This window comes from Sander vitreus, chromosome 13, assembly GCF_031162955.1.
Source record: "Sander vitreus isolate 19-12246 chromosome 13, sanVit1, whole genome shotgun sequence".
NCBI lineage: Eukaryota > Metazoa > Chordata > Actinopteri > Perciformes > Percidae > Sander > Sander vitreus.
Genome location: NC_135867.1, coordinates 15,285,085 through 15,355,280, shown reverse-complemented (window position 1 = coordinate 15,355,280; position 70,196 = coordinate 15,285,085). Strand labels below are relative to the sequence as shown.

The following is a 70,196-nucleotide window of genomic DNA, read 5'->3' as shown; positions in this document are numbered from 1 at the left end:
GCTAGATGCCACTTGAGGTATGTTAGAATATACTATTTTGGGTGTACCAACCCTTTAATATTGTTGGATTATTTTATTGTTAAGTAAAAACTATAACCTTCAAGATACACTATATATTATTTGTAGTGAAACAAATCAAAGGACATTAACATGGAAATTACTTATACACCCTCACATTCAGGTTACCAAGGTGGCATTGAGCTAGCTGGTATGGCCTCAATTGATTCGTATCGCCTGTTTGCATAATAGCATGCATGCAAAACGTGTTTGTCTAGCGGGGGGCTATAGGTTACTTTATATGACATTGATTAGCCATTAACCCAATCCTCCCTGCAGCCCAGTCGCTGACATCCCCTATGGTGTTTCAGGGATGTGTGTATGTGCATGTGCATTAGAAAGAGAGCATCCACGCTTGTAAGAAGCCTATGGGGATACGTTGTTAATTCCACTGTGATTGACAGACTCCATTACATAGCTGAGAGGAGAATCCAGCAGGAGGAAGCCTGTGCCTCTGAGCCACGCTGACTTCATGATGGAAACTCAATCGCCAAAACAAACTTTGTATTATTAGAGCATTATCACTTCTATCCGTCTTCTCTTTCGGTGAAAATCAAATGAACGGAAGGGAAAACTGAGCAGGCAGCTGAAGGAAGATTCAGTGATAAAAGCAAATTCAATGAGAGGAAGGGAGAATGTGGTATAAAAAAAAAGAGCGGAAAGAGGCATACATGGAGGGATTGGCACAGGGAGGAGAGTGGATGCCATACCCCAGATGCCATGGCTCAGATCTGGTCTGTGAATCATGCTAGCTCACTGTGAACAGATGGTTTCTATGGTGCATGCACGCACACAGATATGCACAAACGTGTATGTATATGCAGTGTGTACACACACACACACACACACACACACACACACACACACACACACACGTAGAGCAGCAAATTAGATGGGCCAATTAGATATGGCTGCCATTCTGCAACCGAGGAGAGGAAAACTAACATGGCAGAGGCTTATTGAAGAAGCAGAGCTGTGACAGTGAGAATGGACTCAATGGGGCTGTTCATTAACTGATAAACTCCCAGTATTTTATCCAGCTCCATGTTAATCACTGTTTATGAGTTTAACTGATGGTCCACACTGACAACAACATTGGGAATGTAAAAACCAGACCATCAAACTCAAATAACCATGTAAAAGATACTGATTCTGCACTGTGCTAAAAACAGAGCCTTGGTCTTCTCTTCATTTTTATCAAATATTTTTTATGACAGCATCCCCTGTTTCTCATCCTCTCTCCTACTGACAACCCTATTTTCTGTTTACATTGCCAATAAATTACTTTATGTTCCCTAGCATGTATAGGTTTTACACCCTGGCATCCTTGTTTTCCCTACCAACGTGCAAGTAAATGTTTTCATCCTGTGGTAACCCTGTCACCTAAAAATGTACGTTCTCATGCAACAAAACTGCATTCTCAATTACGTTTTGAGGAAAGACCTTTCATAACTTTTGTTCTTGTCCTAAACCTTTCCTTGTTAGGGATACTTTACGATTGTGCACAGCTCTAGACTGGATGGACAGAACCTTTAATCTCCTGACATCTGGGTCCTGGCAGAAGACAGGAGGCTCGTGGATGCTGCTGTCAGCTCCAGTGTTATCTAATATCGCAGTCTGCAGCCCAGGTCTCAGCATGGCCATTACTTTGTGCTTTATGTATGCAGCTTTAACCTTGACTTTCACACACATCGCTGCAGATGCACAGTTGTGTACTTTGCATTTGCAGACCTTATTGTTAACAGGGGGAGTTAATCAATCAAAGAACAAGTTGCACATTTTGACAGCTGTTATTAAGTTTTTTGAGTTAAAATATTGTTTCTTTTAAACGTGTTTTAAAACTTTTAGCTCCAAATCCATGAATCTAATAAACTAGACACATCTTGTTACCCTCAAACTGACACTAATTTGCATGTTATTAAAGCTTATTTCACAATCAAGTACAATATATATTATATTTATTTGCAAAACACGAGTGTATCATGCATTTTGGCACAAGTTCTGGCACAAAATAATTACACTGACTGACACTGATCTGCTTTGTGATACAGTTGTAGACATATTTCCATATTTCTGTTGTGACAGCATGAAGGTTTATGCAGATGTGTGCATATATTATGTTTGCATAGCAAAAACATAAAAGATCACAGGATTAATAGGTATTAAAGTGTCCCGTGCTTTATGATTGATGGATGAAGAGTAACAGCTAGACAGTTAAAATCAGCTTCAAACGAATGACAGGAAGCAATGATTATTAAGCAGGACAAATTGTAGGCTCTGATGAAGAAAATCTTCAAGCTTAATTACACACAATGTCTCCTGTATTGAGCAGCACTAAATCAAGCGGACATCTGTCTGTGAGAACACGTAGTCTTATTAAACAGGCACACTTAAAGTTAGAATTCAAATTAACTAATAAGATCAAATCATTGTGTGAGAATATATCTTTCTTTAAATAACTAAAGATTTCTCTGTGTGGGATTAGATTATTTCAGTTGTTTACCCATGATTTCCATTTCTAGTTGTCAAACCCTCGACCAGCTTATCAGCTATCCCCTAAATATGCCTATGAGTCCATTCATACCAGATGCTGCTGTTTTTTTAAGCATACAGTAATTTAAAATGTTCACATATTGCCCAGAGGCTATACGTTTTTGAAGAATAAGAGCTATTTCTTTGGCATGTCAGCACTGCGAGCTGTGCAGTGGCTGCAGCTGACAGTGGTTGTGTATGCGTGTGTTCACCTGGGTGTTTGCCATCTGTGTTGTAAGCAACCTGGACTGACTAGCTTCTTTTGCAAAATGTGATGCTGATTTAGCTGACAGGGCGGTTTATTTCACAGTACAGTGAAATGAAACATCTCTGAGGTCTTGGTCTTGGTTCATTTTCCATATACACCAAGGGTGTGTAACACCAAAACTCTGAGGATGCACATGGAAATCTCTGACCTATCTGTTTCCTCTTCAGTCGGTGTATAGGACTGAGGTATAGGAGTCAGCATTATTCTACTGACATTAGTTTTGCTGTGAGGTGCAAGCTGCTTTAATAAAATTGCCTCCCACTGAGCTGAACAAATCTGATGTCTTTGTCCTCAGCTGTATACTTGCTCATGGTCCCTTTTTAATATCTTTGGTATTTTTCATCCATCTTTATATTACACTAAGCTTGCCACTGGCTCCTCTTTGTTGCTCTTTTTTATATTCTTTTGTTTGCTTCATCCTGATCTCATGCAGTCAGCCTCTACCTACCAGTTTTTCTATTCCATTCTTGTCTGGCATTTTGCTAATCAGTGATGCATATCAGCTTGCTTTTACCGTTAATGAAATACATCCCTTTTCTCTCTTTCTCTAAGCCCCTGAATTGCACTCTCCTTTTTATCATTCACAGCATTCCTAAATTTTGTTACTCCGACTACCCAACTGCATCATTTACTCTTCCTCTCTCTGCTCTGTGCTCTGGGAATTTGTTTCGTACATACTTGACCTATGATTAATAAGCACATCTCAATTCATATCAACCAGCCAATTGATCGGTGTCAACTCAAAAAAGCACCACTGAAAGCATTTGAAGTCAATGCAGAAGATTTGTTGTTGTTATTTAGATTCTAACCAATGGAAGTCTTCACGTAGAGGATGTTGACAGCAGTAATTGCAGAGCTCAGTAACAGCAGTGCAGTGTTCTGTCCAAGATCTGGCTTGGACACACTGCCCATGCCCTTGACTGGTTCATGAGGCGGAAATACTGTAAACAGCCTCACTAATCAACTCCTGGAGGAGCTCTGGGTTGACTAATGAAGCTTTCGGGAATGTAACAGGCATCACTAGTATAGGGTGAGATAGCATGTAAACAGCACAGCAGTGATAAATCATAGATAAAGGCATTCTCATATGTACTATGTAAGCAATTTTATCTATAGTGTATTTTTCCATTTTTACCAGTCAATTTCTATTTATTTTTACATTGAGGAATATTTAAAGCAACCACTGCTTGTGTTTCATTTTAATCCATGGGAGACACGTCATTTAACTCAGTTTAAGTTACAGATTAAAATAACATTGCTTGTGCAACATAGTATTGACAATAACAACAATCTGTGGTAATGTTTTTTTTAGTTTTTGCTCTGTATTTATACTACCAGAAGATGTGTTTTTTATAAAATAGCTGTGTCTTGTAATCACATGCGGGATGGGCCAGATGTTTGGCATGACATCCATCCATCCATCCATCCATCATTGTCGGCTTATCCGAGGTCGGGTCACGGGGGCAGCAGCTCCAGCACGGGACCCCAAACTTCCTTTTACCGAGCCACATTAACCAGCTCTGACTGCACTGTTATCCTGAATAAGTTGACTTTACTAGAAATTTGCGTGGAAACCCATTGCCTTAAACCATCTAAGTTTTTACACAAGGTAAAAATTAACAGGTCAAGTTGTATTAACACTAGTCTCACATTGCCAGACCATCCTCCACAGCGCTGCGAAGGAAGGTCTGGCTAGTCCACACAGCATTCCGTGATGGGAGAAAAATGTGCTCTGGTTTATTGGCATTTCTTTAAACCAATCACAATCGTCATGGGCGGCGCGAAGTACCGGGAAAAGCCAGAGTGCCGCTGCAAAATAGCCTCGGTAAGGAACTTGTTTTGGTGGAACATGTACGTTCAAACGTTGTTTTAGACGTGCAACAGAAAACTCAGATTGGACAGATAGTCTAGCTAGCTGTCTCGATTTACCCTACAGAGATCTGTGGAGTTTAAAATTCCAACACAAACAAAATGGAAGATAACGGATATCTGGCTGAAAAGAGTGAAATCAGGCGGAATTTCCGAGGGCAATGGAGAAACCCGGAAGTGGAACGTCGTGGATATAGACTATATTAACACAGAGCGGGAAGTTGATGCAGTAGACAAATCAAGTTTACATTACAGTAGCAGTCATTTCTAAAAATCATTCGCAAACATAAATATTTCTTTTCTGGAGTCATGTTGTCTAAAATATGCATTAGCTTTAGTGCGTAACTTTTTTTATTATTGATCGTCCGTTACATTCAATCTATTGTCAAATGAGTTGATACAAAGCTAATTACTACCAGCTCCACAAAACTAGTCTCACTACTAAAGAAATAATGTGTTCATATTAATATTGTTTACTTTCCTTTACGACAGTATGATTTTAAGAACAATATATTTAATACATTCATTCCATTAAAACAGTATGGAATACCATTGACATCATACATTGTAATCTTCAAATATAATGTACTGTGTGTGTGGACAATTTGACTCAGGAGACAGAGTTACTGATTTTCAATTTGTATGCCTCCGAGCTATTTCTTACTGCCCAGAGGCCATCAGTCCCCACCCGATTCTCGGTCATTGTGCAACAATAAATGTAGATAAACATGAACACTAAATCAATCATATAAAACTAAAACCCAGATAACATAAATGCACACCCAAAACATTAACAGAACATTATTAAAACACACTTTAACTAGGACAGAAACTGTTCAGAACATATATTTTTTTACCATGAGCCAGGGACGTCACTAGGATTGAAGGACAGGGGGGAGTTAGCCCCCTGGGTATTTGTAACTTGCATTTGCAAAATCTTTGCACTCACATCTTTCATTACTGTATTAGAGCTACACTTATGTCAACAACCAGTCAAGAAACCAATATGTTAACAAGTAAACAGTGACAGACATATCCTCTTCTTCCATTTCTAATCTGTTCCTTCTGTCTTATCCTTTAAGATAAAACAAAACCCTGATGCTAATTTCATGACTTCGAAATGCAAATTGGTCACATTAAACAACATCCAAAATGTCCAAAAACAGACAAACAGAGGCCAGACAGCTAATACGTTGGTAAGTTAAACAAATAAGACAAATAGCAGTACAAGAAAAAGAAAAAAATAGGCATCACTGCATACTTTATCATGTAAGATATTAATAGGGATCCTATTAAAAGTGGCTACTGTCTAAATACAATAACCTGATGGCGGAAGGAATAAAAGATTTGGAGTAATGATTACTGTATATACTGTATGTACTGTATGTAGGATTTCTTTCATTTTATTTTCACATATCTGTGGCCATGTGCTCATCTTTAGCCTAGCCTACATGTAGGCAACATCTACATATTTATTTAATTTATCACAGCCAATGAATGCAGAAAGTTAAATTGGTTAGAATATAGCTAGCATATATAATAAATATAATGCAATAATTTAGTTTAGGCTATGCATAGTACCTAGACCTGCCAACAAATGCTTATTGTTAGAAGAAAACAAAACAATCCTTAGCCCTATAGACCATTACTGACCTCAATCACACCGGCTCCCTCAGAATCAACTGCTGCCAATCTCCTGTTTCTCTTTCTCTCTGCTGAAATATCTTCCAATATCCATCTGCTCAATGAATTGAAGGATACAACGGTAATAGCATTAACAGGGACCCTATGACATTTAGTTTTCAGTGACAACAACATTGTATGGGGATTGATATTGTTTTAGAATATGCCTACTATAGAGATAGGTTATATTATATTATTGGCAATGAATAAAAAGTTGCGATTAGCTTGCTAAGTTAACCATTTCTTGTATTTCGCTCGTTCACTCTAGCTAGACTATAGTTTTCCATAGCAAACCAAAATATCCCCATTCCTTTACCTCAAGAAAACGTAGCTAAAGGTAAACAGGTAATTAAAAACAACTTACAATTTCACTCTGTCTCACTAGGTGTAATCAATCTTCCTTTCGCCATTAACGTGTATCGGTGTGTGTATATGTGGGGGGGAGGGTGCATTGCGAGTTCAGACCAAAGAGTAGCGACGAGACGAGATGAATCCTCCAGTTACTCGCAACGCTCTGAAAGCTGCCAGTTCACACCAATGCAACGAGACGGTGCTGAGCATCATCTTGATAGCACAACGACTCTTTGTACTTCTGTCTAACTTCCAACTTTTCGGAATTTTTTTTTGTAGCTATATATATACATATCATTTGTTGCGTCTAAATATGAATGAGGATAAATCGAATTGTTATTGTTGTTCTTATTATTATTTAGGAGGGCTTAGGAACATTTTGGGGTAGCTTCAGCCCCCCTAAAATAGGCCTAACGACGTCCCTGCCATGAGCCTTTGCATCGCTTCAGCGCAGAACAGTTACAATGACCCATCGCCCCTCCCATACAGAACTTAACATCCTTAGTTATCTTTGCTTAATATGATCTGTGCACTACATGCTTAAGCTGATTATTACAAACAACTAATGTGATTTAGTAATGAATATGGCTTTTAACAAAACATGAAAGAGTAAGTAGTGACCACTAATAAGTTTAATTACAACTAAATCTGGGTTTACACTCTGTTGTACTAATATTTGTGGATGTGGAGAGATTGTGCTACATGGCTTATGTAATCACCAATCTCATGTCTTCTTACAAGCAGCTTTACATTAAACTGATCATCCCCACTTGTCACATGAACAAGGTGGAGAAGTGCAGGCAATCTGTTGTGTCATTATTGATCGGGGAGATGAGCAGGAGGCAGTGTGTGCTTGCAACTATCTGCTAGTCATTTAATGGATTATAGCTGCAATACAGGCCAGGATGAGCTATGAACAGTGCGCTTATGTGTGAGTGTGCATTGCATTTTTCTGTGTATGTATGTGCTCAGTGGGAAGCGTTAAAGTGTCCCTATGTAAACATGTGTGCCAAACTGTGTGTGTGTGTGTGTGTGTGTGTGTGTGTGTGTGTGTGTGTGTGTGTGTGTGTGTGTGTGTGTGTGTGTGTGTAGGATAAGTGCAGAGCTCCAGGTTAACCAAAAGGAAGATTGAGAGCAGCAGCGAGACCCAGAGGTTACAAACCATTTCTCAGTCCAGTGAACCTAAATTCAGACATAACACAGCCCCATCAGGCTATAGAAAAACCAATATGTGATTATAAAATGAAAGAAGAGACAGCAACTGAGATATAGCAAAAGAGGGAACTCTGAATATATATATATATATATATATATATATATATATATATATATATATATATATACTATAAATGAACATAAATACAATACATACAATACATCTTCATCCGCTTATCCGGGGTCGGGTCGCGGGGGTAGCAGCTCCAGCAGGGGACCCCAAACTTCCCTTTCCCGGGCCACATTAACCAGCTCCGACTGGGGGATCCCGAGGCGTTCCCAGGCCAGGTTAGAGATATAATCCCTCCACCTAGTCCTGGGTCTCCCCGAGGCCTCCTCCCAGCTGGACGTGCCTGGAACACCTCCCTAGGGAGGCGCCCAGGGGGCATCCTTACCAGATGCCCGAACCACCTCAACTGGCTCCTTTCGACGCAAAGGAGCAGCGGCTCTACTCCGAGCTCCTCACGGATAACTGAGCTTCTCACCCTATCTCTAAGGGAGAAGCCAGCTACCCTCCTGAGGAAACCCATTTTGGCCGCTTGTACCCTGGATCTTGTTCTTTCGGTCATGACCCAGCCTTCATGACCATAGGTGAGGGTAGGAACAAAAAACTGACCGGTAGATTGAGAGCTTTTGCCTTCTGGCTCAGCTCTCTTTTACGTCACAACGGTGCGATAAATTGAATGTAATACCGCACCTGCTGTGCCGATTCTCCGACCAATCTCCCGCTCCATTGTCCCCTCACTCGCGAACAAGACCCCAAGGTACTTGAACTCCTTCACTTGGGGTAAGGACTCATTCCCTACCTGGAGAAGGCACTCCATCGGTTTCCTGCTGAGAACCATGGCCTCCGATTTAGAGGTGCTGATCCTCATCCCAGTCGCTTCACACTCGGCTGCGAACCGATCCAGTGAGTGCTGAAGGTCACAGGCCGATGATGCCATCAGGACCACATCATCTGCAAAAAGCAGCGATGAGATCCCCAGCCCACCGAACTGCAACCCCTCTCCACCCCGACTACACCTCGATGTCCTGTCCATAAATACTACAAACAGGATTGGTGACAAAGCGCAGCCCTGGCGGAGGCCAACTCTCACCTGAAATGAGTCCGACTTACTGCCGAGAACCCGGACACAGCTCTCGCTTTGGTCGTACAGAGATTGGATGGCCCTGAGAAGGGACCCCCTCACCCCGTACTCCCGCAGCACCTCCCACAGTATCTCCCGGGGCACCCGGTCATACGCCTTCTCCAGATCCACAAAACACATGTAGCATGGTTGGGCATACTCCCAGGCTCCCTCCAGGATCCTTGCGAGAGTAAAGATCTGGTCCGTTGTTCCACGACCAGGACGGAATCCGCATTGTTCCTCTTCAACCTGAGATTCGACTATTGACCCAACCCTCCTTTCCAGCACCTTGGAGTAGACTTTACCGGGGAGGCTGAGAAGTGTGATACCCCTGTAGTGGCACACACCCTCTGGTCCCCCCTTTTTTAAAAAGGGGGAACCACCACCCCGGTCTGCCACTCCTTAGGCACCGTCCCCATACTTCCACGCAATGTTGAAGAGGCGTGTCAACCAAGACAACCCCTCCACACCCAGAGCTTTAAGCATTTCTGGGACGGATCTCATCAATTCCTGGGGCTTTGCCACTGTGGAGTTGTTTAACTACCTCAGCAACCTCCACCAGGAAATTGATGCCAATCCCCCCCCTCATCCTCCAGCTCTGCCTCTACCATAGAGGGCGTATTAGTCGGTTAGGAGTTCCTCAAAGTGCTCCTTCCACCGCCCCTATTACCTCCTCAGTTGAGGTCAACAGCGTCCCCATCGTTACTGTACACAGCTTGGATGGTTCCCCGCTTCCCCCTCCTGAGGTGGCGAACGGTTTTCCAGAAGTACCTTGGTGCCGACCGAAAGTCCTTCTCCATGTCTTCTCCGAACTTCTCCCACACACGCTGCTTTGCCTCTTTCACGGCAGAGGCTGCAGCCCTTCGGGCCCTTCGGTACCTTGCAGCTGCCTCCGGAGTCGTCTGGGATAACATATCCCGGAAAGACTCCTTCTTCAATCGGACGGCTTCCCTGACCACCGGTGTCCACCACGGTGTTCGTGGGTTACCGCCCCTTGAGGCACCTAAGACCCTAAGACCACAGCTCCTCACCGCAGCTTCAGCAATGGAAACTTTGAACATTGTCCACTCGGGTTCAATGCCCCCAGCCTCCACAGGGATGCACGAAAAGCTCCGCCGGAGGTGTGAGTTGAAAGTCTGTCGGACAGGGGCCTCCTCCAGACGTTCCCAATTTACCAGCACTACCCGTTTGGGCTTACCAGGTCTGTCCAGAGTCTTCCCCCACCCCTGACCCAACTCACCACCAGATGGTGATCGGTTGACAGCTCCGCCCCTCTCTTCACCCGAGTGTCCAAAACATATGGCCTCAGATCAGATGAAACGATTATAAAATCGATCATTGACCTTTGGCCTAGGGTGCTCTGGTACCAAGTACACTTATGAGCATCCCTATGTTCGAACATGGTGTTCGTTATAGACAATCCATGACTAGCACAGAAGTCCAACAACAAACAACCACTCTGGTTTAGATCAGGGAGGCCGTTCCTCCCAATCACGCCTCTCCATGTGTCTCCATCATTACCCACGTGCGCGTTGAAGTCCCCCAGCAGAACTATGGAGTCCCCGACTGGAGCCCCATGCAGGACTCCACTCAAGGTCTCCAAGAAGGCCGAATACTCTGAACTCTTGTTTGGTGCATATGCACAAACAACAGTCAGAGTTTTCCCCCCCACAACCCGCAGGCGTAGGGAGGCGACCCTCTCGTCGAGTATCCCCACACCCGCCCGGCGCCTCACACCCTGGGCAACTCCGGAGAAGAAAAGAGTCCAACCCCTATCCAGGAGTATGGTTCCAGAACCAAGACTGTGCGTAGAGGTAAGCCCCACCAGATCTGACCAGTAGCGCTCCACCTCCCGCACAAGTTCCGGCTCCTTCCCCCACAGAGAGGTGACATTCCACGTCCCCAGAGCCAGCCTCTGCTGCCCGGGTCTGGTCCGTCGAGGCCCCTGACCTTCACTGCCACCCATGTGGCAGCGCACCCGACCCCAGCGGTTCCTACCACAGGTGGTGGGCCCATGGGATGGAGGGATGTCCGTCACGTAGCTTTTTCGGGCTGTGCCCGGCCGGGCTCCGTGGCAAACCCGGCCACCAGACGCTCGCTGACGAGCCCTCCATCTGGGCCTGGCTCCAGACGGGGGCCCCGGGCTTCCTCCGGGCAGGGTCACTTCATCCCTTCCTCGATTTTTCATAGGATTTTTGAATATATAATATAATATAAATGAACATATAACACATATTTATGTGTATTCCAGGTCTGAGTGTAAGCGAGGAGCCTCCTCTTCACAGAGTGATCACTGGCCCTCCGTCGACAGATCACCACAGAGGGGCACCATGTCGCAGCAACAGCCTCCAGCCGCCCTCTACCCCAGCCCTGCCTCGGCGCTACCTGCCTGCCCAGCCACGAAGCTCCCCTGGAGGTCAGTCAAAGATTTTATAGGAGAACAGAGCATGATTCTTGGTGGATTTTGAGAGACTTTTTTGTAATTTGGCTCTGCACAATTTCTACATGGACATTCAAAGTATGTATTTCAGTATTGTGCAGGAATATTGAAATGTGTTCATAAAGGGAACAAGTAGGGAATCCATGTGCAAATACAGTCTGAGCTTCATGCATTTGAGAGAGAGAGCGAGAGAGAGAGCGAGAGAGAGAGAGAGCGAGAGAGAGACAGAGAGAGAGAGAGAGAGAAAAGCAATTTTTCACCAGCAACAGATTGTGTCCTATTGTCACGTGCTGCTGTCACATATGCGGTAAACAATTTAATAACCAGATAACCATACATTATGTATTATGTATGTACTGGTGGTGGAGCAGAGGAACATTCCGCTTTCTAAAAAGGCAATAGTAAACAACAGGTTTAATAGTCAGTACTTGGGAATCATAAAGAAAGTGTGTATGTTCTAGATATACGCACTTTGCACAAATATTTAAATAATAAATCCATGTTAGCAGAGAAATACTGTGTTTTCACTGCATAAACTACACAACTTTTATTTTTCAACTTTCCTCTGCCTCCATATAGCACCTAACTAATCACAAGCTTCTGCTTTCAGGGGTTGTTGAAAGTAATTTTGGGAAATGCTGGAAGCCATTTACTTCACACTTCAACACTTCACTTCACTTACAAGATCAATCACAAAATGTGTTGAGAGAGAGAAGAGTGTTCTTTAGGCCATTTACTCCAGTGTACTCTTGTTCATGACAGCATTTTCTCATGTTTTCAAAGCTTAAAATACACGTTTAGCTTTTAAAGCTATGGTGAAGTATCATGAAACACAAACACCACAGATTTGACATGGTCTACGGCTAATCAATGTTTATGACCTTGTCAACTGTCCTGGTTGACAGCGCCAATCATCTGTTCAGGTGCACAGGCAGTGATGCTTTTCACACACAGTTGGATTTTTCACACATGGAAATTAACACCAGAGGCCCTGTAGTATCACACTTCTCTCACTCACACTTATCTCATGTCTTTACACTTTTGCATCGACTGATTGTCATGAAAGACAGAATTCTTATCTTTGCTGTAGTGTGAGCTGAATATCTAAAAGCGACCACAACTTACCAGGACAAAATGCATTTTAGACAGCAAATAAAATGTAGAGATCATTCTTGTGTTGTTGTCAAAAAAGATTTTTCCCAGCCAGTCTGTGTGCTAGGTATGCAGACAGAGTAGTGGCTAGGGCTGGGTACCGACTTCAATACTTTTTAGGCACTTTATAGTATTGAGTATCGAAAAATGCCTCGTCATTCAATACCAAATTTCAATACCTAAGGAGTAAATTTCATCAGTTTCATCAGTAAGCCAATAAGCATGCAGCATGTTTCTACCAAGATCTAATAACGCTAGTGATTGAAAAAATTTTTTAACAATACCTAGCCCTAGTATCGGCTGTAAAAAAAACCTTCTCTAACCATGTGTTTCTGTAGGCCCAAGATGGTTTTAAATTGTAATGTATGGATGAAGAAATACCTGAGGAGTCTCTGTCAACCATGCACAGACACTAGCCTACTTTTTACGATATAGTGAATGTATGTATGTGCACACACGTTTTATCAGTCAACAGACGTCCTGATGAGCCCATGCTTCAGACAAAAACACTTTGCACAGAGCCAACAATAAGCTTTCAGCTGAGGCTCTCTCTCACATACAAACACACACACACACACACACACACACACACACACACACACACACACACACACACACACACACACACACACACACACACACACACACACACACACACACACACACACACACACACACACACACACACACACACTTAATTCAGTAAAATTCCCATCAGCCTTAACTGTACTTTGTTTACTACTAATTAGCAAATGATAGCATGCTAACAGGCTACACTAACATGGTAAACATTTAAACTTTCACACCTGCATTGTGAGCATGTTTGCATGCTGACATAACATTTAGCTCTAAGCACTGCTGTGGCTATACAGCCTCACAGAGCCACTACCATGCCTGTAGACTAGTCTTGTTACATATGTGTGTGTGTGTGTGTGTGTGTGTGTGTGTGTATGTGTGTGTGTGTGTCATGTGTGTGTGAGAGAGGGGGTTCGCTTGGCAGTAATGAGTCACTCAGAGAGCCACATTTGCATGACCACACCAACATATGCAATATGAACACACACAAACACACACACACACACACACACACACACACACACACACACACACACACACACACACACACACACACACACACACACACTGTCTCTGCAGGCCTGAAGTATCTCTCCAGGGTTATTTGGGGGATTTGTTCAGGATCAGAGGCTTCTCTCCCATTACAGATCTAATTAGTTTCTTTTCAAGGCCTCTCTCCATCTTTCCTCTCTGCTTCACAACAGATTTCTTGCTAACCTCCTGAAACCTTTCTTAATCACTATCATGTTTTTCATCAACGTTTTTTCTCCTGGGTAAGGCATCTCACATTTATTGTTTCAAATCCAGCTACGTTCTCTACTCCCACACACCTCACCTACTCTGCGACACAGAGTTCTTGATTGCCTTGGCTGGAAAGTGTAATGTCGCAGAGAGCAAGGAGATGATGGGCACATCTCCCCCAGTATGCTTTGCCTCTCTTTGACCCAGAATCCTTTGGGACATAGTTATAAAACACAGCAGGGGGAGATAGCTGGAGATGAAAGCAGGAGGGTAACAGAAAGATTGAAAAAAGTTAGGAAAGAGGAAAAATCAGAGTAAGGATTCTGCTGCAAAGGATGGTTGGTTTGGTGCTTGTGTCTGTATATAGGTTTGACTGACATAATGTTATATAAATATCAGGTAGCTTATTACTACTTACTGCTGCATTTACTTTGTCATATATTATCTAAATGTCATTGTGTGCTTTTCTGACTAAAGTAATCCCCAATGATCCTTGTTGATTGACAGTTGGCAGAAAGGAGTTTCAGCGGAGTTCAGAGGTCACTCGTTCTCTCCCGTCGTCCCCAAAGAGGCTGGCGGTGGTTCCTCCCAAACCTCAGTCCCCGGGTGAGTCTTTTCCCTCATAATCAAAACACATCATGTATGTAGGCATGTATGTATCATCAACAAAATACATAACATGCACATACATTAACTGTGGCTTCTAATTTTCCTCTTTAAGCCCACCTACTGTAATTCTCTACCTTCCCAAACCTTTCCAAAAATTGTCCTTACATTTATAACCTCTTCTTAATCCACCCACACTCAGAAGCAGCAGCTTGCATCCTTTTCGAATATCGTGATTTGATCCATGCAGTCTGTACCTTTCTTCGTCTTGGCTCTGCGGTGGTAAAATATTTTTTTTACAGAATTGCAGAGGGCCTCCCCATCTTTCCTTGCAGAGTTGACACACATCTCCTCAGGCGACACCTCTCTCTTAGCTCACTTCACCAAAGTGCTGCTGTTACTGTTCACCTTTCTTTTTGCTGCATCTTGTGCCTGACCTTGTCTCCTCCCACACAGTCGCAAAATAAAAACATTTTCTTTCTCTCTGATTTTCAGCATTGTAGCTTGCCTGTTGTTTACTGCTTTGGAGAGTGTACCAGCAAAATGTTAGCGTGTTGAAATGGAAATCAATGAATTACGCTTTAACCACACCCTGGCAGGAACACACACACACACACACACACACACACACACACATACACACACTAGTCTCTGCACCCCACAAGCACAAGGTCTGCCATCACCTTTTCTCATTGTTTCTTGCATTATTAATCCTCTTCCATCAACCCCTCTGCTATCATCGCATGCTGACTTCACACTCAATCACATAAACTCATTTAGTATTCACTCAACTCTCCCTTACCTTGCAGGTAGAACCTACACTGTGTGTGTGTGTGTGTGTGTGTGTGTGTGTGTGTGTGTGTGTGTGTGTGTGTGTGTGTGTGTGTGTGTGTGTGTGTGTGTGTGTGTGTGCCTGCCTGCCTGCAAAAGAGGGAGACATCATTTTCACAAGACTTCTAGTCTTTTTCAAAGACGGGGAATCCTAATGTGCCTTCAAGGCAAAGACACAAATGAAGATGTAATATTGCAACACTTGCTGACAGTTGCAGTTTCACACATTTTTAGAAGCAAAGCCTTGATTATTAGATTCCATGGAAATAAACCTTGTTTTACCTTTTAATGTTTATTTCTTACATTTTTCAAAGAGAAATTCCCCTATTTTAGGTTTTACTTGCACACATACACTTGATTTATTAAGCTAAATTAGCCTCAAACGTCTATCACCATTACAATCATACCATACCTTCAGGTACCTTCCCCCCTTCTTACTGAATTATTTGTCTCTCCACTCTCTTCTCTCGTTTACCCGTGACCCATAGCACTCCCCTCATTTCCTACCCCCACCTCCTTCTAACCGATCTTTCACTCATTACCTGGGACCCTGCACCCCAAGCCCAGCCTCACGTTGTCATGGAGACCGCGCCTCGTCCTTCAGTAGGCCTAAATGACATGGTTTAGGCAGGTGATGTGGAGCTGCAGTGATTTTGTTATATGTGTGTGTGTGTGTGTGTGTGTGTGTGTGTGTGTGTGTGTGTGTGTGTGTGTGTGTGTGTGTGTGTGTGTGTGTGTGTGTGCCTGTGTGTTCTTGTTTAACTATATTCGTGGGGTCCAATAACCGGGAGTCCAGTATATAGTATATAGTATATACGTATATAGTATCCGTGGGGTCCCAATAGCTTTGTGAGGCCAAAATGCTGGACCCCACAAGTTTAAAGGGCTGTTTAAGGGTTAAGACTTGGTTATAGGATTAGGGTTAGAATTAGGTTATGGTTAGGATGAGGGTAAGGGTTAAGGTTAGGCATTTAGTTGTAATGGTTAAGGTTAGGTTAAGGGGCTAGGGAATGCATTATGTCAATGACGGGTCCCCACAAAGATAGTGCCACAAACCTATGTGTGTGTGTGTGTGTGTGTGTGTGTGTGTGTGTGTGTGTGTGTGTGTGTGTGTGTGTGTGTGTGTGTGTGTGTGTGTGGACACTTACACACACTGGCTTGTCTGTGAGTCTGTATGAGTGTGTACAGACTTTACATTTTAAAGGAATTCTGTCTGGGTAAAGCTGTGTGTATCTCCACAGGCTAAATGTGCTCACACTACATGACAAGGTGACTCACACAGAGGTTAATCAGCCCGCCTGTATGTTAATGCCTGTGCCCCCTCCAAGGGAAAATGGCTTTCACATGTTTGTGTTTGACTGGCCTTTAAATTAGCTCCATCATTAATGGCCTTTACTTTATGTGCCTAATGTTTTCACACAAACACAATACACATGATACACTCATATACTCAAGTATACAGTAACAATGTCCATACATTATTGCATGCTGCTGCTCAATCATTTCTTGATAATGATCACATTCATCATGAGATTAGATGGTCCATCATGAAGAACACCAGACTGGGAATTACCCCAAAGGAATCCTCTGTAGGAAAGATTCAATTAACTTGCTATCATTTACCATGTGAGGCCAGTCATTAGCAATAGGTCAGGTCAAATCTCCTCTGATTTAATATTCATCTATTACATTACTATAGATATGTGTGTCCTGGTTAAATTTAAGAATTGGTATATGACTAAGTGGGAGATATCATTTTCTATTTGTATCATTTAAATATCTGTATTATATGTATTTACAGTGTTTTTTCCAGGTGAATACGTAGACTATTTTCTAACTTGATTAAAAGTTTGTTTTTCTCTCTCCCTGCAGTCCAGTGTGGGCAGCGTCCTGCAGCAGCAGTGCGAGGGTCATTTCCCCCGGGGTCCCCTCGCCGCGTGGCCCCCCTGAGGCTGCAGCAGGAACAGCAGGAGAGCTTGCAGAGGGAGAAAGAGGAGGCTCAACAGAAAGAGAGAGAAAGGCAAGCAGAGGACATAGAAAAAGAAGAACAAAGAGAAGAGGTGAGTTGCTGAGAAACTGCAGCACCACTTGATGTTTGCACTATTGTATATAATGTTATTCTTCACCACTTAGGTTCAGAGGCTGCAGGGACGCTGTGAGCAGCAGGAGAGGCAGCTGGGAGCTCTTAGAGAAGAACTGAGGAAGACTTCTTTGGGTCTGGAAGCCTTTATTATCACCACTCAGCATTACTGCCTCAAGGTAGCCAGCTTGAATAATACACTACACTCAATAAAATATTGTCTTTCAACATAATAAGGCTATCATGTACTAGGGCACCTGCCCATATAGAGTTGTAGTGTTATTTTGTACTAACCATAGGTTTCCTTTAATTAAATATTTACAAGGTCTAAAATGGCAAAATAGCCTACTCCTTGGTGGACAATACAAATCATTATAATTATGTCTATTTCCCTCACAATGAAACCTCTGACAAATTAACTTACTATTGGGTAAATCAATGATCCTATGCACAGTGCTAAGCATAAGTGAATACAGCCATGCTAAAGTTGACTAAAAAGAGGAATAAAAAATCATCTTTTGGAAATTGATCGTAATGCCTTACTTAAAAAAATGAGGAAAAATCCAACCTTTAAAGGTACAGTGTGTAACATGTTTAGTTGTTCATTATCAAAATCTGTGTTGCCTGTTCACAAACTTGTCCTTTTTCATGAATATTTATCACCACCATCAATTCCAAGTATTCCTATTGGCTTGAAATTTTACATTTGCATTTGCATGAACTGGGGTAGACGCTCCATATTCATGCGCCATCTTGAAATACGTTAGCTGGTAAGGGACATACAGGACATACTGCTCCACCTTTCGCGTTTTCGCTGTCACACGATAAACTCACAGGTGCCGCTAATGGGTATAGTCACTTCCCGGCCCCGGCAAGTTTGAAGGAGGAAACATGGAGGACCACATGTATTCAAAATCCAAATGTCAGGAACAGGAGTCTTCTTCTTCGCCCAGAAAAAGAAAAAGGATATTGAAAAGTGCAAGAGACCGGTGTCATCAGAAAAAAGCGTGAAGGCTACCGTAGCTGTAATATGTACTTTGAACTGCGTGGTGCGAGAGAGTTGATTGTGATATATGATCTCAACGCTAGATGGGAGAAATTCCCACACAGTGGCCTTTAAGGACAAGGCCAAGGGAACTTTATCAGGATGCATAGTATCCTGGATCCATGAAATAACTGGCCTATAAAAATAAAAATCTGCCTGCCTCTATGGGAATTTAACATAGCATAACATAACTTACTTATGCCCCCTGTATTTTAAGGAGGAACATTTATGTATTTACGATGCATTATTCATTCACAAAGAAAATTGATGTCCTTAAAGGTTGGATTTTTCCTCATTTTTTAAATTAAGGCATTAAGATTAAGATTTCCAAAAGATGATTTTTTATTCCTCTTTTTAGTCAACTTTAGCATGGGTGTATTCACTTATGCTTAGCACTGTAAATAGACAACAATGACTCAACCTTTCCATTTACTCATAGCCTGGATTGTAGAAAACACATGCTCACACGAACATGAACACATAGTATTTAACATCAAGAATTGAGATTCACAGCATGGAGGTTGAAGCAGCACGAGCAGCACGATGAGCAAGATTGATTGTGACTGTAGGTAGGGTCCTCCCAAGTTCAGTATGTCACTGATCTGGTGTCGTCCAGCTCTCTGTGTCTGATGGAATGATTTAGCCTCGGAGGTGCGATAGCTGTAATACTGCTGCCAGACTGTCGAGGGACTGTCTGATTTCTTTATGGTCACTGTCTGAGTGCTGCAATCACAAAGCCCACAATGCACATACTGTATAAGACAGGAAAGGTTTAAGTGCAGATCTATTTGAGTATGTTTGAGCTCCCTCTGCTGGAATTAGTCAGACACAGCAGCTACTGTATAGCTGTGGACAACTAACAGCATGCAGTAGGCTACTGTATGCATTAATTCATATCAATAAGCAATCAACAATGACAGCTCATACAGGTTAAATTCAGTTAAACCACTTGGTCTATACAGTATGTCACCAGGTAGGCCAGTGGTTCCCAAACTTTTTTTGCAGAGCCCCCCTTTTGTAGATAGGCTTACAGATATGATCAAGCCGTCTGTTATCCATGCCAATAAAGCCCCTTTGAACTGAATCGAGCACATGGCTCTAAAAGCTTGTCCAACAGTTCTACTTTGGTTTATGACCAAGAAACTAAACAAATACTACGTTACATTCCCATCAGCCTCAGCTTTACCTTTGTGCTAATTAGCACATGTTAGCATATTAGCATGCTATCACTCTAAACTGATGAACATGGTCAACATTTACATGATCTGCTAAACATCAACATGTTAGCATTGTTGTCATTGTGAGTATGTTAGCATGCTGATGTTCATGTTTAGCTCAAAGCGCCACTGTCCAAAAGTTTAAATCTCACAGACCTGCTAGCATGGCTGTAGGGTCGTAGTCTTGTTACATTATACAACAGTTATGTTAACTAGCTGTTTCACAGTTAGCATCCATACTCCAGAATTAATTGTAGGTACTTATGGTACTTGGAACCTGCACTTTGTCAAACTGTTTTTTCCCTCCAATTTTCAGAATAAAACTACAGAAGAAAATCAAAGGAAATTGTCCTTGGAAATTCAACAGATTAGAGAGGAAATGGGTGAGTGAGAACCATAGACTGTAGTTTATGGTGAGATTGAGAACCAAACAAATGAAACACCTTATCAACCAAATCAGGTGGGACTTTTTCAGATACTAGTCATAAGCCTCTTTCCGACCAAGTAGTTACAGGAACGTAGTTATAGGAACAGTCCACTTCTAAACAGTTCTACTAACTACTCTCCCCCAAAACCGGTTTCCCATTTGCATTTGCACTGGCCAAGTGGCCATAGGAACTAGTAAGAGGGGTAAGGGAGTTCAGACAAAGTTGTCTGAATGCCAGTGTAGACCTTTTGTGATGATAACACAAAAATGTCACAAGAATCTGTGATTAGATGGCTGTGTGAACACAAAATATATTTTGTTATTATAACACAGCCATCTAACCACCACAATATTTTGTTATGATACCACAGCCATTTAACCTGCTGCTGCTCTTTTTAATCAAGCAGGTAGGCCTACCTTCATGTGTGCATGTACAAATAACTGTAGTAACCCACTTTTCTAATAAATATTTTATTTATATCAAAGTTAAACACAACACAGCAAACTTTAGAGTGCAAAAGACCTGTTTACAAAAGTAGAAGGCATGCTAAACAGTGAAGTTAATACAATATTAAAAAAGATGCAGAAACGGGAAAGACCCTGCCCTGAAGTAGGAGCTGAAAGAGTTACAGGAACTTAATAATCCCCAAATTGGTCCAGTCGGAACAAGAGAAAAAAAGGGTTCTAGGAACGTTATGTTCTAGGAACTGCAAAAATCCCTCCTGTCGGAAAGGGACTAATTGTAGGAAAAGCACAGGTGTTACCAACAATGGCTCGTTAGTGATTTGAACATGTCATTTGTTCTGAGAGTTTGAAAGATTGAGACAGCACCTTTTGAATTCTTTGTTTTTAAAAAAAAGATTTATAAATTATACTCTGAATAAAAAACAAAATGAATTACATATTGACTTATTTAGTTAAAATATAAGTGAATTAACCCTGACCCTAGTTTGTATAGTCATGAATATAAAGTAAAACATTATTATTCTGCACTCTCTCATAAGATGACATCATAAGATACACTCTATTTCATACACAGCATCCAACGCAGCGCGATGGGAGAGACTCCATCGGGAGAAGACAGCACTGGAGGTGGCGTTTGAGCAGGAGCTGCAGGAGCTGCAGCTACAGCAGGAGGCGGAGCTGGCTGCTGTGGAGGAGGGGCTCAGAAAGTGTCACTCAGCAGAGGCAGAACACCTGAAGGAGGAGCATCGGTCAGAGATGGAGGAGCTGAGGACTCAGCATCAGGAACAGGTGAAAGAAAGAAAGGCATCATGGGAGATGTGTCAAAATTCTGTTCACTTTGAAGTGATCTTTCACATGAAATCAGATCAGTCATTAATGTGTGTGTGTGTGTGTGTGTGTGTGTGTGTGTGTGTGTGTGTGTGTGTGTGTGTGTGTGTGTGTGTGTGTGTGTGTGTTAGATGGAGGAGATGACAGTCAACCATGAGGCAGCCATTCAGGAGCTCAGAGACATGTATAACATCACCATGGCAACACTGCATGAGGAGCATGCCCGTACCATGAGAGGTGTGATTTTAGACCTCTTTTAAAAATAAAAATAAATATGACACCAGCACTGCTAGAAACAACATCAACTCTCTTTTTCTATTGTGCTTCTGAATTTGTGTGTAGACTTGAGAAAAGCTCATGAGCAACAGAAGATGCTTCTCGAGGAGGATTTTGAGAAACTCCGGCTTTCTCTACAGGTATGTTGCCATAAAAATTATACTTAAGGGTTTATTGTTTGGTTGATGCGCACTGATATGTACTGAGGCGATGTATGGCACTGATATGTACTGAGGCGATGTATGGTATCGTGTGTGTGTGTGTGTGTGTGTGTGTGTGTGTGTGTGTGTGTGTGTGTGTGTGTGTGTGTGTGTGTGTGTGGATGGTTTTTCAGGATCAAGTGGATACCCTCACAATTCAAAACCAGAGTCTGAAGAACAAAGCCAAACGTTTTGAGGAGGCTTTAAGGAGGAGTACAGATGAACAGATAGTCGTGAGTTCTCCTATTCTATAAGAAAATAGACACAGACACTGCTATCCTTCCAACCCCCATCAATCACACTCTATCTTTCTTTTCTCTTGTTCTTGTTCTCTTTTTTTCATTTGCGCATGTGCGCACGTGTCTGTAACAGGATGCTTTGGCACCATACCAGCACATTGAGCAAGATCTGAAGAGCTTGAAGGAGGTTGTGGAAATGAAGAACCAGCAGATACACCAGCAAGAGAAGAAGATCTCCGATCTGGAGAAAGTGGTAGGCTCAAATAAGCTATCTCAACAAACACACACATGCACACACGTGTCTGGTGCATTAATATTACACTGTGGTTGTATTTTACTTTTGAGCAGGCCCAAAAGAACGTGTTCCTTGAGGAGAAGGTCCAGGTTCTGCAGCAGCAGAATGAAGATCTGATGGCCCGTATTGAAAATAACCTAGTCCTGTCTAGGTAAGACACACTCAGTCATAATCATTGATCCTGTTTTCTTCACTTCACTTCACTTCACTTTCTTCCTTTGTGCTGTTTTGGTGTACGTGCAGGCAACTGTCCGAGGAGAACGCCAACCTCCATGATTCGGTTGAGAAGGAAAGTTGTGAAAAGAAGCGACTGAGTCGGAACAACGAGGAGCTTCTGTGGCGTCTCCAGACCAGCCCCCTCATGTCCCCCGCCTCCTCCCCGTTGCACCGCTCCTTCTCCACCTCCCCTGTCCCTTCATCCCCATTCTTCTCCTCCTCAACTGTTGCAGGGTGTGACTCTCCAACCCACTGCCACGGCTGCCCCCAGCAGGCTCAATACTGCTCCCCCGCCCACAGAGCCACCACCAATCAAAATCTCTCCCCTGGACCAGCCACACCCACTCACAGGGCAGCGAGCAATCTGAATTACTCACCTGGCCCGGCCACACCCACTCACAGGGCAACAAGCAATCAAAATTACTCACCTGGCCCGGCCACGCCCACTCACAGAGGGCCAGCTAATCGCTGTAACACAGCCACTTCTCTCAGCTCATTGCAGAGATAAGCTCACATTTCTCTCTCGCTTCAATTTTCATAACTGGCTCCTTGTCTTTTAAATTCATCGTTATCCTCCTCCCTTTTTAAATGCAAATGGCATTGAAGTACACGTTGGGGAAAAACGACTGTGGCCTGCAGTCATCAAAGGATAAACTAGGCAGATGGTCAGTTTCAAAGTACCGAGGTTACAGCGTCCTAAACTTGTCAAGCCCCTACAGTCGGTGGTGTCCATTATGTGGAACATATAAATATTGTAATGGAAAATGGATGCTGATGACTGCGGCTCAGTTCTCTGTCCCCAATGAGTCTTGAAACGCAGACTGTACATACTGTATGATAGTGACACAGATAGTGTCGACATAGTAGTGAAGCCTCCCTGCATGGGTAGTCATGAGTCCCGCACAGACAGAAACTGTACAGATGGAATGGAACCCTCTTGCCACCAGAACAAATTTCTCTAGTGCGTTAAAAACACGCTCATGTCTTTGATAAAATAAGCTATATACTCTCTCTCTCTCTCTCTCTCTCTCTCTCTCTCTCTCTCTCTCTCTCTCTCTCTCTCTCTCATTGGGATTAGTTTCTCATTGTCAATTTTTTGTTTTGGTTTTTCGTCTGAAAAAATCCCCAACAAAGCGCCTTATACTCAGTCTTGCCGTCTCACCAGCAGAGAACGACCAACATTTTATTTCATGAAGGACTTTGGATAAAGAATTGGTTTCTTAATCAAAGTGATGTTTTTCAGCCTCCTCAAGGTGTATTTAACATTTTTTTAATTAGTTAAACGATGGTAGTTTTACTCGTGTGGGACAACCCTACCTGGAACCCCAGCCATTTTACCTGCAAAATCCAGACAACCTAATGTTCAAACTTTTGCCAGGTCTTCCTGCGGCGTCTCGCCATAGAGCTACTCTTCACTTTGGGATCCCTCAGGTCTACTTGCAAAAACTATGTCTGCCATTTTGTATTTACCTCATCGGGAATGTGCAGTCTGTTGTGTCTGTATAGCTCAACAGCAACAACAAAAACACACAGCTACCAGGGAACTCAACGCTACAGGGGGGTGGGAAACCTAACACAGGAATCACTATTTTAAATGTTGTGGATTTTTTTTTTTAATCTTTATTTTATTATTTATTTGTTACATGTATTTAGCTAATTAAGGAAGCATGTTCTGTGAAAGTCTTCCAGTCGTAATGTGAAACTTATTATTGCTGTGGTCTGTCTATTAAGTTTGAGGTGTGAAGGAAATGAATGGTGTTTGTAACTTTGAAAATATCACTTATAAGACATAAGTGGAATATGTGATGTACCCCAGGAGAAGGGAGCTATACTTGCTGTCATTACACATACATAGGTAGTGTTCAGGGGACTGTCTTATGATATTATAATGGGACCATAAGCTATGTAGGTTAAACAAAATAGGTTAACCCCCTGTTTACCTCTTTGTGACTTGTGTTGCAAAGATGAGTGTCACCCTTTCTAATCCTGTGTTAACCTCTTCATAACCTTTTTCTGATGCTTCTTGTTTCTTTATCTGAATGACACTTTTTATCCTTTAGGATTACCTACAGCTACACTGAATTCTCCGTGTGCAAGAATATATCGTTCAGGGAATTATTTTCTAAATTTAGATTAGAAATTCTTTTGTATAGCTTCTCTACAGAACATTATACACTCAATATATTTCCCAGGATCATTTTCCACTTATATAAAATACAATAGAGCAACCAACCTTCGGTATATAAAAATAAGATTTATTTTATAGCATACAGTTTGTCATAGCTGCCTCCTGTACTGTACTGTACTCTACTGACTAACTTACCCTCAGCGTCCTATTCTTTCATCTGGATTTTTCATTGAAAAGTACAGTATAATACAGTGTAATCTCAGTGATTTACTCGCACATGAACAAACAAAGACGTTCAGACTACACATGGAAATGAGCCGCTGTAAATAAACAAGACCAGTGAGAAGGGATGAGAGTAAATCTGTGTTGGCTGTTGGCAGTCACAGCAACATTGCTAATGGGAGCATGTGTTAGGGTTAGTCACTTTTCTGTTAAGGTACAGGTTGAGTAAATGTAACCTTTTACCAGCATGTGAAGAATGGCATTTCTGAGTTGCCGGTTTTTCAGTAAAGTAATAGACTTTTAAGTAGATCTTTAATTGCTATGCACTTGTGATGGCTGTGAAAAAGTAAAAAAAAAAAATCTTTTCATGGATTTTCAAGATTTTTTGTATGACACACACAGGGTTAAATACTCTACTAATACTAACGAAAGAATGTCAAATACAGCAAAGGAATTTGAGAAATGTATCTCAATTCTCACTGATTTTATACCTACATTGATGGTTTTTGAGAATGTCTTTGCATAACGATCAATTGTAAAAAATATACCAGTCAGAGTGTCACTGTGTTTTCGAATGTAGGATTGCAGTTCACCTACGTCATTGAATGGTTCTTCAGGGTCCCCCTAAAGGTCACTTCAGGTGCAAAATCATACAAGTCTACAAAGATGCAACAAAAATTATTGTTTACAAAGATTAAAATCACATAATTCATCTTCAATTAATATTTCACCTTTGAATGGACAGTGATTTCTAAACAATGAACTGGTATTGTAATGACCCTTCAATGTGTCCTGTGGACATTTGTGTCTCACTATGCGCTGAATGTCAAAGATGTAATGACTGCATTTTATAGAAGTTATTCATGTGATTTTGTTTGATATAATAAGACCTCTTGTCTGACCACTATGTAGCAGCTATTTCATATGTAGCACTTGGTTGATCCTCCCCACAAGAAACATGCGTAATTTATCTAACCCGTTAGGGACTGAAACATCCATGTTCATGTTTAAATGCTGTTGTAGCAAATGTTTCCTTGGCTTAGCAACTTTCAGCAGTATAATTTGAATTTGAGGAGGTAAGCTGTATAAATACCCTGTGTGGATTTGGTCCAGAGACAAAGTTTACTGAATTTGTTTGTTCTGGCATTGATTGTACGTTTGAATGTAAATACATTTACAACATGAGTTGTGTCTTAGTGCACCAACAAAATAATAGAAGCATGTTTTTCTGTCCTTGTTGTTTCTCGCTCTCCCTTTCTCTTCTTTTACCTCTCTGCATTTGTGATGGTCAAAATGTAACTGTAGCGTAGGAGGCCTAGAGGACGACAAATGAGATAGCTCAACATGTAATGTATACAAAATATGTTGATGCTTTTATTTGTACTTTTTGGGGAGAACATAGTATTAAAAGATATTCAAGAAAAGTCACGTGATGTCCATGTTTCATTTATGGATAAGTCGTGCTGTCCATTCAAGAGTTCCAAGTGTGTTTACCTGCTGCATGTATTCTGGATATAAGTGCTTGTCCTAGTTAACACATAATACTGTAAATACTCAGGATTGGTTTGGATCAAAAGCATATTGGACAGAACTACTAGGTTTAGAGTTTTCTGGTACTGCATTGACCTTTTTGACATCATATCCTGTTGTTTTTCTTTCATGTTTTGTTCATATCCAGCAACAACTCTCTAAGGTGTTAGGACCACCTAACACATAACATACTCTTTACTATTTACTCACTTTTTATTTTTAACTTTAAATTTCATTTTCTAACCTTTCATTTCTAAAATCTAAATTAATCTTAGTAGACTGAAAAGTAAGTTAGTGTACTTTTTGCCACAGAGACTACAGTAACACTTGCCTGACTAATAATAACCACCACTAATAAATGGTAAATTGATTTAAAGCTATAGTTTCTGTCGCCCCCATGAGGTAATGACAACAAAACTGTTGGCACGTCCATATGATACAAGTATTACGTGATCACGCACACGCCTACTTGCTAGTAGCCAAGGAGGACTAAATTAATAAAGGATTAAAAAACATGAGGGCCTCTTCAGAAGAGGTAATTATCTTCACTCAAGCCTCTGCGCGGGAAAGTCACCGGACCACACAATCTTCTGAACATAGCCATACTGAGAAATACAGAGAGAGTTGTGTTGAGCTGATAGTCTTAATTAGCTTTGTAGCAATTCATTTGGCAATGGCTTGAATGTAACGGACGTTCAATATCAAAAAGTTACTCACTAAAGCTTTAAGTTAGTTAATTACACTTAAGTTAATAGTAGTTACTGTATATCAAACAATTAAATTATGGTTAATAATGTTTACTAATATTATTAATGTTACTCACAGAGGGCCAGCTAATCGCTGTAACACAGCCGCTTGTCTCAGCTCATTGCAGAGGTAAGCTGACATTTCTCTCTCTCTCTTTCATTTTCATAACTGGCTCCTTACCTTTTATTGTCATCGTTATCCTCCTCCCTTTTTAAATGCAAATGGCATTGAAGTACATGTTGGGGAAAAACGACTGTGGGCTGCAGTCATCAAAGGACAAACTAGGCAGACAGTCAGTTTCAAAGCACCGAGGTTACAGCGTCTTGAACTTGTTGAGCCCCTACAGCTGCTGGTGTCCATTATGTTAAACATATAAATATTGTAATGGGAAATGGATGCAGATGACTGATTTGATTGAGTTTATTGTTGCACACATTATAACATTTTTTATAGTATAGTAAGTATTTGTTAATGATTACCAATTTAAAATGTATTAATGACAAATGTTTTGATAAAGTGTTACAGAGTGTGCTTATTTCAAAAGAGAAGCACAGGTTTTTTTTATTTACATCTTTAACACATTCTATGCCAGTGAAGTGACAAAAACACAGAGGTGTCAAAAGTATTCACATTCATTACTCAGGTAGAAGTATAGATACTAGGGTTTAAAAAGACTTCTGTAGAAGTTGAAGTATCAACTCAAGCTTTTTACTCAAGCAAAAGTGTAAAAGTACTGGTTTCAAAACTACTTAAAGTATAAAAGTAAAAGTAATGTAAGGGGAAAAAAATAATATTGATATACTTTTTAAAATTAGACGGTAAGTTTTGGAAACAATTAGCTCGTGGTACTTGTGTGCGCAGAGCTTGCAGCGCATTCAAAAGGAGTTGTTTTTGCATCCAACCATTTCAAAAAATTCTTCCAGGTACGGCCAGGGATGTAGTAGGGTTTGGCTGGTCTTCCTGGCTATCAACCTCCTCGCTGGTGCTTGGTTGGGACATTTCGCTCGAGTTCTCTTGAGTCTCTGCCACGGACATCTTCGTACTAGTACTAGGCTACATACGTCTGCTGTTTCCTTGCTGGAGTGTGACGTGATGTGTGTCATGTGCAGGTGTGATGGATCGCGTACAAACCAATATGGTGTCAGAATGGTATATGTTTATACTTCTCATCCAACCACGATCAAATTCACTCTATCCGGATGGCGCGATTTATCTGGATAGGTTTTTGTTTTTTTTGTTGTGTTTTTTTGAACGATGACAAGCCGGAATGAAAACAAGCCGAACTGAAATAGGAGTAATGAGGCTATTTTTAAAATGTAAGGAGTAGAAAGTACAGATAATTGCGTGAAAATGTACGGAGTAGAAGTAAAAAGTCTGTTAATTAATAATTACTCTAGTAAAGTATAGATACCCAAAATTTCTACTTAAGTAAGTACTTGACACCTCTGCAAAAACATAAACCAATATTGCTTATGAGGGATTCAAGAGTCAATGCAACAGAAGCTTTGTAAGCTGTATGACTGAGAATAAGACTTCAAGAGTTTGTTTTAAACATTTTACATTTATTTCAGTATCAAATTATGTAACTGGTCAAAATTACATCATATAATAGCCTATTATGAATGAGACTCTATCTATTATATAGTTTTAACAACATATGATACCATGGTAGTTTCATAATACATTTTGCCAAGGAAATGTAAACCATGCTGACTACTATGGCTTAAATCAAAATCCCATTGGTTAGCAGGCCTGGCCTGGTCACAGCGTTACTAACCATTTTCATTCCATGATCAGTCTGAAAAAATGGTCACCATACAACAATAGCATTATCTTGCACCCTAACAGTTTATTTTCCAAGGAGCCATAGGTATGTATCCTGATCCCATCCAATTCATGTTTCATTAAGCAGTGACTTTAGAGGATGAGCAAACTGAGGTATCACTTCATGAAGTGAGATATGATATCCATGGGCAGGGGGAAAATTATGGTGGAGTTCTTCTCTGCTGCTATGGTGCTGAGAGTCTGCAGGTAGCGAAGCTGTAGGCCTGAGGGAGACTCTGCGATCACGAGGGACGCCTCCTTCAGGGCACGAGATGCATTCATCTCACCCTCTGCTGCAATCACCTATACGCACATCAGGAAAGACAGATTAGGATGGCACACAATTTAATTAATTAGCCTAAAATAATACACCTGAAAATAACGCACATTGTGTTACAGTAAATTATTGTGTGACACTGTATATGCATGTGTTGTATGTGTCATGCTACATGGCCTGACCTTGGCTCTGGCCTCTCGTGTAGCCTCTGCTTCGGCAGCCATGGCTCTCTGCAGCTGATGTGGCAGCTTCACATCTTTAATCTCCACACGCTCCACCTTGATGCCCCAGTTGTCTGTGGCTTCATCCAGGTTGGACTGGAAGATACAGGAAGAGGTCACACCTGTAGCTTACAGTGTGATTGATTGTTTATTCCATACCATCCACAGATGAAATTCACATATAAAGCTGTCCATTAGGAATACAAATTTAAAGAAAAATGATTCATCCAAATGTCTCACAATGTTTGAAAATGAGGTGGTGCCCTCCATTGAGAGAAACCTTCAGCAACCATCAAACACCTATGAACAGGACGGATATGATATCTGGGTTCAGAGATGCCCGCCTGATAGTTTCCAGTACCTGCATGTTGTGAGCGATGCCCTCACGGTCAGATAAGAGCTCAGCCAGGTTCTTAGTCCCCAGGACATTTCTCAGGGTGGTTTGAGCCAGCAGACGGGTGGAGAAGTCAGCATTAGTCACGTTGGCCACAGAGGCAATGGGGTCACTGACCCGGAAGTACACCACTCCGTCCACAGAAACTGTAACTGAGTCTTTGGTCAGGATCTAGAGTAGAAATACATGTGTGTGTCCACAGATTTTAATTAAAATCATTTCCTCTCAGACAGTTTGGTGTTGTTCTTTGTGCCACCCTTACCTCTTGCGGTGGGATGTCAAATGAAACTGTTCGCAGATCCACTTTCACAAAGGAATCGGTACACGGCATAACAAAGAAAATTCCTATGGACAAACAGGAGAAAGCCTGAATTTTCAGTTCAAAAAAATAAAACATTACATTACGATCTTGCATCAAAGATTTCAAATTACGCCTTTCTTAAACCACAAATTATACAGTTGATAAAAAAATTTTTTTTTTAAATAAAATAGAAATTGTGAGTGTTTCTACCTGGTCCTTTAGCCTTCCTGTCTGTAATGCGGCCCAGTCTGAAGATAACTGCGCGCTCATACTCCTGAACAATCTGCAATAACAACAGGATGATCACAGCACAAGCTCAATTCACATTCAGATGTGCAATAAAGGAAATATCAGTTTCTGCACTCTAACCTGCTGTGCTGACTTTTTGAGTTCACTCACCTTCAGACAAAACCAGATGGTGATGGGGAAGAGAAGAGCTGTGAAGATGCCAGAGAGTATGACTAGGATCCAACCAACGCATCCCAAAGACCCTGTCCGTTCAGCTAGAGAGAGAGAGAGAGGGACAACAGTGTGTGTTTGAATCTGTTTGGCACACTGTGAAATCCCTCAAAGAAATATGAAATAGAGAGGAAAGCATCCTTGTTATAGCAAAGTAAGAGATGTGAACAGGTTTTCAAGGAGAAACAAGATCTGATTCACTGGGGCATAATGAGGGGTAATATAAACATTGGTCCAGAAGCTCACAGATCAGAGTTTGAAATTACTTTGGATCCCTTTGTAAGTGGAGGTGATGTCTTTAGGCCCTCTTTCAACCCTTAGCTGCTAAAGAAAAGGCCAACAAACTACACATAATGGTATTAATTTTGTCCTCGAAATCATAATAGAACATTATTTATTAACACTGATACTAGCAGTTCACACGCAGAGAAACTCACAGTTAACACTATGAGAACATCTCACACTATAAGTGCAAAAAGTTAAATGTTTACCCATGCAACATTATCTCTGGAGTGCCGCTTTGGTAATGACATGAGTCTTTAAGTGAGGGAAAGGTTGTACCGTGTCATAGTTTTCAGCTTAAATGACTGTAGTTTAGTTTCTATTTGTGTATGTTTTGCGACGATGTTTTGCGAAGTCATTCAATTTCACACTGAATCCCTGGTGATCACAGTGTTTACCTTGTGGTTACAGACAAAGCAGCTTTCAATTGAATGTATACACACATATCAAGGGCACATTTAGACTCACTGGTTTATACCTCAGCACCGTGCAGTATCATATGCAGATTATATTTTAATTTGCAAAAAGCTTCAACTTTATGGTCTTTGTACTGTTTTGGTTATAATTTCCATTGTGCTATTAGCAACATTACTCTCTCTTTCTAGGTCAAACCACATACAATGTGGTTTTCCTGTTTTTGAACTAAAGGACATTTTACCACTGAAATAAACTGCAATGGAGCACTGTTGCACATTAGAGAACCTTGCAACTTCACTTCCCACTCCACATGATCTATGGTAGATACTGGAAAAACCCTTGCATAGTTTATGAGGATTGCTGAAATATAATCCTAGTTTACACTGTACCAATCTTCATTATAAATATGTGTATTTTTTTCAATTAAATAGGTTTTAATAGCACCAAAACCTGTGGGTTTCTTTGGATGGAAGAATTATAATTGGAACTGTACATAAATCTTCACATGTGCACCCAATGATGTTTGTTGATTTGTGCCTCGTCACTAACAAACACCTGAGTGAACGTGTTCGCATGTAAAGGATGTGTATACACAGCCTTCTATGTTACATGATCCCGTCCAACAGTTTGGTGATAACAAATATTTGGAAAATACTGTAATTATGCTTCAACATGATGTGATATGAAAAGGAGCCATTATCAGCAACCAAATTAGGCACATTTACACCCAAGCCAAACCCAACATGTGTGACATGGCAGCTCCTTGTTCACCTGACTTAACAGAGCAACACACATATAAAGGGAGACTCACACAAACACTTAAGAGTCACATGCTTTCAGGACTCTTATCTCAGTGACTCATGTAATTTCTGTCTCTATGACAATGGAGTTCCACTTTGCCCCAGCCTCTCTGGCTGCTTTCCTCCTACACAGGTGAGCTCCTACGTATACATCATATATAATACATAATACACTCCCGCTCACATAACTGACAATGTCATGGTAACATTCAACATGGAACTTGTGTTTCAGGGAAGAGTAAACAACTCCTTTGTTGATCTAAGCCTTACACCAAGTCTGGTGTTGGTGATATTTAACACAAGCAGTGAAGTAACATTAAAGCTCAGAAGCAAAGACTTATAATCTTACATATTAAATCCTCTTTGCTTATTCCTCTTCTCTTCTGGCTTTCCATTTGGTCTTCCATTTCCATGTGCTGGTTACAACTGAGAGAGGAAGTGCGTGGAGAGAGTTTGTTGAAGTGTATCTGATGAGGAGGGAGTCACTCAGCCTTTTAAAGCTGTAATGCTGCAATATAATGTCGCTCCGAGGTGTAGGTGTGGTTCCAACACTGAGTAGATTTTCAACAAATACAATTATCATGACGCTAACAGGAATCTATAATTTCAATGTTTATCAAATACTGAGTCTTCATGAAAGAAAAATAAATCCTATTTTTAAATAGGTAATTTAAAATACTGGTAACATAGAATAATATAGGATATTAAATTAATGTTATTTTTTTTTTCATAATGCAGCTGTCATTGCCAAATAGGGCCTTTGCATAGTCAACCTTACCAGTCCCAACCCACAATATTAAGAAATAATGTACTGATGGCATTTCTTTGTAGAAAGTAGAGATGCAGAATACAATGCTGCACTTTCCCTTATTTCACTTCAACATCTGTGGATATCCAAAAACGAGCTCATTTGACTCTGTAAAACTGGATTCAATTCTATTGTTTGAATACAGTGTCTGTGGTGGTGTCTGTAAAAAGTAGTTAAATTGAATGAATAAATAAAGAACAGAAAAACTCAAAACACTTCTTTTAAATATAATGGCTTCAGAGAGGCCATCATTTGTTGATTGGGGTGAACAAAATGTCTTGTACACTTGCTGTAGTACATGGGACCATGTTTGTTACATTAACATTATTTTCCTTTAGAATAAATAGCAAGGTAAAGGACTAATTCGTAACATTACTTAAATAATAGAAATTAAATAAATAAGCATTTATATTGCAATTATGCTGCTGACGAAATAGACAAATTCTTACAACTAGCAAAATTATATAAAGATCAGATAATGTGCCTTGAAATAAATGAAGTAACTAATAATAAGTAAATAATGTATAATTAATAAAATGATATTCACTAATAATAGGTTTGGTTAAGGAGATAACAATGGTAATAACAGTGGTCAGAGTATGACTAGGAATGGAAATGGAAAATTCTGAATGATGGGAAAAAGAAATTGCTCCATTGAGATCCCATGACTGGTGTTGGAGTCTCATGACTAATTGACACGACTGATTACATCACCTGTGTTTAGCAATATTACAGATGCTCATGATAAGTAAGATGTTCCCTAAATGGACTATAAGTAGGCTGTAAAACTGTTGGGTTGGATAAAATAACAGAAAATAAAACAATAATTGCCTATCAATTAAGGTATATATGCCTATCAATTAAGGTGTGTGTGTGTGTGTGTGTGTATATATATATATATATATACACACACACACACATATATATATATATATATACACACACATATACACACATACATACGCACACACACACACCACAGCCTTCAGTACAGATTATATTATCTGGTCACTGTTGAGGCTGTACTTTGTAATATTTAACAATTATCCTGTTAATTAAGTCTTTCTTTGACCATGAACTTTACTTTAACCTTTTGAACTTTGCTGGTACAATAAAGTATGTCCATTTACCACATTAATTAGCATTTTTAACCTAGTGCACTCGCAATTTATCAGACTTTTCAGCCTCTTTTGATTGTGACATAAATATGTGATGATTGTTACTTCTTTAACATCTGGCTTTCAACTATAGGACAGCATGTCTAGCTGTCAATATTTATCTTTACATTATTTTGTACACCTCAAGTAATTCTATTCTATTTCCTGATAGGCATGGCATCGCACAGAATAGAGAACAGCAACAGCTAAAGCAACCAGCAGTTTACTGACAAATAATAAAACAGGTGCAAATACAAAAAAAGGGCAAAACAGACAAAAGAACCAAGGGCAACAAACAACGTGTCTATTACTCTCAACTCTCTCTTAGCGGACTGAGGTGTACAGTAAATGAGGTAAAATGACAGTTTTCACTATGTTGCAAAGCATTGCTGAAGAACACAGACATTTTTTATCTCAAGTCCATATATCAATCAACAAATGCTTATTCTCAGAAACATCTGCATTAAGTATATATGGTCAAATACTGCAATAATAGCATAAGCAGGCCGGCATCGTTTCAAAGAAATTTGTAAACATATGAAATGTGAATCGCAGTAAACTGCTGACAGCCACAACTGTGTGTTCACTAATACACAGACATGAACTGCCAAATGCAAGTTTTTGTGTACAACACTCCCACCCTTGACACAGCACGAGGATTACAAATATTTCTGGGGTGCCCACTTCAAAATATGACCGCGCCATACAGCTCACCTAACAATGTCATGTCATAATACAATATTCAATTCAGGACAATCAATCAATCAGTATCATGTCTCATCACACATGTCTGTTTCACTGAGACTGGACATGAAATACTACACGAGGATAGTGTCAATTCATTACATGATATCATGTACATTTTTCAATTGCATTTCTATAATTCATTATTCACTAATAAATGTTGATAAACTTGATTAAAAACAGCCAAGTCCAGCTAACATTACAACCAGTAACAGCCTACTTGTAAAACCTAACAACTTTGACAACTGATATTTACAACTGTTCACTATGAATAATATAGGAAATATGCTACCTCCCCCACACACTATTTCACTGTATTCACGATAGTGTTTCTTGTAGTAGTAAGTCATTCTCCTGGCTGTAACATAATACATTACTGAAACTCTCCAAACCGTTCTGTGCTCTTCAGGGTTCAAGGCGAAATTAAACGTCTCAACTGCTGAAGGGTAGGGCAGGGTGTATGATAAGGGTCGTTGTGTAAGTGTACTCAATGTTTCAAAGTGTATTGTGGGTTTCACTGCCAACCCAGCTGTGGGTGCAGGCCTGGTTGGAGGGGAAAGGGGTTTCCTGGGCCTGGAGGGTAGGTGGTGAAACTGTTGGGCTGAGGAGGAAAGTTCTCCAAAGCAGATGTGGGATGAGCCTGGAACAAGACAAAGAAAATCAGTGTTTTTGTAGCAGAGAGGCTTTATCAAACTGACATTTAAATGATTTTACTCTGCCAGAGTACAGCGTGTATATGTGTGTGTGTGTGTGTGTGTGTGTGTGTGTGTGTCTACCTGCAGCAGAGCAGACTGCATGGTCGGGTTGTGGAGGCCACCGAGGGTAGCAGGGGAAGCAGAGGGAGAGAAGCCTGGTACCCCAGGGAAGGACAGCAAGCCAGGGAACCCACTACTTCCTGGAGGCTGTAGTCCACTGCTCAACCTTTATCACACAGAATACACACGCTATTTGAATTATAATAATGTTTATATTTTTTCATACTTTACTATGTTGCCATTCCCCAGGTATAAATATTAAAAAAGTATAACTTGCTTGCTCAGTTAATAGCTCTTGCAAGAAGGACGTCACCCACCTCTCGAGTGTGTAAAATGTCAGCAAAAGGTGAGTATTGTGCTTGTTCAACACTTCATTGACAAGATAACTTACTAAATCACCTAGTAGCCAACTGCCAAAGAACAACACAAACCAAAGTCTAGGCCTGACACTCCAGAGTAGAAATACAAGTGGACTTTGCACTTGTAGGTGCAGTGTTTCCACTTATAAAACCCAAAATGGAAAATCAGTGTACATGGTTTATGACGCCCTTTTTTCAGCCAGTGTAAATCAATGTCATATGTTCAAATTACTAACCACTGTGGTTACTAGAAATGGAAGACAAAATATGACTACTGTAACAGCCAGCAAAATTGGCATACACAGACCTACAGTACATTCAAATAGAGTAGCTGCTATGGTATTTTCATGTAGGCTAAATTAAATAATATCAGGAGATCAACATAAAATCAATAGGTTCATTTTAGATTATCCATATAACATGGCTTCTGTATACTGGCCAGTAAAAATGTTGAAAGCTCACATACCCAGGCTGGAAGTTGGAGCTGAAAGCAGACGCGAAGCCTGGCAAAACTGGCGATGATGATGGAACTCCAGCTGCAGCTGCTGCTGCCGCTGCTGCTGCCTGCAGTGGTGCCACTGATGCTACTGAGGATGAAGAGGCTACTGGCAGTCCCAGGAATGAAGACAACACAGGGCTCCCAGCACCGTGCCCTCCTGAAACTCCCAACCCTGCGAAGGCAGCGGGGCTAGGACCAGGCGCAAGGCCTTGGAATATGGAGGGGGCAGAGGTGAGGCCCAGACCGAAAGGGGAGGCTCCACCTGGGGCAGCGTTGGGAGCCAGGCCTGGGTAGATTGAGGTTGGTGGATGGTTAGAAATGTTAGTAGTGGGAGGCATTGCGGGCATGGACGAAGCCATGGAGGAAGGAGGGAGAGAGGAAGAAAGGGAGGAAAAGGGGGATAGGCAAGGATAATGAGAGGCTGCTGGGCTCGAGGACAGAGCTTGGAAGCCGCTGATAGCAACAGGACTAGAGAGAGAGACTTGAGGAGAACCTGAGGGGTGTGACAGACCCAAAGAACGAGCCAAGGCAGCCTGGGCAGAACCTGGAACCACAAGAGAGCTAAGAGATGGTGTGCCAGAGCGAGAGGTGCCCTTGAAAGCAGAGGGCACAGGGCTGTTACTGCCACTGCTACTACCCCCAGTGTGTCTGTTGAGGACTCCAGCTGCCATGGCAGCCTGAATCTGTGCAGAATGAGCTGGGGAGAGTTTGGGACTGGGGCACGGGGTGGAACAACTCGGAATAACTGGAGTGGATGGTCCACAGGGGGTGTAACTTCGGATCACTGACCCAGAGGGGTTACCTGCTTGTGGGTGTATGCCAGGGTGAGTGAGACCTGACTGGTGGTCTGTGGACTGGGAAAAAACCCTCTGCTGAGTTGAGCCCATGGAGTTCGTCTGAGATAAGGGGTCTGGGCCACTGCGGGAGGTGGCAGGGGTGCCTGGTCGGGAAACGGCATGGAAAGGGGAAGGGGAGAAGCCCCCGCTGCCGGGGACAGGAGTTCCACAAGGGGTGCCTGAAGGGGTGTGGGCTTTAATGACAGATGAGGGTGTCGGTGTAGCATGGCCACTGGAGGTCTGTGGACCTGCTTTAATCACAGATGGGGATGGAGCAGGGGAGGGAGAGGGGGCATTAGGGTTGTGAGAGGGAACCATGCCAGGGAAAACTGGTGTTATAGGGGTTGTGGGAGGTGGCTGAGCAGGAGAAGCCTGGGGTGGGACAGGAGTAGAAGGCGTGGACCCATGAGGAATGAAGAGGGGCCCGCTGTTGACTCCAGGTGTGGTGTTCTGCAGATTGCCTGGCCTGGCGTAACCTGGAGGGAGAAAAAGATCAGAGTTGGTGAAAAAGGTAATCTAAAATGAAGACTGCTATTACATGACATGATGTTACAATCAACTACGAAAAGAAGAACATTTTTTTTATTTAAACAGTACCACATAGTTGCATATTTTCTGATCACTAGTTTTTTTTGAAAACATATTTCAATCCAGGAAACAGACTGAATAGGTTAAAACCCAACACCCCAAACTATTGTAAAAGATACACTCAAAAAAAAAAAAAAAAGAGAGAGAGAGGAGAGACAGCAAGGAGGAATAGTCAGAGAGCATCCCTGCGAGCAACTTATTACATGGAAATTCTAAACATTTTCAAGATTGGAATATGTCTTCTTTTTACCTTTGGGGAAATGTTGAAATAACTTATTTTGCTTGGTAACCTTAAATTCACTTTCATCACACAGTGTGCTTATCTCACATTTGTCAATTTAATGCACCTTGAGACATTTTATGCGTATGACCACATATCTCCCCAAAGGCCCTAAAAGATGTATTTCAACTGTGAAAACTGATGAGACAGTGAGTTTAAAAAAACAATACGTTAACCCAAGCGATGCATGTTAAATGCTAGCACACAGCATGATTTCAGAAAGAAAAACATTAATGACATTAGTTTGAAGCTATTTCCAGTCCAGGCAACCAACGACCTGTCCTCACAATTCACCAAAGCATAGGCCTACTTCTACACCGACTGACCAGAAAACAGAAAACACCTGCAATGCAATACAACAGCCTTGCAAAACAAATACGTTTATGACCACTGTTTTAGTTGTTTGTGTGTTGATACCATTCTGGGGTGTTGTATTGCATTGTATAATATTGACAAGTATTGAAATATAATTTTTCCATTGTGTCTACTTCACCTACATATTTGGAGAAGAACAAATTCAGGACTATATCAAATATAACAGAAATGTGGTTGCATTGGATGTAATCTAACACGGCAACACCCCCCTAAAATGATTGCAGAATTAAATCGACATCTCTCTAACACCTTTATTAAGGAATTTAATTAAGGAATCCAATACACAGCTGTATTGGATTGCATTAAAATATAAGGGGGATGTATTTTTCTGGTCACTCAGTGCATTCCAGAAGTAAGAAGCACATTCTTCACCTGATAAAGGCCTTAAACTTGAGAAGCACAGGTAAGCAGCATGCCAGGTAGTTAGGCAGCAAGCTTCAAAGAGTGTCTATTTGCTGTCACACACACAAGCTTCCATCGAATCATACCTGCTACTTTGTGGGTGGAGTTGTAGGGGGGAGGGGGCACACTGGTTGTAATAACCCCTCCCACAGAAACAAGGCCTGCGTTGTTGTACGCACCTGAGTAGCAGTTGCAAATATTAACAGCGTCCACCACACACAAACACACACAAATGTAAGAATCACACACAACGCATCCCACTACTAACTACACCTCAAACAATCCCAGATGGCAGTAAAAAAAAATAAAAAATCCTAATTGTACCTGAAACTAAACTCCTCAATTGTCTGAGAACCTTCCATCTTCCATATCTGTTTTCTTATTATTGGCAAGTTGTAAACAGTGTGGGATTACAGGGCAGGGCGGGGGAAGGTAGGAATAAGTGTGTGTAAGTGGTTTGTTTCTTACTTGGTGCGATGGTGGCATGGGGTCGGCACGGTGGTATAGGGTAGGGCACAGGCCGATGAGGGTTGTAGGTTGAGGGAAACTAGAAAAGGATCATAAAAAAAAAAAAAAAGATATATATATATATATATATATATACACGCATACACACACACACACACACACACACACACCAAAAACACTTAACTGATGAGCACATTCTGTCTAATTCTGAGAATCTGTAATGCAAGTGTTTTCAAAGGCAATATAAGGCAACTAACAGGTTAATTACATCAAGGATAAGACCAAAACCAAAAAGAAAAGTATGGAAGATCAAACCACTGCTCTGGATGGTCACTTAAAAGCCCAACAAATGAGACATTTTTATGCAGCAGATGGTGGTCATTTTTACATAATGTTCCTATATTCCAAGATGGTTATTAATAAATAGAAGAAGTCAAACATATTTCATAGCCTCATCAGACATCAGAACATTTAAATTATATAGAAATAGCTAGAGGACAGTGAAAGTCCATTTCTATGCTTTGCATCTAAATGTGAAGAATGACCGTTTTGAGTGTGTGCTCTTACTCATATATGACTCATTTGTTTCTGCATGTGCTACTATTATTCTGTTACTCCAGTCAGTTCAGCAATATAACCACGGTCAATAATTAACTTATATACCATGGCTTGGCATGTAGGTTGAAGTTTTTAATCACGCTTAATGTAATTAGCCATGTAAGGCCTCGTCACTCTGTTATCAGGTTTTTCTGGGGCAACCTGGCACTGTTACAATATCCTAGTCAGTGATTGCCATTCTAGTGCTTACAGGTTTGAATGGTCCAATAATACGAGCAGAAATTCCTTTCCCATCAAGATTGTTAGAAGTGTCATCTTTCTTCTCGCCTTCTTTCTTCACTGGAGGGATTCCCTGTGATCATGAAGAAAATACATTTTTACATGATCAGGCGTATATAGGCAGAAAAAAAAAAGTGCCACGTGCCAATTTGTTTGCTGTCTACATCAATTAAAATCACAAGACAAAGAAATACACTTTTTGTTCTGTTCATTAATAGCCTGAGACATGGAGGTGGAACAAGTAGGGACCTACATACAAAAATAAATAATACAATCTACATCTTTATGTCTATCCTTAGTTGGTGATGGTTCAGGAAAGCTCAACACAAACCATGTACATACTTACAGGGAATGTGCCACTGACCAGACTGGGTCTGCCTTTAGGGTATGGATTTCCTGGTATCATACCACAGGAGGAGATCATGGCTACAGGAGCCTTGCAGCCAACCTTACATACCTAGTGACAAAGAAGTAGTATTAGTTTGGAAATTGTGTGTGTGTTTGCTTGTGTTTACAGTATGCATTAAAAATATTATAATTATTAGGTTTGTCAACCTAAACACCGCTGTTCTAAAAGCTAATTTTCGATTGCATTATTATCTTTTAGGTACATCTATCGCTTAGTCCCTCTACATCTCGCAAAGCGACAGTTGTTCCCTGGGGCTATGGCTCCTAAAGTGATTCCACAAGGTCTTTTGATACCAAGACATAAGAGTAGCAGATAGGGTTCCTATGCTAACTTACCTAGAACACAAACAACACCATGAAGTTGAACTTGTAAAGGTGAACTTACTTGCTCTAGTATCCTGCGAGCCCGCTTCTTCTCAGACAGGTGTATGCGGAAAAGATCCTCCACAGGACGATAATTTTGAGCATCTGAAATGTTCCTGTATGGGTACAGAAATCAAACAAGTAACCAATTAGCCGAACCAAAAATGCAAAATTACAACATTTGGTATAGTGTTAAAAGCACATTCAGGGTGCTTCAATGCATTTTCAAAATGTACTCACAAAGCTATTAGTTCCAGGACAACCAGTCTGTCCTTTGAGAAGGTAAAGCAATTCAGGATATTTGCAACTTTGGTTGTAGGGATTGCAACCATTTTCTAAAGGCAACAGAAGGAGAAACATATTTAACTAACACTTTAAAACATACCAATGACAGAGAGAGGTGGCAATTTGAGACAAAATGATAACTTTTTAAAGCTTCACTAATGTTGATGTAGTTTTTACACATTTAATTATATCCATTTTTGAAAACATATGTATGGTGCCGATCACTCAAAACACATATTACTCACGTGCTGCAGAGCTTTAACTGCTTTGATCTGTGGCTCTGCCCATGAGAAATACTTCAGTATCTCCATCACCTGCAGACGTTGGAGACAGTGTTACAACTTGCAATAACACTAAAGATGGACGGCTCTAGTATGGAAGTAGCATAAAAGACCATGACAATTTTGACTACCAACTTTATTTGTTTCGCATGACAACAATTGCAAATACACATTTATCCTCAGTAAGCATTAATCTAACTAAATATAACACACAAAATCCATGTAATTAAGAATTCAAGTCTAACCATATGCAGCATTGGTTATAAGGTATGTCAATAACTAGTAATACTATCAAATTTGGGGACTAAGTTTTCATTTAATGACCGTTTAAGAGCTTTGTGACATGCACAAGGTGTGGGAACCCTGTCTATCTAGTGTGGTAAAATACAGCACGTGGTGAGCTGGAGATTCTGGGACTTTCTCACAGCGGACCAACTGAGAGGTAAACTAAATAAAATGACAGTGGTGCTGTTTGGACAGTTACCTGTTCACTGGAGAAATATCCATGCACCTGCTCTATGGCTTTGATCCGCTGATCGGTCAGGACGCACTGAAACACAGAATAAAGAATTACTAAACCCCGAAGTTTAGACGATTTCAAATCTTAAATCGGACAAAACATTTGGGATTAGGCACTCATTACCTTTCTTATCTCATCCAAGACAATATCAAATGATTTCTTGTCCATGTTTGTTAATTTAAACAAACGTCCCGCCTCTTGTCAATGAAAACAGTTATTATACCACGAAGTTGGTAAGTACACTTTTAACAATACAGATAAGGTGATTTAAGATACAAATGCATTCGGATGACTAAGTCTAAATACTATGTTACTGACCCAACGTTACTAATTGAAATTCATAATGCTGCGAAAGCATAATTTAAAGTATTGCATATTCGCAGTAAATCATTAGCTCTGTAATAAAGCTGCATGGTCTTTACAGTCCTTGTATACAATACAACTTTCCGCCCATGAACAATGACTTCCAAACAAGAGAAGCTGTGTCTGCAGTGCAAAACCTGTCTGCACCAGATTTGTCCGCAGCTAACAACAAGCTAGCCAGCTACAGCTACGCTTAATTCTGAGCACAGCTCAACAAAAAGACACTAGAAAATGCAAAGAAAATATGTGTACATCGGTTCATTAAATTTAAGATTAAATCCAGTCATGGCTAAAATTACGATAGAGACTGGAAAATGTAAAAAAAAAAATCATAGAGAATCTTAAAATAACGCGCTGGGAAAGATAGCTAGCAGTCTTGCTAGCTTCCACTGACAGCTAGCGCTAGGAACGTCAACACCGGAAAGGACCCCTCTGAAGAAGCCTGTCAGAAAACCCTGTAAAAAATAATATAATTACAGCTAGTTTAAGTACCATGTTATTTAAAAGAGTTGATATATAGTCAACATAATTATAAATAAAACTGGCTGTATAAGTTATATAATTTGTATGTTCTTTTTTAGTGTTTCTCTGCAGACAGTTTCAGGCCAATTATGGACAGCGTACAGGAAGTAAACATAAAATGGATCTGGTTTGCGGAGTAGAATCACATCCATGAGTAGAATTAGTAGAATAAGGAATAGTAGTTTGTTGTAATAGTAAAAATGGATCGTTTTTCGTGGTCAAATGGGCTATTAGAAATAAACGAAACTTTAGTGATCCAGCAACGAGGTGTCAGACTATATGACGGCGATGATAAGGTAGAGTTTTTTTCCCCTGATAGCTAAGTTTGTAGCCCGTCACAACAACACAGCAGCTAAAACATACATGCAACAATATAACTAAGATAGTTGAATAACGCAGCAATTTTATACGGTGCACATGAGGTACTGATAAAGTTCAGGTACATGGTTTAATAAAATATAAGAAAATTTGTCATTGTACCAGGCTAAGCTGGACGTTGGAGTTGTCTTGTTGAGCACCCATCGTTTGATCTGGAGGGACGTTAAAAACCATGTAAGACAGCATGTGATTGAGTGAGTATTTGTGCGATTATTGTTCACATATTGTGTGCTGACGCTCCTTATGACTTGTGTCACCTGTAGGAATGCTGCATAGCCATGCCCCTGTCACAGATCATCCTCTTTGAGGAGCAGGCTGCAGGAATAGGAAAGAGGTAAGTAATGATAATGATAACAGAAATGAGAAGTAGGATTTTAGTATTACATAAAAAATAAAAAAAAGAGCAAACAACAATATTTTTGTTTTATACCTAAATATGTATTTGACCAATAAAAATGAATCAAGGTCCACTTCATTTTTTTTCTTTCTGGCGGTTAGAACTACATCTTATTGTCTTCATCAGTAGATGGAGTTTGTTCAGTTGTCATTATGGGAATTAAGTATATAACTTTGATCTTGTGATAACTAGAGATGTTCCGATATCGGTATCGGCTCCGATACTGCCTAAAACGCTGGTATCGGTATCGGGAAGTACTGGAGTTTATGCACCGATCCGATACCACGTAATAAAGCCCTAAAGAAAATCTACATTAAAGTAGTTTATTTATGTTCTTTTTCTGTTATAACTGACTGTCAAACTGCAGAATAAAAGAAAGTTCTGTGGCATTCATTGTTTGTGTTTGTTCATGTTTCACAAAGAGTTTAACTTGAGCCAGATCGCCAACAAAGATAGAAATAATATCACATCCATACAGGGATGGTAGTATACAGTTGTTAAAACATAATAAAATATATGACACACTGGTATCGGATCGGTACTCGGTATCGGGCGATACGCAAGTTCAGGTATCGGAATCGGTATCGGGAAGCAAAAAATGGTATCGGACCATCTCTAGTGATAACTGGTGGTTGTATTTGGGGGGAATATCATAGCCCCCTGCAGTTGAAAGCTCTGGGGAAAATGCAAAGGTGGAAAAATATGTTTTTTTTCACCCTGTTAATAACAACAATACTTCCAATTTACAAGAAGAAAATTAACTGTTGGCAACTTTTATCCTGTAGTGCAAAAATAGTTATCCACCTGCATGCAACACCTGCCAACAAGGAGCCAGGTCCTTACCAACACAGCAAGTACTCCTTCATCAAGCTGTCCTTCAAAGAACACGGGCAGATTGAGGTAGTCCCGCTTATACAAGTAACTGTTTGAAATGTTTGTACTTATTGTTTACCCCATAATGAGCCTTCTTAAGAGAGACTCTGTGGTTGATTATTTATCTGAAAATGACATGGTGTCATATGCTTATAGTTTTACAGGAGGCTAACAGAGGAAATGACTCAGAAGAGATGGGAGAATACACCAGTTTCACAACCCATCTCCACAGGAACCGGCTCTCAGGTTAGAAGCTGAAAAGATGCTTATCCTATTTTCCCTTTCACTGTCATTTTCCTTGATATCTTTTTTGTTCAGATGCCAGAAGCATATGCGATTTGTTACCACACGACATACATGGGGATGACACACCTGTAAATTCACATTTTGTTCCACAGGATGGCAGCGTTGTCTTTAATGGGCTTGACAGTTAAAATAGTCACAATTTCTGCCTCTGACTATCGACTGAGATATGATACTGCCACTTATTGCTCAATTGGTAGAAATTGGCAAGTATAGTATCCCACAGCAGGACTTCAGTCTGTCATTTCACTTACATTAGGTCATGTATCTCCAAATAAGATTATATTAAACTAATACATTTTTTATATAAACACTATACATCAAAGTCACTGAAATTAATTTATGTAAGTAGTGAACCACAATGTGTTCCCTCCTGTGTTGGTCTTTCCTTGTCCTTTGAGGACTTTTTATTTTTTAAATTGCCTGTGTGTTTCACTTTGTGTTTTTCTTTCCTTTGTGGTCATGTAGGCAGGAAGAACACGTGCTGTGGGGATTGTTGGCATTGAGAGAAAGATAGAGGAGAAGAGGAAAGAAACAGACAAAAACATTTCTGAGGTACTGTGAAGCAAAAATACTTAAAGACTGAGAAATGTGTCTCCTCAAAGCTCCAAGCTGAAGTTTTGTAGTAAGCCATATTTTGAAGAAAATGACAGTGAACCCACTGATAATACAGTTTGTAATTTTAATTTAAATTGTGAACATTTATTAGCACTGTTACCCATTTGGTCTTTTGTTTTCAGGCCTTCGAGGATCTCAGTAAGCTGATGGTGAAGGTAAAGAATGCTATTCTTTTGTATGTTGACATTTTCCTGTAGCAGTTGATTTATCACATAATTATTTTTCTTTTTGAAGACCTCTTATATTTTATCCATTATACTGTATGATTGTTCAAACATCATATCTATGGATGTCAAACCTGTGTCAAGCTCATATACTGCTATGCTGTGGGATTTGCTGAATAGTTATCTACTCTAACTAACAGGCCAAAGAGATGGTGGAGCTGTCCAGATCTATAGCCAACAAGATCAAAGACAAGCAGGGAGACATTACAGAAGATGAGGTAAGAAACTGACCAGCAAAATCCTACACAGAAACAAGAGGACAATTACTGTACATGCAGCAATAATTACCTTTTTAATCATAAAAGCCTCTAAGTAATACTCTCTAACTGGACCATGATACACACAACTGATAGGGTTATTACATGATGCCACTACGCCATGCAGTTTGGCTTTCAAGTAGTTCTGTTCTGCTTTATAGACAATACGGTTTAAGTCCTACCTACTGAGCATGGGTATTGCTAACCCTGTTACCAGGGATACGTATGGATCGGGCACACATTACCATATGCAGCTGGCTAAGCAGCTGGGAGATATGCTACAGGCTCCTCTAGAGGTAGGTGTTCATTTTTGTGTGTCATGTGTTTCACATCTACACAGGCTAAGATTAAACAATAATTTCAGTAATGTTCTTACTGTCTTTTCAATTTCTATCTCTTTCTGACTCTATTTCTCATACTCTCGTTCTACCACTCCCTACTCTCTCTCAGGAGCGTGGGGGTATGATGGCTCTCACTGAAGTGTACTGTCTCGTCAACCGTGCTAGAGGGATGGAGGTAATGCTCACACAAAACAACTGAAGAATTTGTATAGCTCATACAGTACTTGAGTGGGCATTTCATAACTTTGCGTCTATACATTCATGCTACACACAAATCAAAGTGTCAGACACTGAGGTTACTTTCTCTTTTCACAGCTTTTATCTCCAGAAGATTTGGTAAACGCGTGCAAGATGTTTGAGTCGTTGAAGCTCCCGTTGAGGTGAGTTTAACTTTTGTTTGCCTTTTGTATTGTTTTGTTTACCTTATGTTCACACTTTCGTGGATTCATTTATGTATAGACCAGGATATTTATTAAAATAATATAGGACAGGGTTTGTGGCTGCTTCAGAAAGAGGCCAGGCTCTTCCTGCCTGGCTTCCTGTTGTTGGAAGTATTGTCCAGCCCTCTGCGACTGTCATTTCCTGTCACTTCCCAGAGTTTCAAAAGAATCACTGGTCTGTTTCCCTACCATGCTACTCCTAGTACCCCCAAACTGGTTGCTGTCATTCAGCATGAATCTGTCTATCTCGCACACACACTCTTTTCTTCATCCATCTTGTCCTCTGTGCAGGCTGCGTGTGTTTGACAGCGGTGTGATGGTGGTTCAGCTGCAGTCTCACAGCGAAGAGGAAATGATAGCCTCAGCATTGGACAATGTAAGCTTTACCGTTACAAACATACAGTATACTGACATTGACATGCTTTAGACTGATCAAACAGCATGCTATCTTGGATATGTATCTTTGAAAAATATTGATATAAGTCACAGTCGCAAACCCTTAGGTTAGAGGCTTTAATCTTATTCCCTGTCTTGTCTCATCATCTTCCTCTTGTACAGGTGTTAGACAAAGGCTCTTTGACAGCAGAGGAGTTTGCAAAGCTCTTGGGTCTCTCTGTTCTTCTGTGTAAAGAACGGTAAGTTAACTTATAGATACAGTCTGTTTGTTTTACTACACAGTATTGTTTAAGAATGAGACTATTTACAGTTGTCTTTGTTCCTCATTTTATTGTTCTTTATTTATGCATTCAGTCATTTCTTCATTTCTTTGTGTCTTCTTTTCTATTCCCTCCTCATCTCCAGGTTGTTGCTGGCTGAGAAGATGGGCCACCTGTGTAGAGACGACTCTGTTGAGGGTTTGAGATTCTACCCAAACCGCTTTTGACCTGTTTACAGTCATTATTGTTGTGATAGAAAAAATAACTTAAACTGTGCTGCACTGTCTATGCTAAAAGACTGATGCATTGCCACTACATGTACCTACTGGGGTACAGCAGCAGAGTGCCTGCTGTACTTTAAGCGCAATAATGTACCTACCCAGTCTGGTGATGATTTTTGAACGGTTGGTGTTCTATTAGTGGGAGATCTCTGCAATTCACTTTACGTACTACCAGCTATTTTCTATCTAGGTCTAAAGCTAGACTCTGTCTATAAAGTTTATCAAGGAGATGCTTTTCCAGAAACTGCTCAAATAAATGCGCAAATACTGTACATGCAGTGTTACCAGATTTGCTCTGCTTGATGGAGTGATCATCATGAGCGTTTAGTAATAAATGGGTTTGGGAAAATTGACTCAATGGAATACACGGTGTACATTTTTTCACACATTCTTGTGTTGCAGAGCGTTTTTTTTTTTTTACAAGTAGTGTGGATTGTTATGAAGCGTGTCATGCTATCTCATCTTCTGCGGAGGCAGAGAATATGCACAGGTGTCAAGGTTTCAATGAATCTAAAAACCCTACATCACCTTTCATCATGTGTGTTGTAAGGCATTTTGGCACAAACCTGGTTTGTTTTCAGTGCACTCTTTAAATAAATGTGACCTTTGACCTTGATTTTTTTTGTCTATTCTCCAGTTAAATTGTCATTGAATAACTTTTAAAATACATTCAACAAAAAAAACATGTCTGATCTGCTGTCAGTTTCGTTCACGGCTAACTAAATGTAGGGCAAATGACAAATTGGCAAATGTTGCCAAATGTCATTATTCAGCCAATGAATCCCTTCATTGCAGAGGTTGGGTTTTAAAAAATGTTTTTTAAAGCCAAACTGAAAGGTGAGCACCCTATACATTGGCACAGTGAAGCTTTCAAAACAAGTGTGTGTAAAATTACATTACCATATCTACTCACAGTATATCATATATATTTCGAGTAACTATGGAAGTAATGTAGTAACATATGCTTGAGGTATGAGCATATTGTAATAAATCCCAACTGGTATAAGTAGCTTCATGTCTAAACTTTATATTTTCTGCTGGGAGTATTGCCACTGTACTTTTATTTTTAATAAATGTGCGTCCCTGCAGGGCTTCTTACACACAGAGTAGAACACTTCTTTGTTCCCATTGTGAACTGAGCTGAGCAGTAATGGGTGTTTCTTCTCCAGAGAAGCTTCCTGTTTTTGGCCGGCTCTCTGGATAAAAAAAAAACAACGGTCTGCAGAACTCTACAGCTGATTAGATTACCATGCCATATGGTTCACTTATGATGGTAGATAAACCTAATTGTATTCAAAGAATCTTGAGAGCTGGACTGAGAGCAGGTCTGATCATAATAATTAGGGATTCATGCATGATATTGAACTTTTGGGAAATGTTTTCCTAGACAAAATAGGTCCTGCTTTTGCATGCTGAGATGGATTTACTCAGTGGTGCATTTTAAGTTAAACCTTATCCTGAACGGCTGAATGTCATCTGTTCAAATCTCAGTAATGTGTTCTTTCATCAAAGGATTATAGAAGGATGACTTGTCAGTCATTTTATATGGAGGAAGGAAATCTGATTGTGTGAGATGAATAGTTCTGCTGTTTACAATTTAGTTACCCTGCCTCCTGGTCCAATTGGGATACACAATGCTATCCTGTCAGGATTTCCGTATGACTAAATCATGAGTTTCTTTTTAGATCTAATCTTTTAACAACACATTTACATAAAAAAAAGATTAATGTGTGACTGCCTCTTGAATGAATAAATTATAGATCCATCTGTGAAATCTCAAATATATGTAGTCACTTTCTTCAGTTTTTAATTGACCCAGGGGCTTGTTGTTTACACTGATAACAGTGTATTGATTTATTCCTTTTATACACTATAGTGCACATGTTAAACTGTCAGGAGAGGATATGGTGTTCCATCTGTGCTTTGTTTTGTATAATGCCCTTTATCATCTTGTATTTAATAAATCATCAAAACTGACTTTAAAAGGCATTTGAGAACAGACTATGTATCTATTAAAGGAGATTGATGATAAAAATAAATGTATAGGATACATATATATATATATATATATATCCTATACATATATATACATATATATGCCTACTCCTTAATTATATTAATTAACTGAGTTTTGAAAAAAGTAGCCTATTGGTTTGTTTACCACTACACAGTTGTCTTTACTGTGCCTGTTCAGGGACGAAACAAATAGTGAGTTGTGCATATTCAGGCTAATATTCAATAGCCTACGCCCCGCTGTTGACCGTGAAGTGACTGTCGGCGGATCTCTCACGCGCTTTAAACACGGTCGCGCGCATTCGGAGAACTCTTTTGGGTCTGTGATGCTTGTTCCGCCGACTGTCGCTAAAAAAATATTCAGGATATCAACCACAATAAATGTATTACCAGCACATGGAGGGAACGCTGATGCCGGTTGCAGTGTTGGAAAATTGGAGAGGGATAATGCTGTGCTGAGTCAAGAAATGTGAGTACAACAGCTTTACTTTCCACCCAAAAACAATGACGGGTATGACCAATACATGTGCCAAACATGTTAAACTTCAGGTCTAAGCCATAACTTTCATACTTAAGAGGTGTTTCATGATAGAAAATATTTCAAACGTGACATATTCTGACATATAGCCTATTCAGCCTTCCTGTTGACTATTTGAGTAGAGTATTTCGTTAAAGGAGAAACATATTCAGAACTACTTGGTTGGGAGTTGAATCTATTAAACTCTTCACCTTAGAATACATATTAGGCAAACATTTGTTCCAGCTACAGTGCATTAAGTAGCCTAATGTATTTATTTTAATAATAGGAACCTTATGTAATTAGTCCATGGCTGGTCCAAAACAGACCCCAATAGTCCAAATTTGAATAGGAGTGTAATATGTAAGTCTCAGGAAAGTCTGGGAAAGTCAGGAGTCTATTGTGTGTCTAAGGAAACAGTAGAAAAGTAATCAGTGAAAACCTTTGCAAGCAACCAAACAACACATTGGCCCTACCTTATAAATATTTGTTATGGGCAACAACTAGCACACTTGTGTGCTCTCCATACCCATTGTAAAGATGAATGGAAGAGGAAGACGCCACTGTAAATCCAGACAACTGGTCACAGCTCCATGCTCGAGCTTTCCTGTTTTTCATACCTAAGATTAGAGCACTACATCTTCCATGCCTTCTGCTGTCTGATAACACCCACGAGCACAATTTGTTATTGCCTGCTGCCTTCTTGTGGATTCTTTGTTTTTTGTTCATTTTGGGATTTGCCTCTAGTTTGTAGAGGTCAGGGATGGTGGAAGAGGACGGTCATGTGGTGAAGGAGAAAACAGAGGCACGGACATCGGAATGCCACGGGCTGTCTCACTGCTGCCCTTCCTGCTTGCGCTCATGGGATATGGTAAGTGTCACTACACCATCTTAATAACATAACTACGTGTTTAAAAAGGCTGGATTATTTATTATTAATTCATCTAGTCAAACAAACACATGTTAACTTAAATGAGTTGTACCACTCTGGAGGAAAGGGCAGAGGAATGAAGGAGGTAATGGAGGGTCAGCCTCTTCCTCTTCCCACACCCTCTTTGCTTTGTGAGGATGTGAGGTTTACACAACAGGATTTACCTATTACACAGCACAATAGCTCTTGAAATAATATGCTACTGTGCTACAACATTTTTACTTTTCCCCTGGGTATTGATATTGTAATAAGATACTCAGAGGTGCTGCTCAGCAGTTAACTACTAAATGCTTAATTTATGGTGTTGAATTGTGTGAAATATGTAGCTTACTACTACTGATGCTTATCAGTTGTTTATTTGGAATCACAGTGTCAGTGCTGAAAACCGAGCTCATTATTTAGTTTTAATGAGCAAATTCCATCACTTGTGGCTGCTGTGTGGTCATTATAATTGAACTTGACATGGGAAATACATCAGTAGGCCTATACATAATTTATTTTTTATATAATTGTAGATGGGAATATTTTGAATGATGATGCACAATTATGTTGTCAGAAGTGAAGCAATTAAGTCACATTTCTTCCAGATTGATTTCTGAAAATGGTGTCAAGTAAAAATGCCAGTTCCCATTTGACTTCCACTTTCAATACAGTCCAAACATTAACTAAAATTGAAAAAACAGATATACAAACCGCATACTGTAAATAACATTTAAAATTTAAAATCTGTGTGACCACATTTTACCCATATTAAACATACTCACAAATGTGTGTGCAAGAAGCATAAACAATAGGTAAAATAGTCTTTCTCTTTGCCCTTTCTGACTTCTGTGCATCCTTTCCTGTAGCTTTTGCAGGGCTCAATATCTGGCCCTCCTTCCACGTTGCTCTTAGCAACGCCAGTGTATTTGTGGAATTCAGCACTAGATCCAACAGCAGCACCATCCGCAACACAAGCCTCTCTCTGGTCAACACGGAAACCAACATCACCCTTCTCACAAGGACTCTCCCCAACAACCAATCGGCCGGTAGGGTGGAGTTCAACTGTTTTTGCTTCCTGTATGCAGGAACTTTCCGGTTCCTGCTGAGGCAGACCAGCATCTCTGCTTTTTCTCGTGCTAATGGCACCCATGACAGTAGCACAGAGAGCACTTCCTGGTGGTGGAGTTCCGAACTGCAGGTGCAGTGGCCCACCTTTCACATCGCTGTGGACAGGGCTGGAAACCACTCAGGATCTTTTCAGGCAAGACAAACAAAATATTAAACTTTACACACTAAGTTGGTTTATTGTGCTGCAGAATGGTGATCAGAGTGATTTATATTCTCGTCTTCTGTCTCCAGGTTGGGATATCCACTAATGAACACTTTCAGCCTTGCTCCAGCGGCATTGACTCGGCTCTCTTTCTAGAAGTCAGCTACATGGAGTACAACCAGATTGGGCGAAACAGCATCGACAAGGTCCAAGCCCGCACCCGACACCCAATCAAACCCCTCCGTTCCCAGAGTGTTGAGCTGTCCTGTGCTTTCCCCTTCACAGAAAGAGACTTCATACGAGTGGCTCTACGGTCTCCTCATTCAGCACAGGATGTGAAGAGCTCTGGACCTCTCTACCTGTCCCGTATCTTCTCCTATAAGCTGCTGGTGGAAAACACCCATGCTTACAGGAGTGCTTGTGAAGGGACTATGACTGTTAAACTGATAACCCCACCTTGTGCTCACATCAATGGCAAAGTAATGCTGTATAAGGATGCGGGTGTTGGAAGAGGGGTTACTGTTTCCTCTGGGATGGAAGCAGGTGGAACAGCAGTGATGGAGTTTGGACCAGATGAGCCCTCTTCACCTCTGTTGGCCTTTAACTGGCTGACTCAGGGAGAGAATGAGACAGAATTCAACTGTTCTGTGTTTTACCCAGGAAGGAATAAGTACTGCTTTCGCTTTGTTTTCAACTTCAGTCGCTCCCCTAGTCCAGCACAGACCTGTTTGGTGGTTCACAGGAGTATAGGTAAGATTTAATAGGTCCACACATTCACATTTGGCAGCTGCCAGGAATACATATACACTGTGATATTGTGAGTAAAACCTGGATTTTAAGGAAGGGAAAGAGTTGCTTTGCTTTATTCATCCACATTTTCCCAGATTGACAAAATCTTTTGGTGAATTAAACTCAATCACTAGTTTAGGAATGGCCTCATTATGGAGTAGTCAATAAGCCTTTTTCAAGAAAACATTTGGACTTGTCACAGTAGGAAAAGCACAGGTGTTAAAATGAAAATGAAAGAATTCCCCTTAGCTGCTTTGGTTTCCGGTTCCTGGCATTGTGTCTGCTTGCTCATTGTCACACTGTCATTCCATATTTATAAATAGCAATATCCTGTTGAGATTGAACATTGCATCATGAAAAAAGATGACAGCTTCATACGTTTATTATTATGTAAACTTTAAGAAGAGAAAAGAAAGACCTTATTATTAATTGCTATTTTAGGGCGTACAAGCCTGAAAAAGTCAACTTTTTTTATATTGAGGTCGAGGGTGACCTACGTTGACATGAAAAGATCACACATTATCCGTGTAGTGAGATATTGCCAATGCAACATATGAAATAAATAAATAAAATAGGCGTCATACTGAAATGTCAACCTCAGCACAGTGTACAGATACACAACTGAGTCATTCATAAGAAATTATAATGTTCAACACCAATAAATATATATATAGGTCACACTAAATTTAAGGCCACTTTAAATAGATATCCATTGAAGTGTTACATTCTCATTATAGAAAGTTGCTTTTGTCGCTGTGTCCTCGCTTTGTCTATTTTGGGAATAAATCATGCTGGGTGATGTCATGTGATATAATGGTTGAGCTCATAGATATGGTTGAGCGTTTTTCAGCTCCATGTAGTAGGGTCCAATTTGTTAAAACTTCTACTGGCTTTTTATTTCCCTCAAAATGATCCCAGCATTGCATGAAATTGACATTAACAAAACAGAGTTAATGCTTGTACACTTACTAATTTATCTGCAATTCAACATTTTTTTGCCAATCTGTTTTTCTGCAGAGTCATGGGGCCCGTGGCTGCCATGGAGTGTGTGCAGTGTGAGCTGTGGAGATGGGGTGAGGGAACGAGAGCGTGAGTGTTTGCTGCCCTCAGGTGTGGGAGGGATGCAGTGCACCGGCATGGTGAAGGAACAGTCTCTCTGCTCACTGGAGGACTGTGCCGGTCAGTCTCTTCATTTTATCTCCTTTGTTTTCACTATCTCTGTCCCTTCATTTTATATGGAATTTAACTTTCTCATATTTCCTCACATTTCTAGACTAGAAAATAAATAAAAAACTAGATGACCTGTGGAGCATACTTCACATATTAAGATAAGTGTCTCCCTTTCTTCCCAGTGTTGCCTGCTCCTTCTCCATCCCTCCCCGCTGTGGCTGTCAGAGTTGTGCCCCTAGGTGGTAACATGGTTGTGGTGGCTGGTATCTCCCTTTGCCTAGCTGTGATTCTGGCTACTGTTGTGGTGACTTTGTGGAGAAAGCTTTGCAAGACCCCTCAGTGCAGCTCTGTCCGCAGAGGCTCCATGCATTCCCCTGGAGGACGCAAGCTTTCCGATGAGGCATCCATTTGTGGCCACAGCCTCCAAAGACCCAGCCTGTCTGACGGCCACGGCCCCCCAGGTGGCGTGGGTCTAGCCCAGAAAGACAGGCCTTTCCTGGGCAGTCAGCCTGTCTCACAGACCCTGTTGATACCTCTCTCACAGGACCCAGAAAGACTGTCCCCCACAGGTCAGAAGATGTTGCCACCAATATTTGGGTATGTTTAGAATATTGTTTTCTTTCTTCACACATAGAACATTTTTGTCAAACTTATCCTGTCACTTCCCAATCTCAGAATCAATCAATTTAATTGTCCTCCAGGTACCGATTGGCTCAGCAGCAGTTGAAAGAAATGAAGAAGAAGGGGTTAAAGGAGGCAACACAGCTGTACCACGTCTCTTCAAGCCCAGTTCATGACACTGTGGTGGAGACATCAGCTTCCCCCGCAAACTCCCCCATCCCTGCACCAACTGGATTCGCTCATCTCACACTCCCTTTGGGCCTCCAGGACGACGCTAACCACAATCATTTTTGTATTGCAGAGCCTGCATCGCAGACTTCTAGGGTCACGCCGGACAGACTGAGTCCCAGAGTGGAGCTGGTCTTAGGTCCTTCTGTCTCTGCTCATGCTAGTGGGGGCAGCTCAAAATGGCGTGACCGCACTGCTGACTGGGTGGAGATGGTAGAGAGGAGTGGGTTAGCAGGTTTCAGAGGAGGAGGAGATGCAGGGATGGAAAACTCCTATCATAAGAATCCAAATTTCCGCAGGACCTCCAGTTTTAATGACACCAAACCCCAGCCTCTATCCTCTGTACACTCCAGACAGTTCAGAGAAAGGAGCATGACCCAGGTTACCTATCCACCTCTATTTATGTGTTTTGTGTAGTTATTATGTCAAAGCCTTTTCAATTAACAAAGATCATACATTGTCCTTTTCAGGTGGGATCTCGGACCCTTCCTGAAGGAAGTTGTTGGAATAAAGCAGGACGGGAGAGGCAGCCATACAGCTCTTACCCCATTCCAGAGTACGGGGCCCCAGACTGGGCTAAATCCAGACCACAGAGAAATGACCAGAGGAAGCCCTGGATAGAGAAAGCTGCTCCTTCTCACAACAATGAACTCAAACACACAGGAACCAACACAAACAGCATATCAGCATCTGAGAAACATGCTAAAGCAAACCTCAGTGGCACTGGGGAAAGGCAAAGGAGTGATGAGACAGGAGGTGTTGAGGGAATCTCAGGGATTGGGGGTCCAGCCACAGGGCCTGCCAGCCTGAGTGTGGATCGCGCACAGCGAGCTGAGCAGAACTGGAACCGTCGCGGCCCATCGCCTATTCAGAGGAACATCCTGGCCCGGAAATTAAAGGAGGCTCAGTCGTGCTCTGGGGTCAAAGGGCGGCAGCGCAGCTCCACCTTTAGTGTATCGCCCCTGGAGCAGAGGAAAAGTCTCTGCCAATCGCTGCCAATGTCTGGAGGCTGCAGCAGCAGTGGGGGCTCACCATACAGGCTGAGTGAGGCAGAGCAGAGGATGTTGGACCTAGATTTGTCCTCAGCATATGTAGGGGAAGAGGAGTAGAGGTATGTAGTACTATACAACAGGAATTGCTATCGCTATTAGCATTTATTCCTAACATAAATCCTCTCCGCTAAATCTGTGACTTAATCTTAAAGTGCTCATATTATGCTTTTTGGCTTTTCCCCTTTCCTTTATTGTGTTATATACCTTTTTGTGCACGTTATAGGTTTACAAAGTGAAAATGCCCAAAGTCCACCCCAAAGGGACTTACCATCTTCCAGAGAAAACACTGTTCACAAACACACCAAACAGCTCTAATATAGTCCTGCCTTTATTTACTTGACAAACGTGCGTCACTTTGTAACACAGGTTATAATGCTCACCTAGCTGCTAGTGTGGCCCGCCCTCATACTCTGCAACTGACTAGCTAGCAGTACTTACTGCGCATGTGCAACTCCCAACAAAGATGGTACAGAAGTGAGATGTCTCACTCTGTAGCTAAAACAGAAAGCTCAACACACAGGGTGAAAAGAGGAGCTGCAGCATTTGGCAGTACAACAAATATATGGTGTTTTCTGAAAATTAAACCACATAAACCTATTCTGGTACAACCTCAGCATAAATGGAGAAAAAAAATGAGCATAATATGAGCATTTTAATCTAAACGCAGATACACATATCATTGGATATTGTATTGTATGTTAGAGAATGAGGTTTGCTCATCTATAAGGAGAGCAAAACATTATTTTTTTTTGGAATATGTATTTAAAGTTCTGTTTGAAAAAAAAGTTTTTCTATTGTTTTTTTTTAAATTGAAATTGTTCACAATTTGATATGCATTAATAATACTTTGTATGAATGTTTGTCTTCATAATGTCTCTGAAGGTTTCTTTGTATATCAACTACTGGTTCAGTATTTATCATAAGTCATATTTAACATGGCCTTGTACCTACTGTACCGTCTGTATGCTCTGTTTAATATCAATAACAGTATTCAAAACATAACAGAAGACAGGTTAGTCTTGTTCTACACTGCTAAATGTGCTGTTATCATGCTGTGAAGACCCATTGTACAAAACTGCTGTTGTGAGAACCACTCACTACACTTTAGTTTACTGTTTAGGGACAATTTTCTATGTGTGACATAAGCAATGTAAACAAAATGCACAAGCTAGAGCATCAGTATGCAGTTGTAACTATTGTTTGAGGACAGTAAAAAATGAACGTCATTGAGGCATTGTGGCTAAGATGCTGTTTGGTTTATTGTTTGAGTAATATACACTTCATCGAAAGCATTGCTTACTGGAAAATAGAAGATAACGTACTATCAATAGTAGATAATAGTTTCAAATGATGAAGCAAAGGCAGAAATTTGAATACAAAGAATTTAAAACATGACATCAGTCTTTGCCCGCATCTTTTCACTCTGAATCACACACGGGAATGTGGGGCCTGGTGTTTTTAGATTTCCCCTGCTCCACTGCCCATGATGTCCAAGAAAACCAGAGGCCGCACCTTCATAGTGGTGTGTCTAAGGGAATACCAAAGGCCTTTCCAGGTCCCCCACACCACACCATTGTCGTGCTGGCCCTTGTACTTCCCTGTGCGGTAAAACTTCCCATTTAGGTTGGCTGCATGACATCTGTAGATAGAAGGTTAATAATCAATGTCTAGGATGTTACATTTCCCAAAAGACAAATTCAAGTGATTAAACCTTTGTGTATTTTTAAAGCATTTGTGTTCTAAACTCATCTTTCTTTTACAATATATTGGAAAGAACTGTGTCCTTAGCTTGACCAGTATGAGTCTTCCCATGGTTCAATAAGCAAAACAAAACCCAGTACAGAAACTCAAACAGTATTTCCAGAGAAGTGGTTTGTGCAAAATCAAGCAGAAGAAAGATACATTTATTTGAAAGGTCTCACCTGTTGAACCACCAACCTGCCTTATTTTCCTGAGCACAGTTGCCCTGAAGATAGCGGTCATTGTCCTGTCAATGACCACCATCAGTGTTATCACAGTCATCATTTGCACATGCTAAATAATCCTGCAGTTATTAGCATCATAAATCTTATAATGGTAAAAAGGGATAGATAACTAACCTGATCTCTGGTGCTGAACTGCATTCCGCTGAGGCAAGCAGACCACTGCTCTACCATCCCACCTCCACCAGTCAGAGCATCTCCAGCTCGCCCACTATACAGCCCATACTGGAGACGGTACTTGTTCTGAAATAGATAATTGAGCAAGTGATGCTTCTTGAGAATCACAATGACTTCTGAGACCCCAGAAACAGAATGGTAAAATTGTCTTACGGCCTCATCAGTGATCCTGAAGTTCTCGTAAAATGAATAACTTCTCTGGCCATCCCAGTCCATTAGATCTATCTTCACCAGGTTCTTACCTTCAGGGCAAAGATATATAAATGAGATAAAAGCAGCCAACCAACCAGACAATTTAGATACTGTAAGAAAAGACTATTTTAAAAATAAAACAGATTTTAACCATTTCTGACCTTCTGAAAGAAGTGAATACATGTGTTCATTCCCCAACCAAAACTCATCATTCCACAGTTTGAAGTCACCAAAGCCATCTCTGTAGTCCACCCAGTCTCTAAAAAGAGAAATAGGCAGATCTTTTACCTCACATAAACAGCTGTAAGCTCGATCAACACCTACACTGTCACGAAATTCTAGGTTTTGCGATGATTTTGGGACTTCATTTTCTCATGGGGGCTGCTTTCTCTGCTCAAATACCTGTTGAAGTCAACTTTTCCATGCCGACGTTTCTGAAACACTGTCCATCCTCCTCCATCCTCCATGTCACAGTAAACCAAAAAGGGCTCCTGGTGTAATTTGGGTCTGATGCGGTAGAAACCGCTTGGTGATCTCAGTCTGTCAAACAGCTCAGAACAGTCTGGGAAAATAGCATTAAAAAGGCCGTAAAGAATGATGATTATCATCCTTACCATTGTCAGCCTGTTATCATGAACATATGTCCGAAAAGTTAAGCACTGTAATTTGTATGATTTACACGTTTTTTTTTTTTTTTTTCCTGCTGCGTGTGCACCATTGACTGCTGCTGTAAGAACGCGGCAGGTCAATTACAAGCCAGGGAGCAGAATTCGCTTCCCGGGGAAAACAATTTAAAGGCATAATATGTACGCGAGCTGTAGTTCCAATGAGACAACCTGTAGGTGGACCGAAGAGGGAAAAGTTGCATAGTATGCCTTTAAGACTTTCACCCGGGAAATGCGTGTTCCTTGGGAAGGTAACAATACAAACCACGATCTTTTCCTAAACTTAACTAGTCGTTTTGGTGCAAAACTAAACTTTTGTCGACGCATAACGCTCACTTTTTCTTGCCTAAACTTAACCGTAATCTTAGCCGAAATGACTGGTGTCGTTCCAAGATAGGCTACTTATCCCGCAAGCTCGCGTGCACTCAGAGAAGCAGAGTTTAACTGCTGCACTTCGAATTCACCTCTTAAATGGAACAAATAGCGACGTGGAAGACTTGACAGGGTTTTCCATAGTAATAAGGGACTAATTTATCTACATAAATACATTTATTTGTCTGTTACAATTAAGGCGACGTGTGAATTGTTTAATGCGTCGTTTAGTATTGTGGATTAATTGACAGTGTTTTCCAAAGTTCCATATTGACATGCACCTTAGCTACATGTAGGCCGACTGATAGGCCTATCTATGTAACTCGACATCACATGCAGGTTTATGAACAATATTTTTTCCTTTAATCTAGGCTACCTCCTCCTTCTGTTTTAATTTAATTTAGTTTAATATGGTCACCTGTCTACCATATAAGTTACAGAGGGGATACACATTATATCAGGCCGTTTTTTCACCTGATATAATGTGTATCCCCTCCCCTGACATGCAAAGGGTCTGTCCTGTCGTGTGTTATGTTCTGTGTTTACCAGGTCACAATAAACAACATAATATGGAGTCTGCTTTTTTACTAACAAAAGTTACATATGTTAGGGGAGGGGATACACATTATATCAGGTGAAAAACATCCTGATATAATGTGTATCCCCTCTGTAACTTTTGCTAGAAAACAGCAGACTTCTCCATATTATCTCAGGTTGGTCACTGTGACCTGGTAAACACAGAAAATAACACATATGATGACAGGACAGACGCTTTGCATGTTAGGGGATGGGAGAGAATGCATTGCCATTGTAAGCCATGATATGTTCTTCATGTTGCATATTAGGTCCTATAGTTCTTCCATGTACTCTGGGCTCTGTAATTTGAACATCCCAAACTGTAATTCGACTTAAAATAAACACACAGATATGACATGATGTAAGCTTTTCTTACCTCTGTCATGGACAATCAAACTGCCTGCTGGTGGAAGTGGTTTCATCAGTGTCAGATCATGACTGTCTAATGTCCCACTGCTGTTGTGGTTTACACTGGGGGGTGCATCAGTTTCAGGTTTAGTATTAAATAAAGCAGGTTGAAATGGCCGGAAGTGCATTTGCAAGTGCTCAACCTGCCAAGTCCCGATCAAAAGTTTATTCTCCAGTTTTCTTATGCTGCGTTTGAGAGCTGCAACCTCTGGCCCGCATGATTCCTCTGCCTTCAATGAGGAAAACCAATGTTATACATGAAATGTCTACCCATTGTAGTACTATGCCGGTACACAGATAGGGGCCAGCCAAAGGATAGCTGCAGGCATCTAAACAGATTTTCACTCTGGACACTCTAGGAATGACAGTTATTTAAAAGCCTGACTGTGATTTGTGCTTTTTGAACCATATGTTTTACATTTTCAATGATACAATAACTAAGATCCTGAAGCCCTTAAAGAGTAGGATAAGCTACTTACTGACACCGGTGTAGAAGAGGCCATGGTTGGGCACACCAGAGCCAGCAACAGCAACACTGGCATGACTTCTAGGAAGAAGTCTCTTACTGCAATATCAGTCTGAAATTATAAACACAATATAATTAAGATTAAAGAATAAACACATACTACAATTCTTCAAACTTTCTTCAAAATCTCTGCACCACCAGCCTACCTTCATTTCACGGTGCTTCTGCTTGTTTTTGCCAGGTGCAGTGTTCTTTTCCTCTGAAAATGTGTCAGTATTATTTATAGACTGGGCTGGTTCTGCATGGTCCATGTTAGAGGATCCAGACTCGACAACCTTGCCAAACAATGAACGTTTGAGCCAGTTTGATGTCCTTCTTATTTTTTTCTCCTTTTTTGGTAAATAAAATCATTCTAAAATGTGTATATTATTTTCCTTAAATTAATGGTTTATGTTCATTGTACTCCCAAAGGACATATAGTGTCTTCAATAAACAGAAATCAATTTGACCCTTCAGTTGAACATGTGGGTAAACAACCCTTCAAAATTCAACCATAAAGTGATAAGTGGACGTTCTTGTAGTCAACACTATAAATCTAGTAGTTGCTGATATGATAGAACAGAGATAATCACTGTATGGAAAGAGAATGCAAATGCAAAACAACCCAGGGGTTACGCTTGCAGTAGTTACAGCAAAGTTAGAGTAGCCTACACGGAAAAGGGATTTGGGAAAGGATGTTGATTAAACATGTCTTTAAATGTATCCAACCAACAGCCAAAAGACCCAAGGTATATGCATTAAATCCACAATGATTTGAAACAAAGCAGCAAATCCACTTTGTGCTGTGGATATGGCTCCCTCTTGTGTTAGTTTGTAGTCGGTGGTAAAAAACGGTGTTTTAAACAACACGGTTTAAATATTTTTTATTGAAATGACACACATATCGAATCTACATTTTTACTACGTCATTAAAAAACGAAATTAATGACTGTGATAGTCTAATGATATGTCTTCAACCATGACTTTAGGCAATAAAAAAAAAAAAACGTTTTAATAAACAATATTTATTGTTATTATATATTGATCTAACTTGGTCTTCAGCATCTTTTATACTTTAATTCAGCCTTTCCTTTGGTTTTGCCAAACGTTTTATAATGGCATGCATTTAACTAAATACAACCTATCATTACAAATCATTTACACACGTTGGTTAAAAATTTTACAACAAAAAAGCACTTTCTGTCAATTTGTTGCCATTATACCATTATACCCTGCAACAGGATAGGGCTTTTTGAGAATGCGCAACAATTAAAAACAGATGTTACAGAGAGGAGGGAGATGGGAGAGGGCAGTAGAAGCCGGTTGGCTGACATTTTCTACACTTTTAAAAAAAGCTTTGTACAGACGAAGTCAGTTTTCGTGTGAAGTGGTTCTGATAAGAAAGATGAAAAAGAGAGAGTAACGAGGAAAAAGAGGGCAGAGTTTTTTCACTGAGCTCCAGGAAGTCCGAAACTCCTACGCTTGCAAAAAACGAAGAGGAATACTGAATGAAAAAAAAATCTACCCGGTTAACCTTTGAACCGTCTTCCTTTGTCCTCACAAGAAGAAGTCACAAGACAAACTCCCGTATAATTTCACGAATGACAGTCCTAACGGTAAGCAGGCGCTGAGAGTTTAGATTAGAGTTGTTGGGGCTAATTTGGTTTCAACGGGGAAACAACCAGTCCAAGAGGAAGAGACTGCTGAAGGTGCTTAGCCCAGAGGAGCAGAAAAGCGGGTGGTTTGTGTTGTTGAATCTAGCTGGTTGTTTTCATTTTCCTATTGGCAATAATGCATTCTGGATACTTTTCTTAAGCAACTTGCTAACTAGCCTACTTCTTGCTTGTTATGCACCAAAGGCAGGAATCAGGAATGCTGTAAACAACTGGATGCTATGGGATAAGTTTTAGGAAGCACTAATGCACCCAGAATGTTGATCATGATTTCTTTGTCTTTCTAAAGGGGGATTTATGTGAAAGAGATGTAGTATTTAATTTCAGTACAGGACACAACGTTTTTGTCCTCTAGCTTGCCTTTCCATTTTTTTTTAATTTTTTAAAAAAAATTTACATTGTAACTTTGGAGCAACATGCTGAACAAGGGAGTTTTAATCTTTTCACACTCTTGTTTTTAAATCCAGACACTACACGTTAAGAACAAAGCAAGAAGGAAGGCACATATATCATGTCCTCTGTCTATTTCAGTCCAGGGTCGGATTCAGGTGTAAATGGGTGAGGATTGTTTCATGTTTGAACTGCTGTTTTATTTGACATGTGGGTGTGGTGGTGTTGTTTTGGAGGGCAATGTGTCTTTTTAGTCTGCTGTTTTTGTCAAGATCTTATATTGTTTATGTTATCTATCTTGCTATCCTTCTATTAGAAACATTGCAAAAATGGAGGATGCTAAAGTGGAGATTGACGATGGAAAGGATGAGAGTGTGGTACCAGACACTATGTATCAGTAAGTTTATACAGCTTGTACTCCAAACTGTTTTGTGTGCAACACTTTTATTCAGAAGCATATTTACTGGCAGGCATTACTTTCTTTTCTCCTTTACAGCAATATCCGGAAGAAGATAGCACCTTTTGTTATGTCCTTTGGATTTCGGTGAGTGTGTTTTGCAAACTCTTTTGGAGGACAATGATGGTTCTTTAATGGCTTGGTAGTGTTTGATGATGCTGAAGTTTATCTGTCTTTTCTTCTAGTATATTTGGAGTGATATTGATCCTAGTGGACTTTGTGCTGGTCATTGTGGACTTATCCCTGCCAGCCAAGAGCAGAGTGGTTGGAGATGCCTTAGAGGCCGTGTCCCTCACTATCTCCTTCTTCTTTCTTGCTGACGTTCTCTTGCGGGTCTATGTGGAAGGGTGAGTGAGAAAGGAAGGCCTTGCACGCAGTTGTGTAGTAGTATAGACACTTTTAAATCTTACCTTTGTGAAGCTTATGTTAATTATTTGCTGACACTGTGTCAGAAGGGGGTTCATTCAGGCACTAGTTTGTGGTTTTGCTGTAATAGATTGCAAAATATTGTAAACTGTACCCAATATTTACATGTAGTCATAGTTTACCCACGCCTTTAGCTTGCTAGTGAATGTGAGGACCAGAAATCTTTGAAAGAGTGACACAAACATTCCCGGAGTCCGCTGTCAGCAGAAACCAAAAGTAATTCGCTGTTAAACGGGAAGTTATGAGAGGAAGCTGGACAGGAAATGTATGGCATGTATGGGGCTTCTCCTTGGGAAACATGACTCAGAGTACTAGCAGTGTCACTGAATAAATACTTTCTACAATAGTAATGTTAGATTTAGGCACATACTATTAGTTGCATGATATCGGCAGTTTTTTCAACAGCATGGAAATTCTCTCATGTTGTGTTCAATTAACCACATTTTAGGTTCAAAGTTTACTTCAGCTCCAAGCTGAACATCATAGATGCCTGTGTTGTGGTTATCACGCTGGTGGTGACCATGATCTACACCTTCACTGACCTGTCAGGAGCCAATCTCATCCCCAGGTACCTGCTTTCCCCAGCTAACGGACATGTCATATAACTAGAAATGGCTCAGACTGTTGTGTTGGACATTTGGTCTCTTTGTAAAGTGGATAACGAGTCATAAAAGTACATGGAAGCTTCAAGGACGATTTGAATTTGGGTATAAAGGTTTAGGTTATAATAATCCACAAATTGTTGTTCAGTTTAGCCTTCACACCCTTAGTCTACCCACACGGGAGTTTTCACTTATGTTGCCTGATTAGACCCCTTCTCAGGACTGTGAATAAACTGTGCTCAATTTAACTCTTTAATCAACAATATAACCTCCCTCACTCTCCTGTTAGTTTAGCTGCACCTGTGAGGTGGGACCGTTTACACCTCTCTCCATACAGTTTGGTGACATCACGTAATTTCCAGCTTTCACCTGGCTGTCTAATCAGCCAGAGTAATTAAAACACCGGTGTGGGTGTGCAGGGCCTGTTAAGACTATTATTACAGTGGTACTTTCACATTTTGGGAATCCTTTATATACTGCAAAAACAAAGATAATTTGTCCTTTGGGAGCTCTGTTACTATAAATATGTTGCAAGGATTTAGGCAATACAAATGCTATTGCTTCAGTGGATTTGTTTTATTTATATAATAATGATATTGTGAGATTGTGATATACATAATTTTTCTTTCTAAACATTTCATAACGAGCAGAGTGTTTCATTGAAATAATCCGTTTTGTTTAACCCAGACTGAACAATCTACAATCAATACAGGGAACATCAAAAAATGATTGAACACTTTGCATTTTGAATATACTTAAAAATATCTTTTAAAATACTGATTAATACCATATTATTGTTTTATACTTTTTTATAAATACCTTTTTATAATACTACATTATACCCAATGCCATTAAGATGTTTACATTTGTTAATTGATTCATAAGTGCAAATTATTTTTTTCTTTCATCAGGGTGGTGACATTTCTCCGTTTCCTGAGAATAATAATCCTGGTGAGAGTTTTCAGACTGGCAGCTCAGAGGAAAGAGCTGGAGAAGGTCACCAGGAGGATGGTAAGCTCATCACCATGGATGCATTGAAAACTGTGAATAACTAATGTAGTGAAGTCCACTGGAGTCTCCTGGAGGATTGCAGCTTTGTAGAATTAGGGTTGGCATCAAGAGAGAAGATGTCTTACTAATTCCTAATCATTGACCTGCTATTTTTCTCAGGTTTCTGAGAACAAGCGGCGTTATCAGAAGGATGGATTTGATCTTGACCTTACCTATGTCACAGGTAGTTGTTACATGCTGTGTAATGCAAAACACCCACATGCATGTCAGAAAATGCATGACTAAAATATACATGACTAAAAAATGACACCCTTTAAGAAGTGGAACATTTGTTTACATCTTCTGTAGACCGTGTCATCGCCATGTCTTTCCCCTCCTCCGGGAAGCAGTCATTCTACAGGAATCCAATCAGGGTAAGTCTGACACAACCAGGGTACATGCATTACTAACTTTTGATGGTTTTAATCTAAATACGCTCAATGAATCTATTCATACGCACCATTGTTACAAGGAACTTATAACTAACACACACACACACACACACACACACACACACACAGACAGGTGTTTTAACCTATTCCTGCTCTCTTGCTGTGCAGGAAGTGGTGAGATTCCTGGACACTAAACACCAAGACCACTATAAAGTTTACAACCTGTGCAGTAAGTTGGCACCTCCTCTCGTCACGTGCACTGCATTCCTTTTTATGTAGAACCACACAAACCATGTCAACGTTATCTTTTGTTTCCAGGTGAGAAAGGCTACGACCCCCAGTTTTTCCACTACAAGGTTGAACGGGTGTTTATAGATGACCACAACGTCCCCTCGTTGGAGTGAGTAACATTTTCTGTGTAATGTTTTGTTTCACCTCCCCCTTTTGTTCGTAATTATACTGAAGCACTTTGGATTACAGCTACACAACTTTTGTTATTCTAGTAATGGTATCGAAGCATTAGGTTGACATTATTGACACAACCATTAATGCCTGCAAATTACACTTAAATTTCCCTGTGTGCTGTCAACAAAGTTTATCTTATCTAGCGTGTTTGCACAGTTTTTTTTCTAGGTTGTGTGTAATATTTCTATAAAGTATTATGAACACATACAGAAACAGGATGTATCACTAACTACCATTATGTGTTGTACAGTAGTTTGCCAGGTTATCTCAATGTCTTTATCATTGTGTGTTCTACTATGTGTCTCAGGGACATGCTGAAATACACAGCAAACGTGAGGGAGTGGATGTCCGCTGATCCCAAAAACGTCATCGCTATTCACTGTAAAGGAGGGAAAGGTGATGCCAAAGATCCTGACTTGTTTCATTATCATTTAGGGAATTATTTGAGTTGAACAAAGACATTAGTTTAGTGTACAGTTGCTGAATGTGTGTAACTTTCACTCTTAGTTTACCCTCTACTGCTCTCTTTCACAGGACGCACAGGTACTATGGTGTGCACCTGGTTTATTGACAGCGACCAGTTTGAGAGCGCACAGGTACATATGAGATTTGGTCATGGAAGGGTTAATACATTAGCAAAACACAAACACTTCCTTACATTGATTTCTGTTTGTCCACCAGGACAGTCTGGAGTATTTTGGTGAGAGGAGGACAGACAAGAGTCGGAGCTCCAAATTTCAGGGAGTGGAGACTCCCTCTCAGGTAAGAACAAGTCACTCAGGCCAAACTAACAGACTGTTTTTTGAATAGAGGCATTTATTTAGAACTTTTTTTTTTTTTCCCAATTTAGGACTTTGTGTAGAATTTTGAAAAAAGTCTGACTGGCGCCTTCCAGTGGTAGTATGACAAATTAAACAATGGCAGGCAAGGGGTTTAAGCAACACATTTGCACATTTTGACAGGACTCACTTTTTTTTTTCAAACAAGAACTTATGCCATCAAAGTAGTTTAAGAAGATTCTACAATTCCTAGCAGTCTCATAATTTACCATGTATAATGTATATCATATTTATTTGTATTACGTACAGCACATACAGTGTACACACTTGCTATACGCTCATGATTACTCTGGAGAGTTTAAGACAGTTTGAATAGATTGTCAATATAGAAAAGTTTACCTAATAAAACCTGGGAGACTGAGTCACTGGGTAAAGATGTTTTAGCTCTGCTGTGTGTGTGATCCACAGAGCCGGTATGTGGGGTACTACGAGATCATGAAGGACAAGTTCAATAGACAGCTGCCTCCACCTCAAAGCCTCCGGATCAAGAGCATCCGCATCCACTCCATAGCAGGTAGAACCCAGCTAACCAGCAGGGCACTCCCAATACATAACTTTATCCTTTACATATCTCTTGTGCCCGTGGTATTATGTATATCTGCTTCCCCCCTATCCTATTATTATTTCATGTATATTGTATCCTATTATTTCATGTATATTCTGTATGTGTGCTGTGTGTCTTATATTTTGCTGCTGCAACACTGGAATTTCCCATTTTTTTGGGATCAATAAAAATCTTTCTCTCTCTCTCTCTCTCAGGTGTGGGTAAAGGTGATGGTAGTGATCTCAAGGTGAAGATAATTATGAAGAAAGAGCTGGTATTTCAATGTGTGTGTGCCAAACAGGAGAACTGTACAGTAAGTCTCACACACTCTGCACAGCAAGCACTCATTAGGTCATACGGATTCATTGGTTGAATGTGTGATTGTGTTTTTTTTTTTTAAGCTGTTTCCGGATGTGGGTGCGAATGCAGCAGTCATCAGCCTACAGAATGGGCCTGTGGTCGAAGGGGATGTGAAGGTCATGTTTGAATCAAGTGCAGTGAGTGTTTGCATTTACACCTTCAAACTGCATATGTACAGTAAGTAAAGCTGGTGTTTAGCTGGAGTGTCCTATGATTCACTTTATCTTTTGGTTTAATCATTCCCCTCAGGGTCTTCCAAAAGGATACGAAGATGTTCCGTTCTACTTCTGGTTCAATACCTCCTTCATAGAGGACAACAAGTATGTTTAGCTCCTGATTCAAACTGTTCATATTCTGTGTTGCCGACTGTGAACTCATTCAAACTCAACACATTCCCTCTTAACTCTCAACAGGCTGTTTCTACCCAGGGAGGAGCTGGACAACCCACACAAACCAAAGACCTGGGACCTGTACAAGGAGGACTTTGGTGTCACTATGTTCTTCTCAGAACCATAATAAAAGCCCTTTAGAAAAATGAAGAAGATCAAATGGCTTGTTACAGTTGTGCTTTTAATGGTGAGCAGAAATCAGTAGATTGAACACACTCAAGAAATGAATGAGTGCAGTGTTAAAATTGAAGAGAGGCATAAAATGACTTGTTTAAAATGTATGATCTAAAGGGCAGTAGAGTCCTCCACTGAGTCAAATCATGTGGACTGCAGATTTGCTCTAAAGAGTCGTGGGGGACTCCAACTGAAATTTATAATGGAGATTGAGAGATTACCATTAAATAATGTTGTCTTCCAGTGAATCAGTGATCTGTATGCATGTGGGGACTGTTTTGGGTGTCTTAAAATAGAATTTAATCTGAAATGGAGTCAGAAAAATAACCAATCACACTATGACAGATGCTCCACTTAGCACCAACTGCAATGTTTAATTTTAAATGAATGTAGCCTACTGGCAGTCTGGCACATGTGGGTGCTCAAGCTCCGGAGCACCCATCGTATCGGCACCTATGCATGTGCCATGTCTATCTCCTAAATGCAGTGGTGAAGGGACTCGGATGGAAATGTCCTCAGTGAGGCAACAGTGGAAATCACAGAACAGTTAACTAGAATACAGGACAAAACAAATACCTACAAATCTTTTATTTTCTGCGAGTAGAAAAGAAGGATCCCTTTGATGGGATTGTTGGTGCTTAAGGGATTATTGTTCATCTAGTCTATAGATAACCTTTCATTTACGAGATTGCTCCGGTTCCACCAGATGTCCCTCACCTTCTGCTTTCCTTTGTGTTGGCATTCTAAACTTCGGTGGATTTATGAGGACTATGGTTAACTGCTCCTCAGATCTCTGCAGGGTAAATCCAGACAGCTCGCTAGACTGTCCAATCGGAGTTTTCCGTTACACGACTAAAACAACCTTTGAACGTACACGTTCCACCAAAACAAGTTCCTTCCTGAGGCTATTTTGCAGAGGGACCGTTGCTCCTTCCAGCACTTAGCACCACCCAAGATGATTGGTTTAAAGAAATGCCAATAAACCAGAGCACGTTTTGTCAACCCGGAATGCTGTGTGGACTAGCCAGA

At 40.6% G+C, this 70,196-nt stretch overlaps 6 protein-coding genes across 12 annotated transcripts; 3 read left to right on the top strand and 3 right to left on the bottom strand.

Annotated features, from left to right (window-relative positions):
- Positions 1-28,904: 28,904 nt before the first annotated feature.
- stoml3b (stomatin (EPB72)-like 3b) lies at positions 28,905-32,827 on the bottom strand. Its single transcript, XM_078266481.1, has 7 exons — positions 32,688-32,827; positions 30,780-30,883; positions 30,591-30,663; positions 30,342-30,424; positions 30,047-30,250; positions 29,647-29,781; positions 28,905-29,490 (listed from the first exon to the last, which is right to left on the bottom strand). Exons 1-7 carry the CDS (start codon positions 32,749-32,751, stop codon positions 29,305-29,307), a joined length of 849 nt encoding a protein of 282 aa, XP_078122607.1. The 5' UTR covers positions 32,752-32,827; the 3' UTR covers positions 28,905-29,304.
- A 1,683-nt stretch (positions 32,828-34,510) lies between these two features.
- Positions 34,511-43,081, bottom strand: proser1 (proline and serine rich 1). 3 transcript variants are annotated; one of them, XM_078265447.1, is made up of 12 exons: positions 42,427-43,081; positions 42,268-42,333; positions 41,748-41,816; positions 41,458-41,552; positions 41,240-41,333; positions 40,793-40,903; positions 40,418-40,519; positions 39,610-39,688; positions 39,228-39,320; positions 36,628-37,972; positions 35,824-35,968; positions 34,511-35,687 (listed from the first exon to the last, which is right to left on the bottom strand). In XM_078265447.1, exons 1-12 carry the CDS (start codon positions 42,469-42,471, stop codon positions 35,562-35,564), a joined length of 2,370 nt encoding a protein of 789 aa, XP_078121573.1. In that variant the 5' UTR covers positions 42,472-43,081; the 3' UTR covers positions 34,511-35,561. The 3 variants fall into 3 exon arrangements, with proteins under 3 accessions (XP_078121573.1, XP_078121574.1, XP_078121575.1); XM_078265448.1 differs by lacking the exon at positions 39,228-39,320; XM_078265449.1 differs by lacking the exon at positions 34,511-35,687 and having other exon boundaries at positions 35,915-35,991.
- A 199-nt stretch (positions 43,082-43,280) lies between these two features.
- vps36 (vacuolar protein sorting 36 homolog) lies at positions 43,281-48,572 on the top strand. The gene is made up of 14 exons (XM_078265450.1): positions 43,281-43,484; positions 43,672-43,740; positions 43,830-43,900; positions 44,749-44,863; positions 44,993-45,082; positions 45,608-45,694; positions 45,880-45,912; positions 46,122-46,199; positions 46,400-46,534; positions 46,689-46,754; positions 46,895-46,959; positions 47,311-47,395; positions 47,578-47,654; positions 47,821-48,572. The coding sequence occupies exons 1-14, from the start codon at positions 43,389-43,391 to the stop codon at positions 47,900-47,902; spliced, it is 1,149 nt and encodes a 382-aa protein (XP_078121576.1). The 5' UTR covers positions 43,281-43,388; the 3' UTR covers positions 47,903-48,572.
- Positions 48,573-50,247: 1,675 nt separating this feature from the next.
- thsd1 (thrombospondin, type I, domain containing 1) lies at positions 50,248-58,257 on the top strand. Of its 2 annotated transcripts, none has more exons than XM_078266046.1 (8): positions 50,248-50,438; positions 51,234-51,357; positions 52,485-52,660; positions 52,759-53,419; positions 54,476-54,637; positions 54,811-55,225; positions 55,330-55,858; positions 55,948-58,257. In XM_078266046.1, exons 2-8 carry the CDS (start codon positions 51,306-51,308, stop codon positions 56,584-56,586), a joined length of 2,634 nt encoding a protein of 877 aa, XP_078122172.1. In that variant the 5' UTR covers positions 50,248-50,438; positions 51,234-51,305; the 3' UTR covers positions 56,587-58,257. The 2 variants fall into 2 exon arrangements, with proteins under 2 accessions (XP_078122172.1, XP_078122171.1); XM_078266045.1 differs by having other exon boundaries at positions 52,266-52,660.
- On the bottom strand, positions 57,771-61,693 carry fgl1b (fibrinogen like 1B). The gene is made up of 9 exons (XM_078266047.1): positions 61,574-61,693; positions 61,381-61,479; positions 60,870-61,131; positions 59,283-59,442; positions 59,042-59,139; positions 58,842-58,930; positions 58,629-58,754; positions 58,452-58,516; positions 57,771-58,168 (listed from the first exon to the last, which is right to left on the bottom strand). The coding sequence occupies exons 1-9, from the start codon at positions 61,676-61,678 to the stop codon at positions 57,988-57,990; spliced, it is 1,185 nt and encodes a 394-aa protein (XP_078122173.1). The 5' UTR covers positions 61,679-61,693; the 3' UTR covers positions 57,771-57,987.
- A 1,056-nt stretch (positions 61,694-62,749) lies between these two features.
- Positions 62,750-69,415, top strand: tpte (transmembrane phosphatase with tensin homology). Of its 4 annotated transcripts, none has more exons than XM_078265594.1 (19): positions 62,750-63,022; positions 63,547-63,637; positions 63,786-63,866; positions 63,966-64,013; positions 64,112-64,273; positions 64,801-64,920; positions 65,866-65,965; positions 66,125-66,188; positions 66,314-66,378; positions 66,565-66,625; positions 66,715-66,796; positions 67,169-67,257; positions 67,396-67,457; positions 67,543-67,623; positions 68,109-68,214; positions 68,460-68,557; positions 68,646-68,741; positions 68,854-68,924; positions 69,018-69,415. In XM_078265594.1, exons 2-19 carry the CDS (start codon positions 63,591-63,593, stop codon positions 69,118-69,120), a joined length of 1,536 nt encoding a protein of 511 aa, XP_078121720.1. In that variant the 5' UTR covers positions 62,750-63,022; positions 63,547-63,590; the 3' UTR covers positions 69,121-69,415. The 4 variants fall into 4 exon arrangements, with proteins under 4 accessions (XP_078121720.1, XP_078121723.1, XP_078121722.1 ...); XM_078265596.1 differs by lacking the exon at positions 62,750-63,022 and adding an exon at positions 63,043-63,115; XM_078265595.1 differs by lacking the exon at positions 62,750-63,022 and adding an exon at positions 63,074-63,147.
- The last annotated feature ends 781 nt before the right edge of the window (positions 69,416-70,196 follow it).

Coding starts and splice junctions, on each gene's coding strand:
- stoml3b (XM_078266481.1), bottom strand. CDS start 32,751: ATGGAAATGGAAGACCAAATGGAAAGCCAGAAGAGAAGAGGAATAAGC. Junction 30,884..32,687: donor AAGCAAAGAGGATTTAATAT/GTAAGATTATAA, acceptor CTCTCTCTCTAG/CTGAACGGACAGGGTCTTTG. Junction 29,782..30,046: donor GCATCGCTCACAACATGCAG/GTACTGGAAACT, acceptor TGTATCTTCCAG/TCCAACCTGGATGAAGCCAC.
- proser1 (XM_078265447.1), bottom strand. CDS start 42,471: ATGGACAAGAAATCATTTGATATTGTCTTGGATGAGATAAGAAAG. Junction 42,334..42,426: donor TCTTGGATGAGATAAGAAAG/GTAATGAGTGCC, acceptor TCTGTGTTTCAG/TGCGTCCTGACCGATCAGCG. Junction 39,321..39,609: donor CCATGCCACCATCGCACCAA/GTAAGAAACAAA, acceptor ACTGCTACTCAG/GTGCGTACAACAACGCAGGC.
- vps36 (XM_078265450.1), top strand. CDS start 43,389: ATGGATCGTTTTTCGTGGTCAAATGGGCTATTAGAAATAAACGAAACT. Junction 43,741..43,829: donor GGAGGGACGTTAAAAACCAT/GTAAGACAGCAT, acceptor TGTCACCTGTAG/GAATGCTGCATAGCCATGCC. Junction 45,695..45,879: donor CAGACAAAAACATTTCTGAG/GTACTGTGAAGC, acceptor TTTTGTTTTCAG/GCCTTCGAGGATCTCAGTAA.
- thsd1 (XM_078266045.1), top strand. CDS start 51,306: ATGCCACGGGCTGTCTCACTGCTGCCCTTCCTGCTTGCGCTCATGGGA. Junction 51,358..52,265: donor GCTTGCGCTCATGGGATATG/GTAAGTGTCACT, acceptor CCTTTCCTGTAG/CTTTTGCAGGGCTCAATATC. Junction 53,420..54,475: donor GGTGGTTCACAGGAGTATAG/GTAAGATTTAAT, acceptor GTTTTTCTGCAG/AGTCATGGGGCCCGTGGCTG.
- fgl1b (XM_078266047.1), bottom strand. CDS start 61,678: ATGGACCATGCAGAACCAGCCCAGTCTATAAATAATACTGACACATTT. Junction 61,132..61,380: donor CCTCTTCTACACCGGTGTCA/GTAAGTAGCTTA, acceptor TCCTCATTGAAG/GCAGAGGAATCATGCGGGCC. Junction 59,443..60,869: donor TTTGATTGTCCATGACAGAG/GTAAGAAAAGCT, acceptor CTATTTTCCCAG/ACTGTTCTGAGCTGTTTGAC.
- tpte (XM_078265594.1), top strand. CDS start 63,591: ATGTCCTCTGTCTATTTCAGTCCAGGGTCGGATTCAGGTGTAAATGG. Junction 67,258..67,395: donor TCACTGTAAAGGAGGGAAAG/GTGATGCCAAAG, acceptor TCTCTTTCACAG/GACGCACAGGTACTATGGTG. Junction 68,742..68,853: donor TCATGTTTGAATCAAGTGCA/GTGAGTGTTTGC, acceptor CATTCCCCTCAG/GGTCTTCCAAAAGGATACGA.